Below are 72,089 nucleotides of genomic sequence, written 5' to 3' on the forward strand. Positions count from 1 at the left end.
AGCTGTGCTTATATTTGTTCAGTTTCACCGCATGTACAAGTGACCTGTACGAGTGTGAGGTGAGAAATGGAAGTGCATATTCCAACTTTCCGTTGAGACACCCTCAGAGAGTGGGGTCACAGCCAGGGATAAGTCATTATTGACAGCGACCTTGGAGAAATTAGGTTTAAGTGCCTTGCTCAAGCGCACATGGATAGATCTTTCACCTAATCGGCTCGAGATTTGAACAAGCAACCTTTTGGTGACTGGCCCAACGCTCTATGCTACCTGCTTCCCATTGTCACATACAGTATACCTCCTCTCCGGCCTCTTGATCATCAGGCTGCTGATTATCCCGTATACCTGTCACCATCATCAAGCACACCAGCGCCTCATGACACTCACCTGGACTACATCATCATCTATTTTCCCTATATCTGTCTCTCCCCTTGGTTCTTTCCTCAGGTGTTATTGACTCTGTTTCATGTTGGTGAGTTGTCCGTGTTTGGTGTTTGTTTTATTTATTTTTAAACACACTCCCTGAACTTGCTTCCCGACTCCCAGCGCACATCGGCACACCCGACATTATGGGAGAATTGAGGCAGAGAAAGCAGGAGAGAGATTGAGGAGAGAAAAAGCGGGGAAGAGGTGAAAGTTGAAAAAAAAACAGATGAGTCTTATGGCTTTGGGGTAGAAGCTGTTTAGAAGCCTCTTGGACCTAGACTTGGTCCTCCGTTACCGCTTGCCATGTGGTAGCAGAGAGAACAGTCTATGACTAGGGCGGCTGGAGTCTTTGACAATTTTTAGGGCCTTCCTCTGACACCGCCAGGTATAGAGGTCCTGGATAGCAGGAAGCTTGTCCCCAGCGACGTACTGGGCTGTATGCACTACCCTCTGTAGTGCCTTGCGGTCGAGGCCGAGAAGTTGCCATACTAGGCAGCGATGCGCTCAATGGTGCAGCTGTAAAACCTTTTGAGGATCTGAGGACCCATGCCAAATAATTTCAGTCTCCAGAGAGGGAATAGGTTGTCGTGCCCGCTTCATGACTGTCTTGGTGTGTTTGGACCATGTTATTTTGTTGGTGATGTGGACGCCAAGGAACTTGAAGCTCTCAACCTGCTCCACTACAGCCCCGTCGATGGCTCCACTCCTTTTCCTGTGGTCCACAATCATCTCCTTTGTCCTGATCACGTTGAGGGAGAAGTTGTTGTCCTGGCATAGGCTGACTCAGTGTTTTTGGTGATCAGGCCTACCGCTGTTGTGTCATCAGCAAACTTAATGGTGGTGTTGGAGTCGTGCCTGTCCATGCAATCATGAGTGAACAGGGAGTACAGGAGGGGACAGAGCACGCACCCCTGAGGGGCCCCTGTGTTGAGGATCAGCGTGGCAGATGTGTTGTTACCTACCCTTACCACCTGGGGGCGGCCCGTCAGAAAGATCCAGTTAGAGAGGGAGGTGTTTAGTCCCAAGGTCATTAGCTTATTGATGAGCTTTATGGACACTATGGTGTTGAACGCTGAGCTAGTCAATGAATAGCATTCTCACATAGGTGTTCCTTTTGTCCAGGTAGGACAGGGTAGTGTGGAGTGTAAAACAGAAAGCATCATCTGTAGATCTCTTGGTGCGGTATGCAAATTGGAGTGGGTCTAGGGTTTCTGGGATAATGGTGTTGTGAGCCATGACCAGCCTTTCAAAGCACTTCATGGCTACAGACGTGAGTGCTACGTGTCTGGAGTCACTTAGGCAGGTTACCTTAGTGTTATTGGGCACAGGGACTATGGTGGTCTGCTTGAAACATGTTGGTACTACAGACACAGACAGGGAGAGGTTGAAAATGTCAGTGAAGACACTTGCCAGCGCATGCTCGGATTACACGTCCTGGTAATACGTCTGGCCCTGCGGCCTTGTGAATGTTGACCTGTTTAAAGGTCTTACTCACATCGGCTGCCGAGAGCGTGATCACACAGTCTTCCGGAACAGCTGATGCTCTCATGCATGTCTCAGTGTTACTTGCCTCGAAGCGACTAAATAAACTATTTAGCTCGTCTGGTAGGCTTGTGTCACTGGGTAGCTCTCGGTTGTGCTTCCCTTTGTAGACTGCCACATCCGACGAGCATCGGAGCTGATGTAGTATGATTTCATCTTAGTCCTGTATTGACACTTTGCCTGTTTGATGGTTCGTCGGAGGGCATAGCGGAATTTAGAGGGTTAGAGTCCCACTCCTTCAAAGTGGTGGCTCTACCATTTAGCTCAGTGCGAATGTTGCCTGTAACCCATGGCTTCTTGTTGGGGTATGTACGTTCAGTCACTGTGGGAACGATGTCCTCGATGCACTTATTGATAAAGCCCATAACTGATGTGATGTACTCCTCAATGCATAGGAAGAATCCCAGAACATTTTCCCTTTTGTGCTCGCAAAACAGTCCTGTAGTTTAGCATCTGCTTCATCTGACCACTTTTTTTATAAACAGAGTCACTGGTGCTTCCTGCTAGAATTTTAGCTTGTAAACAGGAATCAGGAGGATAGAATTATGGTCAGATTTGCCAAATGGAGGGCAAGGGAGAGCGTTGTACGTGTCTCTGTGTGTGGAGTAAAGGTGGTCCAGATTTTTTTTCACTCTGCTTGAACATTTAACATGCTGATAGAAATGAGGTAAAACTGATTTAAGTTTCCTTGCATTAAAGTCCCTGGCCACTAGGATTGCCGCCTCTGGATGACCTTTTTCCTGTTTGCTTATGGCAGTATACAGCTCATTGAGTGTGGTTTTGGTCCCAGCATCAGTCTGTGGTGGTATGTAGACAACTACGGAAATACAGATGAAAACTCTCTAGGTAGATAGTGTGGTCTACAGCTTATCATGAGATACTCTACCTCAGGCTAGCAAAACCTTGAGACTTCCTTAGATATCGTGCAGCAGCTGTTGTTTATAAATATGCATAAGCCCCCGCCCATGTCTTACCAGAGGCTGCGGTTCTGTCCTGCCTATAGAGTGTATAACTCGCCAGCTGAACGTTCTTAATGTCATCGTTCAGCCACGACTCCATAAAACATAAGATAATACAGTTTTTAATGTCCCATTGGTAGGATATACGTGCTTTCAGTTCATCCCATTTATTTTCCAGCGATTGAACATTAGCTAGCAGGACGGAAGGCAGGCAGATTACCCACTCGTCTCCTGATCTTCACAAGGCACCCTGAACTTTTTCTGCAAAATCTCTGTTTCTTTCTCCAGTGAATGCCGGGGATCTGGGCCTGCTCGTGTGTCTGTAGTATCTCCCTCCTGTCCAACTCATTAAAGAAAAGCTCTTTGTCTAATCTGAGGTGAGTAATCACAGTTCTGATGTACAAAACAAGTTACGAACAACGTGAAAAAAACGAATAAAATTGCGTGGTTGGTTAAGATCTGATAAGATGGCTGCCATCCCCTCTGGCACCATCTTCACAATGATAACTTGTTTAATATCTGATTATGTTGACAGATTGTTACTTTGTGACTAACAACATTAACGTAATTACACTTATGTTTTCAGGCGAACATGCGTCTGATTTTTCTGCAGCGTTGTAAGAATGTTTTGGGGTCAGCAGGCTTCAGTCATTGAGGCTGTTACACCCAGTATGAAACACCACATGTTTTCATATCTTCTCCCTTTGTCACATCCTGACCTTAGTTCCTTGTTTTTGTTGCTATTTTAGGTTGGTCAGGGCGTGAGTTGGGGTGGGCATTATATTTGGAGTTCTAGATTGGTTTTCTATGTGTTTGGCCTGGTATGGTCTCAATCAGAAGCAGCTGTCAATCGTTGTCTCTGATTGAGAACCATACTTAGGCAGCCTGTTTTTCCCACTTGTGTTGTGGGTTATTGTTTTCTGTGTCTGTGTTTCCTCCAGACAGAACTGTTTCGTTTTCGTTTCTGTCTTTCACTTTGTTATTTAGTATTTTCGCGTTCAGTGATTTTTCATAAAAAATGACGAACACTTACCACGGTCCATTCTCTCATACTCCTAGTCAGAGGAGGACGAATCTCCATTTATCTGTTCAGTGTATTTCTTTACTTGTATTTCTCCCAGACCCATTTGTATGTCTCTGTCTGTTTACCGCCTACAGGCAACACAGAGAGGAGCACTGGGTCAAAGTCACAACATTTATTAGTCATCATTCAATCATTTAGTATTCATACCATGTAAATGTCTGATGGTCTGTTTATCCTGTTTCTAAATCCAAGCAATTGTCTATTGTATAATGTCAACATCACCTCTATTTTAAGATATGTTACTTGACTTCATTAAATATGCTTGATTAAATAAATGAGCAAGATTTGCTATATGAGTGGGTAGTATTGTGTTTTCAAAAAAACATGGAAAGTGATTTCACTTTTTCAAAACTGAACCAAATCTTAAAAGGGATATCCTAAATATTGTTTTTAGAGTTGTAAAGAAAAACAGCACCTGCTATAGCTCTGGGTATATTCCTGTTAGTTCCATCCCAACATCCCAGAATACCCTACGACACACACTCATGCACACACGCACATACCACACACACACACATATACACACACACACACACACCACACATAATAAACAAACCAAACACACAAAGCACACTAGGGATTTATGCTACAGCTGCAGAACAGTGGGTAGGCTGGTACCTGGAGGGGATGTCATACTATAGTGTTTGAGGGAGAGAGAGGGAAAAAAGCGAGGGAGGGAGGGTGGGCGGACCGGCAAGCTGGCGGGAGTGAGGGAGGAGGGAGGGAGGGAGGGAGGAGGGGAGGGCGGGAGAGAGGGAGGGCTGGAGGAAGGGACAGCGGGAGGGAGGGGAGGGCTGAGGGAAGGAAGGGAGGGTGGCGGGAGGGGTGGCTGGAGGGAGGGCGGGCCGGCGGTAGGGAGGACAGAGGGAGGAAGGGAAACTGTTGACTCTCACACACTCTTTGACTTTCCTAGAAGTTGCTATTTTTTATGTTTTCTTTTCCTCCTCCTTTGTTCTGGATAATCTCTTGTTGTTTGTGAAATGAGTTTAATGACAGGAGGTGAAGCTGAACCTGACACGCTGGCTGAGTGTGTGTAAAATAGAGAAAGAGTGAGAATGAATGGTGTGTGACTGGTAAAGCAGTGTGGAGTGTCAGGGTTGTGTAAACAGGTTGGTGTGTGTTTTATGAGCCCCTAGACAGTTGGTTAAGGGTTCCCAGGATTAACCCCCGTGTGACTTGACACAGAAGCAGAACTCTAAAAAGCCTCTAAAACAGCGAGGGGTCATGACCTCCGATGACCACTCATGACCTCTCCCCTCTGATGGATCAGCCATTAGATTTAATTTATGGTTCAAGGTTGGGGGACGGAGAGAGGGAAGGAGGGCAGGAAGGAAGGCATAGGAGAGGATGAGAACTGATTGAGGGGTACTGGTCAGAGATGGAGGGGGGGGATCTGGAAGAGGGGTACTGGTCAGAGATGGAGGGGGGAGGACTGGTAGAGGGGTACTGGTAAGAGATGGAGGGGGGGTCTGGAAGAGGGGTACTGGTAAGAGATGGAGGGGGGGACTGGTAGAGGGGTACTGGTCAGAGATGGAGGGGGGAGGACTGGTAGAGGGGTACTGGTCAGAGATGGAGGGGGGAGGACTGGTAGAGGGGTACTGGTCAGAGATGGAGGGGGGAGACTGGTAGAGGGGTAATGGTAAGAGATGGAGGGGGGGGGGTTTGGAAGAGGGGTACTGGTAAGAGATGGAGTGGGGGGGGACTGGTAGAGGGGTACTGGTCAGAGATGGAGGGGGAGGACTGGTAGAGGGGTACTGGTAAGAGATGGAGGGGGGGTTTGGAAGAGGGGTACTGGTAAGAGATGGAGGGGGGGGACTGGTAGAGGGGTACTGGTCAGAGATGGAGGGGGAGGACTGGTGGAGGGGTACTGGTAAGAGATGGAGTGGGGGGGACTGGTAGAGGGGTACTGGTCAGAGATGGAGGGGGAGGACTGGTAGAGGGGTACTGGTAAGAGATGGAGGGGGGGGGTTGGAAGAGGGGTACTGGTAAGAGATGGAGGGGAGGGACTGGTAGAGGGGTACTGGTCAGAGATGGAGGGGGGGGACTGGTAGAGGGGGTACTGATTAGAGATGGAGGGGGGGGACTGGTAGAGGGGTACTGATCAGAGATGGAGGGGAGAGGACTGGTGGAGGGGTACTGGTAAGAAATGGAGGGGGGGACTGGTAGAGGGGTACTGGTCAGAGATGGAGGGGGAGGACTGGTAGAGGGGTACTGGTCAGAGATGGAGGGGGGGGGACTGGTAGAGGGGTACTGGTCAGAGATGGAGGGGGGGACTGGTAGAGGGGTACTGGTAAGAGATGGAGGGGGGGTCTGGAAGAGGGGTACTGGTCAGAGATGGAGGGGGAGGACTGGTAGAGGGGTACTGGTCAGAGATGGAGGGGGGGGACTGGTAGAGGGGTACTGGTAAGAGGTGGAGGGGGGGTCTGGAAGAGGGGTACTGGTAAGAGATGGGGGGGTCTGGTAGAGGGGTACTGGTCAGAGATGGAGGGGGAGGACTGGTAGAGGGGTACTGGTCAGCGATGGAGGGGGGAGGACTGGTAGAGGGGTACTAGTCAGAGATGGAGGGGGGAGGACTTGTAGAGGGGTACTGGTCAGAGATGGAGGGGGGGAGTCTGGTAGAGGGGTAATGGTCAGAGATGGAGGGGGAGGACTGGTGGAGGGGTACTGGTAAGAGATGGAGTGGGGGGGACTGGTAGAGGGGTACTGGTCAGAGATGGAGGGGGAGGACTGGTAGAGGGGTACTGGTAAGAGATGGAGGGGGGGTCTGGAAGAGGGGTACTGGTAAGAGATGGAGGGGAGGGACTGGTAGAGGGGTACTGGTCAGAGATGGAGGGGGGGGACTGGTAGAGGGGTACTGGTCAGAGATGGAGGGGGGGGACTGGTAGAGGGGTACTGGTCAGAGATGGAGGGGAGAGGACTGGTGGAGGGGTACTGGTAAGAAATGGAGGGGGGGGACTGGTAGAGGGGTACTGGTCAGAGATGGAGGGGGAGGACTGGTAGAGGGGTACTGGTCAGAGATAGGGGGGGGGACTGGTAGAGGGGTACTGGTCAGAGATGGAGGGGGGGGACTGGTAGAGGGGTACTGGTAAGAGATGGAGGGGGGGTCTGGAAGAGGGGTACTGGTCAGAGATGGAGGGGGAGGACTGGTAGAGGGGTACTGGTCAGCGATGGAGGGGGGAGGACTGGTAGAGGGGTACTGGTCAGCGATGGAGGGGGGAGGACTGGTGGAGGGGTACTGGTCAGAGATGGAGGGGGGAGGACTGGTAGAGGGGTACTGGTAAGAGATAGAGGGGGGAGGACTGGTAGAGAGGTACTGGTAAGAGATGGAGGGAGGAGGACTGGTAGAGAGGTACTGGTAAGAGATAGAGGGGGGAGGACTGGTAGAGAGGTACTGGTCAGCGATGGAGGGGGAGGACTGGTAGAGGGGTACTGGTCAGCGATGGAGGGGGAGGACTGGTAGAGGGGGTACTCATCAGAGATGGAGGGGGGAGGACTGGTAGAGGGGTACTGGTAAGAGATAGAGGGGGGAGGACTGGTAGAGAGGTACTGGTCAGCGATGGAGGGGGAGGACTGGTAGAGGGGTACTGGTCAGCGATGGAGGGGGAGGACTGGTAGAGGGGTACTGGTCAGCGATGGAGGGGGAGGACTGGTAGAGGGGTACTCATCAGAGATGGAGGGGGAGGACTGGTAGATGGGTACTGGTCAGCGATGGAGGGGGAGGACTGGTAGAGGGGTACTCATCAGAGATGGAGGAGGGATGACTGGTAGAGGGGTACTCATCAGAGATGGAAGGGGGGGGGACTGGTAGAGGGGTACTGGTCAGAGATGGAGGGGGAGGACTGGTAGAGGGGTACTGGTCAGCGATGGAGGGGGAGGACTGGTAGAGGGGTACTCATCAGAGATGGAGGGGGAGGACTGGTAGAGGGGTACTGGTCAGCGATGGAGGGGGAGGACTGGTAGAGGGGTACTCATCAGAGATAAAAGGGGGGGAACTGGTAGAGGGGTACTGGTCAGCGATGGAGGGGGAGGACTGGTAGAGGGGTGCTCATCAGAGATGGAAGGGGGGGGACTGGTAGAGGGGTACTCATCAGAGATGGAAGGGGGGACACTGGTAGAGGGGTACTGTTCAGCGATGGAGGGGGAGGACTGGTAGATGGGTACTCATCAGAGATGCAAGAGGGGGGACTGGTAGAGTGATACTGGTCAGAGATTGAGACAGAGAGTAATGGTGTGATGAGAAGACTGAAAGTGTCAGGGAAGGAGAGATGGAGGGAGAGTGGATGAACGGATTGGTTAAAAGGCTGTGTGTTGAGGTTCTGTGTGATGGTATGCTAACCTTATATTTCATGAGCCAGTGGACTGTGGCTGGTTCCTTTTACAATAGCTGCCTCTGTGATGTCATATCCGTGCACCGATGACACAACGTTTCAGTCGGGTTCATGACTCATTGCATACGTCCTTAACCCAATTTTAAAGCCATTTCATTTGTAATCATTAGCTAAGTGCCTTGCTTGAGGGCAGGGAGGCAGTAGCTCAACCATGTCTAAATACTGGCTGCCTCTGAATGGGAATGTCCTTTCTACTCATTCTATTTCTATTGCTCGTTCTCACTGTGTAACTCCAATTCACGGAGACACAGTTCTAATGGTTCTGTATGGGGGAAGAAGTAACAGGAAGTGTGCATCTGGTTAATGAGTCCCCGCTAGCTGAAAGGGACAGACGCTGTATACGACTGCAGATAAGAGAGACAGTTGCACTGCTAAACAATGACTCAATCAGTACACCTTATGAGGAGATGGAACCTCTCTCCATGAATAATTATAGATCTTTACATGGGAGAATAGACCACTAAGTATCCTGCTGTGTGAGTGCACCGTCCTAATAAGAGCTTTTTAAGAGCTAGCAAAGATAGAATGTCTATATGGGGAGTATCTGACTGATTATTTGAGGTCTCACAGTGAAATGACTGGTTGCTAGAGAAAGGCCCATGGAGAATGGTTGTTGGTTAGTGGCTCCACAACAGCTTTAGACCAGATCAGTGCTGATTTTGGAATGGAATCCTGGTCTTGATTGCATTAGGTGATTCTGGAATCAAATCAAATTGTATTAGACACGTACGCCGAATACAACAGGTGTAGTAGACCTTACAGTGAAGTGATTACTTATTAGCCTCTAACCAACAATGCAGTTCATTTTTTTTAAATGAGTAAGAAAAATAAATAAAAGAAACAAGTAATTAAAAAGCAGCAGTAAAATAATAATAGCAAGATTATACACAGGGGTGTACCGATACAGAGTCGATGTGCCAGGACACCGGTTAGTTGAGGTAATATGTACATGTAGGTAGTTATTAAAGTGACTATGCATAGATAATAACAGAGTGTAGCAGCAGTGTAGAAGGGGGGGGGGTGCAATGCAAATAGTCTGGGTAGCCATTTGATTAGATGTTCAGGAGTCTTATTGCTTGGAGGCAGAAGCTGTTTAGAAGCCTCTTGGACCTAGACTTTGCACTCCGGTACCGCTTGACGTGTGGTAGCAGAGAGAACAGTCTGACTAGGGTGGCTGGAGTTTTTGACAATTTGTTAGGGCCTTCCTCTGACACCGCCTGGTATAGAGGTCCTGGATAGTAGGAAGTATGACCCCAGTGATGTACTGGGCCGTACTCACTATCCTCTGTAGTGCCTTGCGGTCGGAGGCCGAGAAGTTTCCATGCCAGGCAGTGATGCAACCAGTCATGTTAGTTTGTTGGTGATGCTCTCGCTGGTGCAACTGTAAAACCTTTTGAGGATCTGAGGACCTATGCCAAATCTTTCAGTCTCCTGAGGGGGAATAGGTTTTGTCGTGCCCTCTTCACGACTGTCTTGGTGTTGGTGACCATGTTAGTTTGTTGGTGATGTGGACACAAAGGAACTTGAATCTCTCAACCTGCTCCACTGCAGCCCTGTCGATAAGAATGGGGTGTGCTCGGTCCCCTTTTTTCTGTAGTCCACAATCATCTCCTTTGTCTTGATCACATTGAGGGAGAGGTTGTTGTCCTGGCACCACACAGTCAGGTCTCCGACCTCCTCCCTATGGGCTGTCTCGTGAGTGTCAGTAACCAGGCCAACCACTGTTGTGTCATCTGCAAACTTAATGATGGTGTTGGAGTCATGCCTGTACTCCTTGAGTGAACAGGGAGTACAGGAGGGCACACACACCTGAGGGGCCTCCGTGTTTAGGATCAGCATGGCGGATGTGTTGTTCCCTACCCTTACCACCCGAGGGCGGCCCGTCAGTAAGTCCAGGATCCAGTTGCAGAGGGAGGTGTTAGTCCCAGGGTCCTTAGCCTATTGATGAGCTTTGAGGGCACTATGGTGTTGAACGCTGAGCTATAGTCAATGAATAGCATTCTCACATAGGGGTTACTTTTGTCCAGGTAGGAAAGGGCAGTGTGGAGTGCAATAGAGATTGCATCATGTCATTTTAATCCATAGAGACGTGAAGGAGAAGCTCGTCGGATGTTGATCTCTTCTCGGCTGGGTCCTCATTTGGGACCAAAGTTCCTTGTTGTTAAGAGACTCTTTCTATGGATCTGTTAGGGCAGTAAGACACTTTCCAGTTGGCCAGCGCATGCTCGCAGTACACGAGCTTGTAATCCATCTGGCCCTGCGGTCTTGTGAATGTTGACCTGTTTAACGGTCTTACTTACATTGGCTGTGGAGAGCGTGATCACACAGTGTTCCGGAACAGCTGGTGCTCTCGTGCATGTTTCAGTGTTATTTGCCTCGAAGCGAGCATAGAAGTATTTTAGATCGTCTGGTTGTCTCGTGTCACCATACATCTCTCGGCTTCCCTTTTTAGTCTGTAATAGTTTGGAAGCCCTGCCACATCCGACAAGCATCAGAGCTGGTGTAGTACAATTCCATCTTAGTCCTGTATTGATGCTTTGCATGTTTGATGGTTCGTCAGAGGGCATAGCAGGTTTTCTTATAGGCTTCCGGGTTAGAGTCCTGCTCCTTGAAAGCGTTAGTTCTAGCCTTTAGCTCAGTGCTAATATTGGCTGTAAACCATGGCTTCTGGTTGGGATATGTATGTACGGTGGGGATGATATCATCAATGCACTTATTGATGAAGCCAAGACTGATGTGATGTACTCCTCAATGCCATTGGAAGAATACCAGAATATATTTCAGTATGCGCTAGAAAAACAGTCATGTAGCTTAGCATCTGCTTCATCTGACCACTTTTTTATTGACCGAGTCACTGGTGCTTCCTGCTTATTTTTTTGCTTGTAAACAGGAATCAGGAGGATACAATTATGGTCAGAATTGCCAAATAGAGGGCGAGGGAGAGCTTTGTATGCATCTCTGCGTGTTGAGTAAAGGTGGTCCAGAGTTTTTTACCCTCTGGTTGCACATTTAACATGCTGATAGAAATTTGGTAGGACGGATTTAAGTTTCCCTTCATTAAAGTCCCCGTCTACTAAGAGCGCCACCTCTGGGTGAGCGTTTTCCTGTTTGCTTATGGCGGAATACAACTAATTCAGTGCTGTCTTAGTGCCAGCATCAGTCTGTGGTGGTATGTAGACAACTATGAAAAATACAGATGAAAACTTTGTAGGTAGATAGTGTGGTCTACAGCTTATCATGAGATATTCTACCTCAGGTGAGCAAAACCTTGAGACTTCCTTAGATATCTTGCACCAGCTGTTATTTACAAAAAATCATAGTCCCCCTCCCCTTGTCTTACCAGACGTCGCTGTTCTATCCTGCCGGTTCAGCATTCAACCAGCCAGCTTTATGTTGATAATGTTGTCGTTCATCCACAACTCTGTGAAGCATAAGATTTTACAGTTTTGAATGTCCCGTTGGTAGTTTCATCTTCCGCGTAGGTCATCGATTTTATTGCATGTTTGCTAGCAGAATGGATGGAAGTGGGGATTTATTCGATCGCCTACGAATTCTCAGAAGGCAGCCCGCCCACCGACCCCTTTTTCTCCACTTTCTCTTCACGCAAATGACAGTGATCTATGGGTGGGTGGGTGTGGATATACAGTATATGGGTGTCTATTGGTGGATGGGTGTTTAGGGGTAAATAGAGAAGCTTGCCATTAGATAACACTGTTATCCACTGTAGACAGTGTCATGGACAGGGGTCCAGCTTTACGACGGGGAACACAACGTTATCAAACACACACACACACACACACACACACACACACACACACACACACACACACACACACACACACACACACACACACACACACACAGTGGACAGGTTGTGCTGCTTTATGACTGGAGTGACAGGGACAGAGCCTGCCATCTCTGGTACTGGAGCACATTGACAGGATGACGTAGTGACTGGGTCAAGAGCCTGTCTGAAGCTGATTTCAACAAGCCTATTTGGTAGATAAAGAACTCTCTCCTATGGAAGGCACCAGGCTATAGAGATGTTTGTTTTAGTCTCATGGCTGAAGCAATTCTATATGTATTTTAATTAAATAATGTTATGATATTGGGCATATTGTGTGTCTTTATATCTAATCACCATGGTTAACCTCTCAACGGTAGCTTTTATTAGCTTCTGTAACATCTGCTTCCAACTCACACCCTCAAACACGTAGATCCCCTGAACGCAGCTCACTTTCCAACCCACTTTCCAACTCACACCCTCAAACACATAGATCCCCTGAACGCAGCTCACTTTCCAACCCACTTTCCAACTCACACCCTCAAACACATAGATCCCCTGAACGCAGCTCACTTTCCAACCCACTTTCCAACTCACACCCTCAAACACGTAGATCCCCTGAACGCAGCTCACTTTCCAACCCACTTTCCAACTCACTCTCAAACACCTAGATCCTCTGAATGCAGCTCACTCTCCAGATCCCAATCACCTGAATTCTAATCACCTGTTCACACACCTGTATGTCATTATCACACACTATTTAGTTCAGTTCTTTGAACCCCGTCACTGTGAGGTATTGTTTGTTTTGTGACACAGGTCTTTCATAGCTCTGTTTTTCCCCGTGATTGTCTCCTTCCGTGTATGATAGTTTTTGCCTGCCTCACTAAGGACGCCTATTCCCTGCCTGTACTTTAGCCTATTGGACCCCTGTGTATGACCTTCTGCCTGCCCCTGGACCCAGCTACCTCTCGCCTCCTGTGGTCCTTTGCAATAAACAAATGCTGCACCCTGCGCTTGAAACCAGCTCTCTGTCTCCCCTTGTGTTCATTACAGCTTCCACTTTGGTTTCCCAACTTACGTAACTCTCTGACTGCAAGGGCAAATAAATACCTAAAGATCCTACCAACCGTATGATCTTAAAAAGCGTAATACTTACAACTGTAACAAGCGTATCCAGGGTACAGTATATGTAATACCTTAAACTGTAACAAGTGTATCCAGGGTACAGTATATGTAATACTTACAACTGTAACAAGCGTATCCAGGGTACACTATATGTAATACTTACAACTGTAACAAGCGTATCCAGGGTACAGTATATGTAATACTTACAACTGTAACAAGTGTATCCAGGGTACAGTATATGTAATACCTTAAACTGTAACAAGTGTATCCAGGGTACAGTATATGTAATACCTTAAACTGTAGCAAGTGTATCCAGGGTACAGTATATGTACTACTTACAACTGTAACAAGCGTATCCAGGGTACAGTATATGTAATACTTACAACTGTAACAAGTGTATCCAGGGTACAGTATATGTAATACTTGCAACTGTAACAAGCGTATCCAGGGTACAGTATATGTAATACCTTAAACTGTAACAAGTGTATCCAGGGTACAGTATATGTAATACTTACAACTGTAACAAGCATATCCAGGGTACAGTATATGTAATACCTTAAACTGTAACAAGCATATCCAGGGTACAGTATATGTAATACCTTAAACTGTAACAAGCGTATCCAGGGTACAGTATATGTAATACCTTAAACTGTAACAAGTGTATCCAGGGATGTCTGGATGAGATCAGAGCGTGTAATTACCTTGAAGACGTTTTATGCTCTATGCTACAGGATTAGCCCAAATCCATAAGCATTAACACGGCCACGCTTCACAGCCTTTCTGTGTCAGACATCCTCTCCTCTCTCTGCTCTCCTTGAGAATCACTGTTGTTTTGCTTTTCTCTTGTCTAGTGTATCTGTCTGGAGAGATCTGTGGGATCAAATGAAATCCAACTTTATTTGTCACATGCGCCGAATATAACAAGTGTAGACTTTACCAGTAAAATTCTTACTAACAAGCTCTTAGCCAACAGTGCAGTTCAGTGAAATGCTTACTTACAAGCCCAACAGTGCCGTGCAAGAAGAGTTAAGAAAATATTTACCAAGTAGAATAAAAAGTAATAATAAAATGTAACACAATAAGAAAAACAATATGAGGCTATACACAGAGGGCACCGCTACCGAGTCAGTGTGTGGGGGAACAGGCTAGTTGAGGTAAACTGTACTTGTAGGTGGGGGCGAAGTCACTATGCATAGATAACAAACATCGTGTAGCAGCAGTGTACAAAATGGAAGGGGGGAGGGGTCAATGTAAATTGTCCATTGGCAGTTTTATTAGTTGTTCAGCAGTCTCACTGCTTGGGGGTAGAAGCTGTTGAGTCTTTTGGTTCTAGACTTGGACTTGAAAACTGTCTATAACTTGGGTGACTGGAGTATCTGACAATTTTATGGGCTTTCCTCTGACACCCCCTATTGTATAGGTCCTGGGTGGCAGGAAGCTTGGCCCCAGTGATGTACTGGGCTGTTCGCATTACCCTCTGCAGCGCCTTATGGTCAGATGCCGAGCAGTTGCCATACCATGCGGTTATGCTCTCGATGGTGCAGCTGTAGAACCTTTTGAGGATCTGGGGACCCATGTAAAGTATTTTCAGTTTCCTGAGGGGGAAAAGTTTTCGTCGTTCCCTCTTCACTACTGTCTTGGTATGTTTGGACCATGTTATGTTTGGACCATGTGATGTGGACACCAAGGAAGTTGAAACTCTCGACCCACTTCACTACAGCCTGTCGATGTTAATGGGGGCCTGTTTGGCCTGCATTTTCCTGTAGTCTACGATCAGCTCCTTTGTCTTGTTCACATTGAGGGAGAGATTGTTGTCCTGGAATCACACTGCCAGTTCTCTGACCTCTTCCCGATAGGCTGTCTCATCGTTGTCGGTGATCAGGCCTACCACCGTTGTGTCGTCAACAAACGTAATGATGGTGTTGGAATTGTGTTTGGCCACGCAGTCGTGGGTGAACAGGGAATAAAGGCGGGAATAAGAACACACCCCTGAGGGGCCCCAGTGTTAAGGATCGGCGTGGCAGACGTGTTGTTGCCTACTCTTACCACCTGGGGGCGGTCCGTCAGGAAGTCCAGGATCCAGTTGCAGAGGGAGGTGTTTAGTCCCAGGTATCTTAGCTTAGTGATGAACTTTGTGGGCATTATGGTGTTGAACGCTGAGCTGTAGTCAATGAACAGCATTCTCACATAGGTGTTCATTTTGTCTAGGTGAGAAAGGGTGGTGTGGAGTGCAATTGAGATTGCGTCATCTGTGAATCTGTTGAGGCGGTATACAAATTGGAGTGGATCTAGGGTGTAAGGGAGGAAGCTGTTGATGTGAGCCATGACCAGCCTTTCAAAGCACTTCATGGCTACCAACGTGAGTGCTGTGGGGCGGTAATCATTTAGACAGGTTACCTTCGCTTCCTTGGGCACAGGGACTATGGTGGTCTGCATGAAACAATGAGCTATTACAGTTTCTGTCAGGGAGAGGTTGAAAATGTCAGTGAAGACACTTGACAGTTGGTCCACGCATGCTTTGAGTATACGTCCTGGTAATCCGTCTGGCCCTGCGACTTTGTGAATGTTGACCTGTTTAAAGGTTTTGTGCACATCGGCTACCGAGAGCGTTAGCACAAAGTCATCCAGAACAGCTGATGCTTTCGTGCATGTTTCAGTGTTTCTTGCCTGGAAGTGGGCATAAAAGGCATGAATGTAGCTTGTCTGGTAGACTCGCGTCACTGGGCAGCTCACATCTGGGATTCCCTTTGTAGTCTGTAATAGTTTTCAAGCCCTGCCACATCCGACGAGCGTCAGAGCCGGTGTAGTAGGATTCAATCTTATTCCTGTATTGATGCTTTGCTTGTTTGGTGTTTCGTCTGAGGGCATAGCGGGATTTCTTTTAAGCATCCAGATTAGTCTCCCGCTACTTGAAAGCGGCAGCTCTAGCCTTTAGCTCGATGCGGATGTTGCCTGTAGTCCATGGCTTCTGGTTGGGATATGTACGTACAGTCAGTGTGGGAACGACATCGTCAATTCACTTATTGATGAAGCCGATGACTGAGGTGATGTACTCCTCAATGCCATTGGATGAATTCCAGAACATTTTCTAGTCTGTGCTAGCAAAACATTCCTATAGTGTAGCATCCGCATCATCTGACCACTTCCGTATTGAGTGAGTCACTGGTACCTCCTGTTTCAGTTTTTGCTTGTAAGCGGGAATCAGGAGGATAGAATTACGATCAGATTTGCCAAATGGAGGGCGGGGGAGAGCTTTGTATGCATCTCTGTGTGTGGATCACAGGTGGTCCAGGAATTGTTTTCTCTGATTGCACATGTGACATGCTGATAAAAATTTGGTAAAATTGATTTAAGTTTACCTGCACTAAAGTCCCTGGCCTCTAGGAGCGCCGCTTCTGGGTGAGCATTTTCTTCTTTGCTTATGGCCATATAGAGTTGGTTGAGAGCGGTCTTAGTGCCAGCTTCGTTCTGTGGTGGTAAATAGATGGCTACAAATAATACAGATGACAACTAACTTGGTAGATAGTGAGGTCTACAGCTTATCATATGGTGCTCTACCACAGGAAAGCAATACCTCGAGACTTCATTAATATTAGACATCGTGCATCAGCTGTTATTGACAAATAGACACACACTCCCACCCCTCATCTTACCAGAGGTAGCGTCTCTGTTCTGCCGGTGCAAGAATAATCCCGCTAGCTCTATATTGTCCGTATCGTTATTCAGACACATCTCGGTGAAACATAAGATGTTACAGTTTTTAATGTCCCGTTGGTAGGATAATCTTAATCGTAGGTCATCAATTTTATTTAGCAATTTTCCAAATAACAAAATAGCACAATTGGTTGGAAGAATGTAAAATGACAGCCATGTCCTTCAGGGCCATCTTTTCATCTTTTGATGTTCCTGATTTTAAAACATAATTGCAGAAATTCTGGGTTCGAGTCCAGGCTTTGCCGCAGCCGGCCGCGATCGGGAGACCCATGAGACAGCTCACAATTGGCCCAGCGTCGTTCAGGTTAGGGGAGGGTTTGGCCGGAAGGGATGTCCTTGTCCCATCACACCCTAGCGACTCCTGTGGCGGGCTGGGCGCAGTGCACGCTGACATGGTTGCCAGGTGTATAGTGTTTCCTCCAACACATTGGTGCTGCTTGCTTCCAGGTTAAGTGGGCATTGTGTGAAGAAGCAGTGGAGCTTGGTTGAGATGTGTTTCAGAGGACGCACTGCTCTCGACCTTCACCTCTCCCAAGTCCGTAATGGGAGTAGCAGCTATGAGTCACATCTGGTCACATCTCTCTGGTAACACCTCTCTCTCTCTGGTCACCTCTCTCTGGTCACATCTCTCTGGTCACCTCTCTCTGGTAACACCTATCTCTCTCTGGTCACATCTCTCTGGTCACCTCTCTCTGGTCACATCTCTCTGGTAACACCTCTCTCTCTCTGGTCGCCTGTCTCTAGTCACATCTCTCTGGCCCCACTCTCTGGTAACACCTCTCTCTCTCTGGTCACCTCTCTCTAGTCACATCTCTCTGGTCACATCTCTCTGGTAACACCTCTCTCTCTCTGGTCACCTCTCTCTGGTCACATCTCTCTGGTGACATCTCTCTGGTCACATCTCTCTGGTAACCACCTCTCTCTCTGGTCACCTCTCTCTGGTCACATCTCTCTGGTAACACCTCTCTCTCTCTGGTCAACTCTCTCTGGTCACATCTCTCTGGTCACATCTCTCTGGTAACACCTCTCTCTCTCTGGTCACCTCTCTCTCTCTCTGGTCACCTCTCTCTGGTCACATCTCTCTGGTCACCTCTCTCTGGTCACACTCTCTGGACACACCTCTCTCTCTCTGGTCACCTCTCTCTAGTCACATCTCTCTGGTCACATTTCTCTGGTAACACCTCTCTCTCTCTGGTCACCTCTCTCTGGTCACATCTCTCTGGTGACATCTCTCTGGTCACATCTCTCTGGTAACACCTCTCTCTCTCTGGTCACCTCTCTCTAGTCACATCTCTCTGGTCACATCTCTCTGGTAACACCTCTCTCTCTCTGGTCACCTCTCTCTAGTCACATCTCTCTGGTCATATCTCTCTGGTAACACCTCTCTCTCTGGTCACCTCTCTCTGGTCACATCTCTCTGGTCAAATCTCTCTGGTAACACTTCTTTCTCTCTGGTCACCTCTCTCTAGTCACATCTCTCTGGTAACACCTCTCTCTGGTCACCTCTGTATCTGGTCATCTCTTTCTGGTCATCAATCTATTTCTCTGGTCGCATCTCGCTCTCTCTGGTCTCCTCTCTCTGGTCTCCTCTCTCTCTCTGGTTGCCTCTCTCTGTTCACCTCTCTCTGTCTCTGGTTGCATCTCTCTCTCTCTCTGGTCACCTCTCTTTTTATCGGTGGTTACCTCTCTCTCTGGACAACTCTCTCCGGTCACCTCTTTTTCTCTCTGGTTACTTCTTTCTCTCTGGCCATATCTGTCTCTCTGCGGTCACCTCTCTCTCTGCGGTCATCCCTCACTTTCTGGTCACCTTTCTCCTTTTGTTCACCTCTCTCTCTGGTCACTTCTCTGCGTCTTGTCACATGTCTTTCTGGTCACCTCTCTCACCTCTCTGGTCATCTCTGTTTCTGGTCACCTCTCTCGCTGATCACATCTTTCTCTGGTCACCTCTCTCTTTCTGGTCACATCTCTTTCTCTCTGATCACATCTCTCTCTGGTCACCACTTTCTGATAACCTCTTTCTCTATCTCTGGTCATGTCTCTAAGTGGTCATCTCTCTCTTTTGGGTCACTTCTGTCTCTCTGGTCACCTCTTTCTCTCTGGTCACCTCTTTCTCTCTCTGCTCACATCTTTCTCTCACTCTGGTCACCTATCTCTCTGGTTACCTCTCTCTGGTCAACTATCTTTATGGTTACCTCTCTCTCTCTGGTCATCTGTCTCTCTCTGGTCACCTTTCTCTCTGGTCATCTCTCTTTCTCTCTGGTCTCCTCTCTCTGGTCTCCTCTCTCTCTCTTTTCATCTCTCTCTTTCTGGTCTCCTCTCTCTCTCTGGTCATCTTGTCACACCCTGATCAGTTTCACCTGTCCTTGTTATTGTCTCCACCCCCTCCAGATGTCGCTTGTATTCCCTGGTGTATTAAATCCCTGTGTTTCCTGTCACTCTGTGCCAGTTCGTCTTGTATGTTCCAAGTCAACCAGTGTGTTTTCCCATGCTCCTGCCTTTTCTATTCTCTTTTACAAGTCCTCCTGGTTTTGACACTTGCCTGTTTTCTGGACTCTCTACCCGCCTGCCTGACCATTCTGCCTGCACTGACCTCGAGCTTGCCTGACCATTCTGCCTGCACTGACCTCGAGCTTGCCTGACCATTCTGCCTGCACTGACCTCGAGCCTGCCTGACCATTCTGCCTGCACTGACCTCGAGCCTGCCTGACCATTCTGCCTGCACTGACCTCGAGCCTGCCTGACCATTCTGCCTGCACTGACCTCGAGCATGCCTGACCATTCTGCCTGTACTGACCTCGAGCCTGCCTGACCATTCTGCCGGCCCTGACCTCGAGCCTGCCTGCCACACTGTACCTCCTGGACTCTGACCCCAAACTGGTTTTGACCTTTTGCCTGTCCAAAACCATTGTCTTGCCAATCCCTTTTGGATGTAATAAATATCAAAAACTCAAACCATCTACGTCCTGTGTCTGCATCTGGGTCTCGCCTTGTGTCCTTATACATCTCTCTTTCTCTGGTCTCCTCTCAATCTAATTTAAGGGGCTTAATTGGCATGGGAAACATATGTTAATATTGCCAAAGCAAGTGAATTAGATTATATACAAAAGTGAAATAAACAAAAATTGAACAGTAAACATTATTATCACAGAAGTTCCAGAAGAGTAAAGACATTACAAATGTCATTATGTATATATACAGTGTTGTAATGATGTGCACATGGTTAAAGTACAAAATGGAAAATAAATGTGATGTCACACTGTGGTATTTCACCCGGTAGATAAGAGAGTTAATCAAAATCGGGTTTGTTTTCGGAATCTTTGTGAATCTGTGTAATCTAAGGGAAATATGTGTCTCTAATTTGGTGATACATTTGGCAGGAGGTTAGGAAGTGCAGCTCAGTTTCCACCTCATTTTGTGGGCAGTGTGCACATAGCCTGTCTTCTCTTGAGCGCCAAGTCTGCCCACTGCGGCCTTTCTCAATAGCAAGGCTATGCTCACTGAGTCTGTACATAGTCAAAGCCTTCCTTAAGTTTGGGTCAATCACAGTGGTCAGGTATTCTGCCACTGTGATCTCTCTCTCGCTCTCGCTCTCACTCTCTGGTCACCTCTCTCGCTCTCTGGTCACCTCTCTCGCTCTCTGGTCGCATCTCTCGCTCTCTGGTCTCATCTCTCGCTCTCTGGTCGCATCTCTCGCTCTCTGGTCGCATCTCTCGCTCTCTGGTCGCCTCTCGCGCTCTCTGGTCGCCTCTCTCGCTCTCTGGTCGCCTCTCTCGCTCTCTGGTCGCATCTCTCGCCTCTCTGGTCACCTCTCTCGCTCTCTGGTTGCCTCTCTCGCTCTCTGGTCGCCTCTCTCTCTCTCTCTCCTCTCCTCTCTGCTCCGCTCCTCTCCTCTCCTCTCCTCTCCTCTCCTCTGGTCGCATCTCTCTCTCTCTCTCTCTCTGGTCGCATCTCTCTCTCTCTCTCTGGTCACATCTCTCTCTCTCTGGTCGCATCTCCCGCTCTCTGCTCGCATCTCTCGCTCTCTGCTCGCATCTCTCTCTCTCTCTCTCTCTCTCTCTCTCTCTCTCTCTCTCTCTCTCTCTCTCTCTCTCTCTCTCCTCTCATCTCTCTCTCTCTGGTCGCAACTCTCCTCTCCTCTCCTCTCCTCTCCTCTCCTCTCCTCTCCTCTCCTCTCCTCTGGTCGCATCTTTTTTCCAAGATGGCGTAGCAGTCAGACGTCCTTTGTTCTCATCTTGTCCCATGTATATATATATTTGATATCTTTTTAGCTTTTTCTTCTCATATCTTTTTATATCTTTTTTCTAAAAACTCAACTTCAAAACACTCTCCTGCAACCTGCCTCACCAAATGTGGTGCGGATCTTTCAAAAGTATTATTCAACTCATATCCGAAATCCACAACAGAAGCTAGCCACAAGTTAGCCAGCTCACTAGCTAACGTTAGTATTCAGCTAACCACGGCTAGCGGTTATCAGCTATCCTTTAGCTCAGAAAGCTATCGTCAGTTTTGTACAACGCGACTTAGACCAGAGCATACCGGACCTATTTTCTTTCCATATCCCCGGATTTCTACTGCAAGCTCTGGACATTTATACCTGGATCTTGCAGCTAACTAGCTGCTATCCGAGTGACTATTGGCTAACGCCGATTCCAGAGCAAACACCAATTATCCCGGATTTAGCCACCTGAAAAGTTGCATCAGCCACTCCTGGGCTACAATCACCTATCCGGACCCGTTTTACTGTCGATGCGGAGCCCCACCGGGCCTTAATGACTGGACTACCAACGTTATCTGCCCGAGGGAGTTATTCAACTGGCCGCTCCATCGTGATGTAACCTGAACGCCCATCTGCTAACTGCGGCCCGCTAATCATTAGCTGTCTTGAGCATATCGGCTGCTATCTGAACACATCTATCGAACAATTATCTTGGGCCACTATAACTATAACCATTTTGACAATTGGATTGGAACCCCACTAATCTACCGACGGAAACGCACGGGGTGGCTAAAAACCGACCTCCATCTTCTGCTAGCTTGCTACCCATGGCTCGGCTAGCTGTCTGAATCGCCGTGACCCCAACCAACCTCACTACTCACTGGACCCTTATGATCACTCGGCTAAGCATGCCTCTCCTTAATGTCAATATGCCTTGTCCATTGCTGTTCTGGTTAGAGTTTATTGGCTTATTTCACTATAGAGCCTCTAGCCCTGCTCATTATACCTTATCCAACCCTTCAGTTCCACCACCCACACATGCAATGACCACACCTGGTTTCAATGATGTTTCTAGAGACAATTTCTCTGTCATCATCGCTCAATGCCTAGGTTTACCTCCACTGTATTCACATCCTACCATACCTTTGTCTGTACACTATACCTTGAATCTATTTTATCACCCCCAGAAACCTGTTCCTTTTACTCTCTGTTCCGGACGTCCTAGACGTCCAATTCTCATGGCTTTTAGCCGTACCCTTATCCTACTCCTCCTCTGTTCCTATTCCCCAGGCCCTCTCTTTTGATGACTTCTGTCACCGTAAAAGCCTTGGTTTCATGCATGTTAGCATTAGAAGCCTCCTCCCTAAGTTTGTTTTATTCACTGCTTTAGCACACTCTGCCAACCCGGATGTCTTAGCCGTGTCTGAATCCTGGCTTAGGAAGACCACCAATAACTCTGAAATCTCCATCCCTAACTACAACATTTTCAAACAAGATAGAACGGCCAAAGGGGGCTGTGTTGCAATGTACTGCAGAGATAATTCTATCCTACTAACCAGGTCTGTACCCAAACAATTTTAACTTCTACTTTTAAAAATACACCTCTCTAAAAACAAGTCTCTCACTGTTTCCGCCTGCCACAGACCACCCTCTGCACCCAGCTGTGCTCTGGATACCATAAGTGAACTGATTGCCCCCCATCTATCTTCTTAGCTGATGCTAGGTGACCTAATCTGTGACGTGCTTAACACCCCGGCCATCCTACAACCTAAGCTTGATGCCATCAATCTCACACAAATGATCAATGAACCTACCAGCTACAACCCCAAAGCCGTAAACACGGGCACCCTCATAGATATCATCCTAACCAACTTGCCCTCTAAATACACCTCTGCTGTTTTCAACCAAGATCTCAGTGATCACTGCCTCATTGCCTGCATTTTGGAATCAACAGAAGTTAGAAAAAACACTATGAATATTCACTTACCTTCCTTTCCTCAGAAGGCACTCCCAGGAATCCCAGTTCGACAATAAATGACTGATTTGTTCTATAAAGTCCATAATTGATGTCCAAATAGCCACTTGTTGTTAGCGTGTTCAGCCCCAGTAATCCATCTTCATGAGGCGCAGGTACTTCATCCAGACAAAAATTTGAAAGGTTCTGTTACAGTCCTTTAGAAACATGTCAAACGATGTATGGAATCAATCTTTAGGATGTTTTTAACAAAAAACATCAAATCATGTTCCAACCGGAGAATTCCTTTGTCTTCAGAAAAGCACTGGAACGAGAGGTAACTCTGTCGGGAGCGCGCGTCATGAGACAAAGGCACTCTGCCAGACCACTGACTCAAAGAGGTCTCATGAGCCCCTCCTTTATAGTAGAATTCTCATTCAAGTTTCTAAAGACGGTTGACATCTAGTGGAAGCCTTAGGAAGTGCAACTTTATCCATATCTCAACGTGTATTCAGTAGGCCAAGCTTTGAGAAACTACAAACCTCAGATGTCCCACTTCCTGGTTGGATTTTTCTCAGGTTTTCGCCTGCCATATGAGTTATGTTATACTCACAGACATCATTCAAACAGTTTTAGAAACTTCAGAGTGTTTTCTATCCAATAATACTAATAATATGCATATATTAGCATCTGAGACAGAGTAGGAGGTCACTCTGGGCACGCTATTCATCCAAAAGTGAAAATGCTGCCCCTTATCCCAAAAGAGTTTTAACCAACACAAAAACATCCTGTGGCATTCTGCATTAAATCAAATCAAATCAAATGTATTAATATAGCCCTTCGTACATCAGCTGATATCTCAAAGTGCTGTACAGAAACCCAGCCTAAAACCCCAAACAGCAAGCAATGCAGGTGTAGAAGCACGGTGGCTAGGAAAAACTCCCTAGAAAGGCCAAAACCTAGGAAGAAACCTAGAGAGGAACCAGGCTATGTGGGGTGGCCAGTCCTCTTCTGGCTGTGCCGGGTGGAGATTATAACAGAACATGGCCAAGATGTTCAAATGTTCATAAATGACGAGCATGGTCGTATAATAATAAGGCAGAACAGTTGAAACTGGAGCAGCAGCACGGTCAGATGGACTGGGGACAGCAAGGAGTCATCATGTCAGGTAGTCCTGGGGCATGGTCCTAGGGCTCAGGTCCTCCGAGAGAGAGAAAGAAAGAGAGAAGGAGAGAATTAGAGAACGCACACTTAGATTCACACAGGACACCGAATAGGACAGGAGAAGTACTCCAGATATAGCAAACTGACCCTAGCCCCCCGACACATAAACTACTGCAGCATAAATACTGGAGGCTGAGACAGGAGGGGTCAGGAGACACTGTGGCCCCATCCGAGGACACCCCCGGACAGGGCCAAACAGGAAGGATATAACCCCACCCACTTTGCCAAAGCACAGCCCCCACACCACTAGAGGGATATCTTCAACCACCAACTTACCATCCTGAGACAAGGCTGAGTATAGCCCACAAAGATCTCCGCAATGGCACAACCCAAGGGGGGGCATCAACCCAGACAGGATGACCACATCAGTGAATCAACCCACTCAGGTGACGCACCCCTTCCAGGGACGGCATGAGAGAGCCCCAGTAAGCCAGTGACTCAGCCCCTGTAATAGGGTTAGAGGCAGAGAATCCCAGTGGAAAGAGGGGAACCGGCCAGGCAGAGACAGCAAGGGCGGTTCGTTGCTCCAGAGCCTTTCCGTTCACCTTCCCATTCCTGGGCCAGACTACACTCAATCATATGACCCACTGAAGAGATGAGTCTTCAGTAAAGACTTAAAGGTTGAGACCGAGTTTGCGTCTCTGACATGGGTAGGCAGACCGTTCCATAAAAATGGAGCCTTATAGGAGAAAGCCCTGCCTCCAGCTGTTTGCTTAGAAATTCTAGGGACAATTAGGAGGCCTGCGTCTTGTTACCGTTACGTACGTGTAGGTATGTACGGCAGGGCCAAATCAGAGAGAAAGGTAGGAGCAAGCCCATGTAATGCTTTGTAGGTTAACAGTAAAACCTTGAAATCAGCCCTTGCTTTGACAGGAAGCCAGTGTAGAGAGGCTAGCACTGGAGTAATATGATAAAAAATGTTGGTTCTAGTCAGGATTCTAGCAGCTGTATTTAGCACCAACTGAAGTTTATTTAGTGCTTTATCCAGGTAGCCGGAAAGTAGAGCATTGCAGTAGTCTAACCTAGAAGTGACAAAAGCATGGATACATTTTTCTGCATCATTTTTGGACAGAAAGTTTCTGATTTTTGCAATGTTACGTAGATGGAAAAAAGCTGTCCTTGAAATGGTCTTGATATGTTCTTCAAAAGAGAGATCAGGGTCCAGAGTAACGCCAAGGTCCTTCACAGTTTTATTTGAGACGACTGTACAACCATTAAGATTAATTGTCAGATTCAACAGAAGATCTCTTTGTTTCTTGGGACCTAGAACAAGCATCTCTGTTTTGTCCGAGTTTAAAAGTAGAAAGTTTGTAGCCATCCACTTGCTTATGTCTGAAACACATGCTTCTAGCAAGGGCAATTTTGGGGCTTCACCATGTTTCATTGAAATGTACAGCTGTGTGTCATCCGCATAGCAGTGAAAGTTAACATTATGTTTTCGAATAACATCCCCAAGAGGTAAAATATATAGTGAAAACAATAGTGGTCCTAAAACAGAACCTTGAGGAACACCGAAATGTACAGTTGATTTGTCAGAGGACAAACCATTCACAGAGACAAACTGATATCTTTCCGACAGATAAGATCTAAACCAGGCCAGAACTTGTCCGTGTAGACCAATTTGGGTTTCCAATCTCTCCAAAAGAATGTGGTGATCGATGGCATTAGCATCGAATAGCCCCCGTGAAATGCAACTTTCAGGGAAGTTAGAAACCAATATCCACAGGCAGTTATAAAAGCCAAGGCTAGCTTTTTCAAGCCGAAATTTGCTTCCTGCAACACAAACTCAAAAACGTTCTGGGACATTGTAAAGTCCGTGGAGAAAAAGAGCACCTCCTCCCAGCTGCCCACTGCACTGAGGATAGGAAACCCTGTCACCACCGATAAATCCACTAAAATTGAGAATTTCAATTAGCATTTTTCTACGGCTGGCCATGCTTTCCAGCTGGCACCCCCTACCTGGGTCAACAGCACTGCACCCCACACAGCAACTCGCCCTATTACTAGCCTGCTCAACCTCTCATTTGTGTCGTCTGAGATTCCCAAAGATTGGAAAGCAGCTGCGGTCATCACCCTCTTCAAAGGGGGGGACACTCTTGACCCAAACTGCTACAGACTTATAACTATCCTACCCTGCCTTTCTAAGTTCTTCTGAAGCCAAGTTAACAAACATATCACCGACCATTTCTAATCCCTCCGTACCTTCTCCGCTATGCAATCTGGTCTCAGAGCTGGCCATGGGTGCACCTCAGCCACGCTCATGTCCTACATGATATCTTAACCGCCATCGATAAGAAACATTACTGTGAAGCCGTATTCATTGACCTGGCCAAGGCTTTCGACTCTGTCAATCACCACATCCTCATGGGCAGACTAAACAGCCTTGGTTTCTCAAATGACTGCCTTTTCTGGTTCACCAACTACTTCTCCGACAGAGTTCAGTGTGTCAAATCTGAGTGCCTGTTGTCCGGGCCTCTAGCAGTCTCTATGGGGGTGCCACAGGGTTCAATTCTTGGGCCGACTCTCTTCGCTGTATATATCAATGATGTCGCTCTTGTTGCTGATGAGTCTCTGATCCACCTCTACGCAGACGACACCATTCTGTATACTTCTGGCCCTTCTTTGGTTACTGTGTCAACAACCTTCCAGATGAGCTTCAATGCCATACAACTCTCCTTCCGTGGCCTCCAACTGCTCTTAAATACAGGTCAAACTAAATGCATGCTCTTCAACCGATTGCTGCCTGCACCTGCCCGCCCGTCCAGCATCATTACTCTGGACGTTTCTGACTTAGAATATGTGGACAGCTACAAATACCTAGCTGTCTGGTTAGACTGTAAACTCTCCTTCCAGACTCATATCAAATAACTCCAATCCAAAGTTAAATCTAGAATTGGCTTCCTATTTCGCAACAAAGCATCCTTCACTCATGCTGCCAAACATACCCTCGTAAAACTAACCATCTTACCGATCCTCAACTTCGGCGATGTCATTTACAAAATAGCCGCCAACACCCTGCTCAACAAATTGGATGCAGTCTATCACAGTGCCATCCGTTTTGTCACCAAAGCCCCATATACTACCCACCACTGCGACCTGTACGCTCTTGTTGGCTGGCCCTTGCTTCATACTCGTCGCCAAACCCACTGGCTCCAGGTCATCTACAAGACCCTGCTAGGTAAAGTCCCTCTCGTCGCATCTCTTGCTCTCTGGTCACCTCTCAACTCTGGTCGCATCTCTCTCTCTGGTCACATCTCTCTCTGGTCGCATCTCTCTCTGGTCACCTCTCTCTTTCTCTGTGGTTTTTCCTCTTTCTCTCTGGTCATCTATGTCTCTCTGTGGTCAACTCTCTCTCTCTCTCTCTCTGTGGTCTCTCTCTCTCTCTCTCTCTCTCTTTGTCTCTCTCTGTGTGGTCTCTCTCTCTGTAATCACCTCTCTATTTCTGGTCATCTCTCTCACTGGTCAACTCTCTCTGTCTTGCCTCGTTTACGCCTCGTTGTCCTTAAACCATTTTGCCACAACTTTGGAAGTATGCTTGGGGTCATTATCCATTTGGAAGACCCATTTGCGACCAAGCTTTAACTTCCTGACTGATGTCTTGTTGTGTTGTTTCAATATATCCATATCATTTTCATTCTTTATGAAGCCATCTATTTTGTGAAGTGCACCTGTCCCTCCTGCAGCAAAGCACCCCCACAACATGATGCTGCCACCCCCGTGCTTCACGGTTGGGATGGTGTTCTTCGGCTTGCAAGCCTCCCCCTTTTTCCTCCAAACATAACGATGGTCATTATGGCAGTTCTACAGTTCTATTTTTGTTTCATCAGACCAGAGGGCATTTCTCCAAAAAGTACGATCTTTGTCCCCATGTGCAGTTGCACACCGTAGTCTGGCTTTTTATGGCAGTTTTGGAGCAGTGGCTTCTTCCTGCTGAGTGGCACGATGAACGTGGTATCTTCAGGCGTTTGGAAATTGCTCCCAAGGATGAACCAGACTTGTGGAGGTCTACAATTTGGTTTTTATACTTGGGTACTACTGTTTGTACAGATGAAAGTGGTACCTTCATGCATTTGGAAATTGATCGCATGGATGAACCAGTCTAAAAAACAATTCTGAGGTCTTGGCTGATTGGCTTGGCTTTTGATTTTCCCATGACATCACGCAAAGAGGCACTGAATTTGAAGGGAAGCCTTGAAATATATCCACAGGTACACCTCCAATTGACTCAAACGATGTCAGTTAGCCTATCAGAAGCTTCTAAAGCCATGACATCATTTTATGAAATTTTCCAAGCTGTTTAAAGGCACAGTCACCTTAGTGTATGTAAACTTCTGACCCAGTGGAATTGCGATACAGTAAATTATAAGTGAAAGAATCTGTCTGTAAACAATTGTTGGGAATTACTTGTGTCATGCGCAAAGTAGATGTCCTAACCGACTTGCCAAAATTGTAGTTTGTTAACAAGAAATTTGTGGAGTGGTTGAAAAACAAGTTTTAATGACTCCAACCTAAGTGTATGTAAACTTCTGACTTCAACTCTATATACACACAGACACACACCTGGTTAGGATGTTGAATAGCGTTACAGCAAGAATGGGAATGGGTTTAGAGCTCTCGGGTAATGACCTAACATTATTTAGGAGAATTTAATAAGTGGATTCCGTATCTAATATGCCTGTAAATAATGAGATAAGGGACTGTCATGTGTGTCTGTTACTGTGTGTCTGTGCATGTCTGTGTTTGAATATTCCATTTAATATGCCAGTAAATAATGGTCTAACCCTGACTGCTAGGGCAGATAGAACTAAACTAATTAAGTGTATATTTTTAAGTGCACTCCCTAGTCTCACAGAGTGGTTACAAGGTTGATCACTACTTGACCTCATTCTCATAAGAAGGGGAGCTGGCTATCAGATGGAATAAGTTGTTTAGATAAGAGTTAGAGGGTGCCGGGGGGTAGAGAGAGAGAAAGAAAGAGGAATAGATAGAGTAGGAGGAAGAGAGAGATAGATGGGGATAGAGACAGAGTAGGAGGTAGTGAGTGAGAGGGGGATAGAGACAGAGTAGGAGGTAGACACAGTGAGAGTTAGGGGGATAGAGACAGAGTAGGAGGTAGAGAGATAGATGGGGATAGAGACAGAGTAAGAGGTAGACACAGTGAGAGAAAGGGGGAGGTAGTGAGAGAGAGGGGGATAGAGACAGAGTAGGAGGTAGAGAGAGTGAGAGAGAGGGGGATAGAGACAGAGTAGGAGGTAGAGAGAGTGAGAAATTCTGAAGTTGGAATTTTATTTTACCTGAATTTAACATTTTAATTTTGAATGTTATTAGGATCCCCATTAGCTAACGCCACGGCTTAGAGAGAGGGAGAGAAAGGATGCATGAAAGCATGCTCATACACACTCTCTCCCAGTGAATGTTATTAGGATCCCTATTAGCTGATGCCATGGCTTCCTTAGAGAGAGAGAGAGAGAGAGAGAGAGAGAGAGAGAGAGAGAGAGAGAGAGAGAGAGAGAGAAAACCAAAACGTAACCAACAAGAATGGGTCTCAGCTCCTGCAGCTCTGTCACACACTGGGTAGGTACATAGTCAATCGTAGGCTTTGAGGGGACTCGTATGGTAGGTACACCTATAGCTCATCTCTTGGCAGTAGTACTGTAGACTACTTTATCACTGACCTCAACCCAGAGTTCTTCAGAGCGTTCACAGTCAGCCAACTGACACCCCTATCAGATCACAGCAAAATCATAGTCTACTTGAACAGAGCAATACTCAATCGAGAGGCATCAAAGCCAAAGGAACTGAGTAATATTAAGAAATGCTATAGATGGAAGAATGTAGTTTGTAAATCTACCAAAAAACAATTAGGCAACAACAAATTAAATTCCTTTCAGACAACTTCCTGAACAAAACGTTCCACTGTAATAGTGAAGGTGTAAACTTGGCAGTAGAACATATTAACAGTATATTTGACCTCTCAGCTTCCCTATCAAATCGAAAAAATCTTAAATAGAAGACCAAAGAAAACAAACAACAATGACAAATGGTTTGATGAAGAATGCAGAAATCTAAGAGGGAAATTGAGAAACCTGTCCAACCAAAAACCTAGAGACCAGGAAAACCTGAGTCTACGCCTTCACTATGGTGAATCACTAAAGAAATACAGAAATACACTAAGGAAAAAGAAGGAACAGCACATCAGATATCAGCTCAATGTAATTGAAGAGCCCATAGACTCTAACCACTTCTGGGAAAATTGGAAAACACTAAACAAACAACAACACAAAGAATTATCTATCCAAAATGGAGATATATGGGTAAACCACTTCTCCAATATTTTTGGCTCTATGACAAAAAACAAACAGCAAAAACATGAACATGATCAAATACAAATCTTAGAATCAACTATTAAAGACTACCAGAACCCACTGGATTCTCCAATTACTTTGAATGAACTACAGGACAAAATAAAAACCCTACAACCCAAAAAAGCCTGTGGTGTTTATGGTATCCTCAATGAAATGATCAAATATACAGACAACAAATTCCAATTGGCTATACTTAAACTCTTTATTAACATCATCCTTAGCTCTGGCATCTTCCCCAACATTTGGAACCAAGGACTGATCTCCCCAATCCACAAAAGTGGAGACAAATTTGACCCCAATAATTACCATGGAATTTGGGTCAACAGCAACCTGGGAAAGTCCTCAGCATTATCATTAACAGCAGACTCGTACAGTTCCTCAGTGAAAACAATGTACTGAGCAAAAGTCAAATTGTCTTTTTACCAAAATATCGTATGACAGACCACGTATTCCCCCTGCACACCCTAATTGACAAACAAACAAACCAAAACCAAGGCAACGTCTTCTCATGCTTTGTTTATTTAAAAATAGCCTTTGACTTAATTTGGCATGAGGGTCTGCTATACAAATTGATAGAAAGTGGTGTTAGGGGAAAAACATACAACATTATAAAATCCATGTACATAAACAACAAGTGTGTAGTTAAAATAGGCAAAAAACACACACATTTCTTCCCACAGGGCTGTGTGGTGGGACAGGGATGCAGCTTACGCTCTACCCTCTTAAACAAAAATATCAACAAATTGGTGAGGGCACTAGAAAAGTCTGTAGCACCCGGCCTCTTCCTACTAGAATCTGAAGTCAAATGTATACTGTTTGCTGATGGAGGGCCTACAGCAGCACCTAGATCTTCTGCACAGATTCTGCCAGACCTGTGCCCTGACAGTAAATCTCAGTAAGACCAAAATAATGGTGTTCCAAAAAGGTCCAGTCGCCAGGACCACAAATACAAATTCCATCTAGACACCGTTGCCCGAGAGCACACAAAAACTATACATACCTTGGCCTAAACATCAGTGCCACAGGTAACTTCCACAAAGCTGTGAACAATCTGAGAGACAAGGCAAGAAGGACATTCTATGCCATCAAAATGAACATAAAATTCGACACACCAATTAGGATCTGGTATAAAATACTTGAATTAGTAAAATAACCCATTGCCCTTTATGTTTGTGACCAATCACGAACCAAGAATTCCCAAAATGGGACAAACACCAAGTTGAGACTCTGCATGCAGAATTGTGCAAAAATACCCTCTATGTACAACGTAGAACACCAAATAATGCATTCAGAGCGGAATTAGGCCAATACCCGCTAATTATCTAAATTAATGTCTACAACCACTTAAAAGGATGCGATTCCCAAACCTTCCTTAACAAAGCCATCACCTACAGAGAGATGAACCTGGAGAAGAGTCCCCTAAGCAAGCTGGTCCTGGGGCTCTGTTCACAAACACACCCCACAGGGCCCCAGGACTGCAAGACAATTAGACCCAAGCAAATAATGAGAAAACAAAAAGATAATTACTTGACACATTGGAAAGAATTAATAAAAAATTTGAGCAAACTAGAATGCTATTTGGCCCTAAACAGGGAGTACACAGTGGCAGAATACCTGACCACTGTGACTAGCCCAAACTTAAGGAAAGCTTTGACTATGTACAGACTCAGTGAGCATAGCGTGGCTTTTGAGAAAGGCCGCCGTAGGCCGCCGTACTTTAACCATTTGTGCATCGTTACAACACTGTATATATACTGTACATATGACATTTGTAATGTCTTTATATTTTGGAACTTCTGTTAGTGTAATGTTTACTGTTCATGTTTAATGTTTATTTCACTTTTGTATATTATCTACTTCACTTGCTTTACAAGTTGTTAACACATGTTTCCCATGCCAATCAAGCCCCTTCAATTGAATTGAATTGAATTGAGAGAGAGAGAGAGAGAAGTGGAGTGTGTCTCCATTACCTTCTCTCTGTAGTCACACCTACTGCTAGAAAAATGATGGGATTCTTTCCTCTCCTCCCTTATCCCTCACTTTTTCACCTTACCTTTTCTTGCGTATCACTTCATCTATTTTTCAGACAGGAAATCATTATCAGTCAGGGAAGACAATTTCCTCCTTCTATGATCTCTACTTTGTGAAGTGTGTGTGTGTCTGTGTGTGTGTGTGTGAGAGGGAGAGAGCGAGAGCGAGAGAAGAGGATATGTGTAGTGTGTGAGGAGAGAGAGTGTGTGTGTGCACGTGTCAGGGGACCAGGATCTCTTGTCTCTCAGTATAACTAGAATATTTCCAGGGTCGATTGGTCGCCTATTGAAACCTCATTGCAACATGGGTACTTGCACTGACCAAATAAAACTGTTCATCTTCAAATGTAGATGTGTCTGTGTGTGTGTGTGTGTGTGTGTGTGAGAGAGAGCGTAAATGTAGATGTGTCTGTGTGTGTGTGTGTGTGTGTGTGTGTGTGTGTGTGTGTGTGTGTGTGTGAGAGAGCGTAAATGTAGATGTGTCTGTGTGTGTGTGTGAGAGAGCGTAAATGTAGATGTGTCTGTGTGTGTGTGTGTGTGTGTGTGTGAGAGAGAGCGTAAATGTAGGTGTGTGTGTGTGTGTGTGTGTGTGTGTGTGTGTGGGAGAGCGTAAATGTAGATGTGTCTGTGTGTGTGTGTGTGTGTGTGTGTGTGTGTGTGTGAGTGAGAGAGCGTAAATGTAGATATGTCTGTGTGTGTGTGTGTGAGAGAGCGTAAATGTAGATGTGTCTGTGTGTGTGTGTGTGTGTGTGTGTGTGTGAGAGAGCGTAAATGTAGATGTGTCTGTGTGTGTGTGTGTGTGTGTGTGTGTGTGTGTGTGTGTGTGTGTGTGTGTGTGTGTGTGAGAGAGAGCGTAAATGTAAATGTGTGTGTGTGTGTGTGTGTGTGAGAGAGAGCGTAAATGTAAATGTGTATGTGTGTGTGTGTGTGTGAGAGAGCGTAAATGTAGATGTGTATGTGTGTGTGTGTGTGTGTGTGTGTGTGTGTGTGTGTGTGTGTGTGTGTGTGTGTGTGTGTGAGAGAGCGTAAATGTAGATGTGTGTGTGTGTGTGTGAGTGAGCGTAAATGTAGATGTGTATGTGTGTGTGTGTGTGTGTGTGTGTGTGTGTGTGTGTGTGTGTGTGTGTGTGTGTGTGTGTGTGTGTGTGTGAGAGAGCGTAAATGTAGATGTGTGTGTGTGTGTGTGAGTGAGCGTAAATGTAGATGTGTATGTGTGTGTGTGTGTGTGTGTGTGTGTGTGTGTGTGTGTGTGTGTGTGTGTGTGTGTGTGTGTGTGTGTGTGTGTGTGTGAGAGAGTGTATATGTAGATGTGTCTGTGTGTGTGTGTGTGTGTGTGTGTGTGTGTGTGTGTGTGTGTGTGTGTGTGAGAGAGCGTAAATGTAGATGTGTGTGTGTGTGTGTGAGTGAGCGTAAATGTAGATGTGTATGTGTGTGTGTGTGTGTGTGTGTGTGTGTGTGTGTGTGTGTGTGTGTGTGTGTGTGTGTGTGTGTGAGAGAGCGTATATGTAGATGTGTCTGTGTGTGTGTGTGTGTGTGTGTGTGTGTGTGTGTGTGTGTGTGTGTGTGTGTGTGTGTGTGTGTGTGTGTGTGTGTGTGTGTGTGTGAGAGCGTATATGTAGATGTGTCTGTGTGTGTGTGTGTGTGTGTGTGTGTGTGTGAGAGAGCGTATATGTAGATGTGTCTGTGCTACTAAAAGACTTCTCTGGAATGAGGTGCTAATCTGGCTAAAGTCATTCTTTTTGTTATTCTTCTTTTTGGAATAGCAGGAATTGAAGCTGACCTTGATGTGTCACTGACCCTCCTCGTCTACTGAGCCACAAGTGATCTCTGCCTAGCACTAACTGAGCATGCAAGGTTTCCAGGAAACAGAGTTGCCGGCTTCCTGAATAAAAACTATTCTGGTATTCATGTGTCTTTCGTAATTTTTTATTGGAATTTAATTGGAATCCACAGAAATCTCAGACCAATTCTCAGCCCATTTATTTATAGTGTCTATTTGCTTTCTGTATTGCGCGTTTTGAGTATGTGTTACTGTGTGTATGTGTGTGTTGCTTCGTGTGTGTATTTCTTTGTACAATCCTACGTTTCCCTACTCTCTCCTTACATTAATGATACTTCTGGGTCATATATTTCAATAAGACAAGACGTACTGTATATCTTTATAATGAGTTGAGGGAAAATGTAAGAATGTCCAGGTTTGTCTTTGGCAGAATCCTCTATCTCACGATGCCTGAGAAGAATGGATTTCTACTAGTTTAATATTGACCGAAAATGTAATTGTGTTTGCCCGGGTGTATGTCTGTTCACTTGTTTGAGTGTGCGTGTCCATGTGTTACCTTACCTATGGTATGTGAGTAATACTATCACAGATACATGTGTTTTTATTTTCCATTCCTTATTGGAATTGTGTTAGAAAGATGTAGTCCGAGTAAATTTGTCTTGGTTTGTTTGCTTGTGGGTGTATTTGCCTTAGTTTCTATGTGTGTGGGTCTGTGTGTCTGTGTGTGTTAAAGAGTGAATGCAGGCATGCATGTGTGTGGGTCCGTGTGTCTGTGTGTGTTAAAGAGTGAATGCAGGCATGCATGTGTGTGGGTCCGTGTGTCTGTGTGTGTTAAAGAGTGAATGCAGGCATGCATGTGTGTGGGTCCGTGTGTCTGTGTGTGTTAAAGAGTGAATGCAGGCATGCATGTGTGTGTTTGTATGTATTTGTGTTGCTTTGCTTCTCTGAGCCCAGTGTGGCAGGCCAAGTTGATCTTATCTGTAGTTCTCTTTCTCCCCAATACTGTTGGTGTGTACAGTACAACCTACAATAGCTTCACCTCAGAGCACAAAGAGATTAAAGCAATTTTCACCCTGGATCAAATCAACTGCTACAGTTAACATAAATAATAAAAACCATACATCACCCACTCCTGGTTATCTGTAGCCTAGCATTGTCTTTGGATAGATACCCACAGGAACACCTTCCTAATATTGGTGTTGTCCCCCCCCCCCCCCCCTTAGCCCCCAGAACAGCCTCAATTGATAATTGAGGCATGGACTACAAGGTGTCGAAAGCATTCCTCAAGGATGCAAGGCCCATGTTGACTCTAATGCTTCCCACAGTGTCAAGTTGACTCTATGTCCTTTGGGTGGTGGACCATTCTTGATACACACAGGAAACAGTTGAGCGTGAAAACCCCAGCAGCGTTGCAGTTCCTTACACAAACCAGTGCACCTGGCACCTACTATCATACCCCTTTCAATCTTGCCCATTCACCCTCTGAATGGCACACATACACAATCCATTTCTAGAATTGTCTTAAAAATTATTTAACCTGTCAAAACATCTACACTGATTGAAGTGGATTTAACACGTGACCTGGGTTCACCTGGTCATTCTGTCATGGAAACAGAAGGTGTTCTTAATGTTTTGAATAATCAGTTACACACAGAGATACACACAGAGATGCACACAGATAGATGCACACAGAGAGATGCACACAGAGAGATGCACACAACGAGATGCACACAGCGAGATGCACACAGCGAGATGCACACAGCGAGATGAACACAGAGAGATAAACACAGAGAGATACACACTCTTGGATTCACAGTGTAACCTAGGGTCGGGTAAGAGAAAAAATGAAGGGGGATAGTGTATAATATGGTTGTCTACATGCAATGCATTCTCGTGGAAGCAGTGTTCCTCTATTGTGTATGTGCCCATGGTTTCAAATGGGGCATTGGTGTAGATCAGGACTCTTCAACCCTGTTCCTGGAGAGCTGTAGATTTTCACTCCAACCCCAGTTGTAACTAACCTGATTCATCATATCAATCAACTAAATATTAGAATCAGGTGTACTAGTCTAGGGAGAAAACCTACAAGACAGTAGCTCTCCAGTTCAGGGTTGGAGTTAGGACAGGGAATGAAGATGGAAACGTAAGCAACTTAATTTTCCACACAGACCATCCCCTGGCATGGTACAGTGCTATAAGAGCACACTACCCCTATACCAAAAGAGAGGGCAGTTGCCCAGGGTGGAAACTCAGAATATAATACATTGAGCCTCTGTTAATATCTGGAACAGTAATAGTGCAGGGCATCCTCATGCAGTATCAGCAGGACTTTTACGGGATCGAAGAGAGAGTACAAAAGGAAAAGCTCTCTCTGTGACCCCCATCCTGAGTGAGTCCGATCAAACCTCATCCTCAAACTGCTCTGCAGACGAGCAGCCCAAAGAGGAGGGTCACCCCCCAGCACTGAACAGGCCACGGTCCCACAACTGCACAGCTACAACATTGTTGAGGGAGATACAGTTGAAGTTGGAAGTTTACGTACACTTAGGTTGGAGTCATTAAAACTCGTTTCTCAACCACTCCACAAACTATAGTTTTGGCAAGTCGGTAAGGACATCTACTTTGTGCATGACAAGTAATTTTTCCAACAATTGTTTACAGAGAGATTATTTCACTTATAATTCACTGTATCACAATTCCAGTGAGTCAGAATTTTACATACACTATGTTGATTGTGCCTTTAAACAGCTTGGAAAATTTCAGAAAATTATGTCATGGCTTTAGAAGCTTCTTTTCGGCTAATTGTCATCATTTGAGTCAATTGGAGGTGTACCTGTGGATGTATTTCAAGGCCTACCTTCAAACTCAGTGCCTCTTTGCTTGACATCATGGGAAAATCAAAAGAAATCAGCCAAGACCTCAGAATTGTAGACTTCCACAAGTCTGGCTCATCCTTGGGAGAAATTCCCAAATGCCTGAAGGTACCACGTTAATTTATACCAACAATAGCACACAAGTATAAACACCTTGGGACCACGCAACCGTCATACCGTTCTCCTAGATATGAACGTACTTTGGTGCAAAAAGTGCAAATCAATCCCAGAACAACAGCAAAGGACCCTGTGTAGACTCTGGAGGAAACAGGTACAAAAGTATCTATCTCCACTGATAAACGAGCCCTATATCGACATATTTGATTTAATTATTTATTTTATTTTACCTTTATATTAATAGGCCAGTCAGTTATTTTCAATGACGGCCTAGGAACAGTGGGTTAACTGCCTGTTCAGGGGTAGAATGACAGATTTGTACCTTGTCAGCTCGGGGATTCAAACTTGCAACCTTGCGGTTACTAGTCCAAAGCTCTAACCACAAGGCTACCCTTCCGCCCCAATAACCTGAAATAACATAACCTGAAAGGCCGTACGGCAAGGAAGAAGCCACTGCTCCAAAGACACCATAAGACACCATAAGAAAGCCAGACTACGGTTTGCAACTGTACATGGGGACAAAGATCGTACTTTTGTTAACCATTGTTATGTTTGGAGGAAAAATGGGAGGCTTGAAAGCTGAAGAACACCATCCCAACCGTGAAGCACGGGGGTGGCAGCATCATGGTGTGGGGGTGCTTTGCTGCAGCAGGGACTGGTGCACTTCACAAAATAGATGGCATCATGAGGTAGGGAAATGATATGGATATATTGAAGCATTTCAAGACATCAGTCAGGAAGTTAAATCTTAAGGACAACAAAGTCAAGGTATTGGAGCCCTGACATCAATCCCACAGAAAAGTTGTTGGCAGAACTGAAAAAGCGTGTGCAAGCACAGAGGCCTACAACCCTGACTCAGTTACACCAGCTCTGTCTGAAGAAATGGGTCAAAATTCACCCAACTTATGGTGGGAAGCTTGTGGAAGGCTACCTGAAACATTTGACCCAAGTTAAACAATTTAAAGGCAATGCTACCAAATACTAATTGAGTGTATGTAAACTTCAGACCCACTGGGAATGTGATGAAACAAATAAAATATGAAATAAATCATTCTCTCTACTATTATTCTGACATTTCACATTCTTCAAATAAAGTGGTGATCTTAACTGTTCTAAGGCAGGGAATTTGTATTTGGCTAAGGTGTATATAAACTTCCCACTTCAACTGCACATTCACAGAGCTGGAGAGAGATCGTGGAGCTCAGAGAGCTAGTCCATGCACTCCAGACAGAACAGACCCACAAAGCAGAGCGGCACAACCCCCCCCCCCCCCCCCCCCCCCTCTCATGAGACCCTTAGGGCTGAATGTCGAGATAAAAGGCTGTCTGAGAAAGCTGGCTGCACTACGGACTGAGGTCAGATGTTTTTCAGCAGCAGGGACTGGGAAACTAGTCAGGATGGATGGCTCCAGAGAGCTCAGGACCTCAGACTAGGGTGAAGGTTAACCTTCCAACAGGACAATGACCCTAAGCACACAGCCAAGACAACAAAGGAGTGGCTTCGGGATAAGTCTCTCAATGTCCTTGAGTGGCCCAGACAGAGTGGCCCTGGACTTGAACCCGATCGAACATCTCTGGAGAGACCTGAAAATAGCTGTGCAGGGACACTCCCCATCCAACCTGAGAGAGCTTGAGAGTATCAGCAGAGAAGAATGTGAGAAAGTCCCCAAATATATGTGTGACAAGCTTGTAGTGTCATTCCCAAGAAGACTTGAGGCTGTCATTGCTGCCAAAGGTGCTTCATCAAAGTACTGAGTAACAGGTCTGAATACTCATATAAATGTAATATTTCAGTTTATATTTTTAATCCATTTGCAAAAATGTCTAAAACCTTGTTTTTGCTTCGCAATTTTGGGGTATTGTGTGTAGATTAATGAGAAGATGTAAAACAATTTAATTAATCAATTATAGAATAAGGCTCTAAGTAACAAAATGTGGAAAAAGTCGAGAGGTCTGAATACTTTACGAATGCACTGTATATTTATGAAATGGAGAGGTCAACATGAGGGCATACTTTGCTGTGTGTGCCTGTAAGTGTGCATGTGTGTGTTGTGTATGTTGTGTGTGTGTTTGTCTGTGTGTGTAATCTGTGGTATTTATTCTGTTAGTGCAGCTCTGATAGGTTGAAATGATGTTTACTTAATACAAGGCAGATCATCTCATTGAGACTGGGCCAGTCTCAAGCTTTGACCTGACCAGCACCTGACCTCATGCTCCACTTCTAGAGACAATTATGCATTTACCCCATTACACTATATTTAGCCTCACATACGCATATTTCAACAAAATTTCACAGATTGACACATTTTAATCCAGGGGCATTTATTCCAAATGGTTAAGGTAAGGGTTAAGGTAAGGGTAGAGGTAAGGGTTAAGGTCAGAATTAAGGTAAGGGTTAAGCAAAATTAAATAACAAATCAAGCACCTAGCACTAAACACATGACCATTGGCACCAGAGCTCAAGGTTTACGCCCAGCTGCCATCCGCATCCACAACCCCCTAGCAAGCCTACTTGATGGTAATAGTGCTCTCCTTTGCCCCTAGTTTTGAATGCATCACCCGATGTCGAATATAGCATTGAATCTTTAGTGACCTGGCTGTATGTATTTGGAAGAATATCTAATAGTTTATTTTAGAAATGTGACTAATTATGGATGAACACATTTAATTCTGCATGGTCACAGGGTTAATTCCACATGGTTTCAAGGGTTAAAAGAGAAACAGCTCAAAAGGTTAATAGTTTAGGTGTGAATTCCGAGTGGTTAAGGTTAGGGCTGTGGTTTGGGTAAAGCTTAAAACAAAATAATGAAAAACAACGTGCCGTTTCCATCAACCATCATCAATTATTCTCACGGCTTGCTATAGCTTTGTGAACTGTGGTGGCGCAGTGATATAAGCAGCGCACTCTGGCTCTGAGCCTCGTGAGTTCACGCACAGTGATGGACAATCGATTAAGTGTTTTTTTGGTGAGCGGTGAGGAAGGCAATTTAGATCAATGCTATTCAGGGAAAACAACATTAAGGCTAAGTACATAAGAGAGTGTGCAGTCAAAGGCTGACTTTGTCTTTCACCTCCTCTTTCATCCCTTTTTTATCCCCCTCTCATCCTTCACTCATTAGTGATGGCGTGAGTGTGTTGAGAACAAAGCCAAGACACTCCTAATCGATCACAGAGCAGCACTCCACTTCTCCATCTGCCCAGAAATTGACAGGTTGAGGATTGATTGGAAAGGACAGGCCTTGCCTGTGTGTGTGCGTGTGCGTGTGCGTGTGCGTGTGTGTGTGTGTGTGTGTGTGTGTGTGTGTGTGTGTGTGTGTGTGTGTGTGTGTGTGTGTGTGTGTGTGTGTGTGTGTGTGTGTGTGTGTGAGTGTGTGTGAGTGTGTGTGTGTGTGTGTGTGTGTGCGTGCGCCTCTTCAATCTCAGGAGGCTGAAGAAATTTGGCTTGTCACCAAAAGCACTCACAAACTTCTACAGATGCACAATCGGGAGCATCCTGTCGGGCTGTATCACCACCTGGTACGACAACTGCTCCGCCCACAACCGTAAAGCTCTCCAGAGGGTAGTGAGGTCTGCACAACGCATCACCGAGGGCAAACTACCTGCCCTCCAGGACACCTCTACCACCCGATGTCACAGAAAGGCCATAAAGATCATCAAGGACAACAACCACCGAGCCACTGCCTGTTCACCCCGCTATCATCCAGTAGGCGAGGTCAGTACAGGTGCATCAAAGCAGGGCCCGATAGACTAAAAAACAGCTTATATCTCAAGGCCATCAGACTGTTAAACAGCCACCACTAACATTGAGTGGCTGCTGCCAACATACTGACTCTATTCCAGCCACTTTAATAATGGAAATTGATGGAAATTGATGTAAAAATGTATCACTAGCCACTTTAAACAATGCCACTTAATATAATGTTTACATACCCTACATTACTCATCTCAAATGTATATGTATGTACTGTACTTTATATCATCTACTGCATCTTGCCATCTTTATATAATACATGTATCACTAGCCACTTTAAACTATGCCACTTTATGTTTATATACCCTAAATTACTCATCTTATATGTATATACTGTACTCTTATACCATCTACTGCATCTTGCCTATGCCGTTCTGTACCATCACTCATTCATAAATCTTTATGTACATATTCTTTATCCCTTTACACTTGTGTGTAGTAGTTGTGGAATTGTTAGGTTAGATTACTCGTTGGTTATTACTGCATTGTCGGAACTAGAAGCACAAGCATTTCGCTACACTCTTATTAACATCTGCTAACCATGTGTATGTGACAAATAAAATTGGATTTGATTTGAAGATATAAAAACGCTTCAAATGGCTCAAAACAGGGCTGCTAGATTAGCTCTTCATGACTCTAACAGTATGACTATTATCCAAATGCATCCGAATCTCTCATTGGCTTCACTTTAAAAACAAATTACTATCCAGTCTTCTGATTTTGTCACGTCCTGACCTTAGTTCCTTTGTTATGTTTCTTGTTTAGGCGGGTCAGGGCGTGAGTTGGGGTGGGCATTCTATGTGTTCTAGTTTTGGTTTTCTATGTGTTTGGCCTGGTATGGTTCTCAATCAGAGGCAGCTGTCAATCGTTGTCTCTGATTGAGAACCATATTTAGGTAGCCTGTTTTTCCCACATGATTTGTGTGTAGTTGTTTTCTGTTTTGTGTGTTTGTACCTTACAGAACTGTTTCGTTCATTCTCTTTGTTATTTTGTTATTCAGTGTTCAGTTGATTTATTAAATATTAACATGGACACATACCACGCTGCGCATTGGTCCGATCTTGACTACTCTTCCTCAGATGACGAGGAGAACCGTTACAGATTTTCTTTAGGAATGTTATATTTTTAAAAAAAACACAGTATTTTTCCATCCAGTTAGTATATACTAGCAACACGCATAATCACCAAACCAGACAGGCAAATTCAGGGCAGCTAAGACAACCCAAGCCAAGGACAAATTGCCTTAAATCTACACTTTTATATAGAGCCATAGCTGAATGGAACACTTTACCAATCCATATTTCTCAGGCAAAAAGTAAATCTACCTACAAGAAAAAAATAAAAGAACATCTAGTGCGATAGGCAATACGACTGGACAGCAAATAGAAAGCATCAACTGAATGTTAAATGTGTTTTCTGTCAGGTATTTTAATTATCTGTATTGTCTACTTGTTGAATGTTTGTGAAGTCTTGATTGTGGTTGTTTGTAATGTCTTGTTAATTGGTGTTGGACCCCAGGAAGATTAGCTAGCATTACGGCGTTTACAGGGACACGTCTGCCATATTTATGTGACACCTACAGGTAACTGCCAAAATAATGGAAACAGGAGTAAATTAGGGATACAAAGTATATTGAAATCAGGTGCTTCCACACAGGTGTGGTTCATGAGTTAATTACGCAATTAAAACATCCCATCATGCTTAGGGTAATGTATACAAATGCTGGGCAGGCCACTATTTTGGCTACCATGGCTATGCCCCTATAGGATGACAATGCCCCCATCCACGTGGTATGAATCATCACTGAATGGTTGATGAGCGTGAAAGCCATGGCCATTACATAGTTATCTCAGTCACCAGATCTCATTCCAATTGAACACTTACGGGAGATCCTGGAGCGGAGCCTGAGATAGAGTATTCCATCAACAAAACACCAAATTAAAGAATATCTCAGGGAAGAATGGTGTCACTTCCCTCCAATACTTCCAGACATTTCTATAATAAAAGTCATTGGAAGCTGTTCTGGCAGCTTGTGGTTGCCGAATGCCATATTAAGACACTTAATATGGCAACTTAATGTTGGGGTTGACTTCACTTATTGACATCACTTCAATTAGTGTATATGAAGGAGAGGAAAAGGGTTAAATAAGGATTTTTAACTTGTTATGGCTGCAATCCCGTTAACGGGATAATTGTCATCAACAACCGCTGAATTGCATAGTGTCACATTCAATGATTATTACCAAAAATAACTATATTCATGAAATCACAAGTGCAATATAGGAAAACACAGCTTAGCCTTTTGTTAATCCACCTGTCGCGAAAACAATTCAAGCGTTTGTGTAAGTTTATTGATCGCTCGACAAAACATTATGTACACTTAGCATCAAGTAGCTTGTTCACGAAAATCAGAAAAGCAATCAAATTAATAATTGACCTTTGATGATCTTTGGATGTTTTCACACATGAGACTCCCAGTTACACAATAAATGTTCCTTTTGTTCCATAAAGATGATTTTTATATCCAAAATACCTCAGTTTGTTTGGCGCATTATGTTCAGAAATCCACAGAAAAGAGTGGTCACGACAATGCAGACAAATTCCAAATAGTTTCCGTAATGTCCACAGAAACATGTTAAACGTTTTTTATAATCAATCCTCAGGTTATTTTTAAAATATATAATCGATAATATATCAACCGCAAATGTCTTTAACTGTAGGAGAGGCAATGGCAGCCCAAACTGTTGCGCGAGCAAAACTCATGCGAACACCTGACGCGATGGTTATCTTTCTGGATCATTTTTCAAAATAAAAGCTTGAAACTATGTCTAAAGACTGTTGACAACTTGAGGAAGCGATAGGAAAAGGAATCTGGTTGATATCCCTTTAAATGGAGCAAAGGGAGGCTATGGAACATGGAGTTTTAAAAATAGAAGCCACTTCCTGGTTTGATTTTCCTCAGGGTTTCGCCTGCAATATCAGTACTCACAGACAATATTTTGACAGTTTTGGAAACTTTAGAGTGTTTTCTATCCAATACTAATCATAATATGCATATATTAGCAACTGAGACTGAGGAGCTGGCCCTTTACTCTGGGCACCTATTCATCCAAGCTACTCAATACTGCCCCTGCAGCCATAAGAAGATAACAAACCAATTAGGCACATTTGGGCAGTTTTGATACAATATTTTGAACAGATATGCCATGGTTCATTGGATCAGTCTAAAACTTTGCACATACACTGCTAGCATCTAGTGGCCTTTCTCTTCCATTTCAAAGATGGGACAAAAACAAAACAAAAAACATGTTTATTTCTTTGTATCATATTTAACCAGATCTAATGTGTTATATTCTCCTACACTGATTTCACATTTCCACAAACTTCAAAGTGTTTCCTTTTAAATGGTATCCAGAAAATGCCTATCCTTGCTTCAGGTCCTGAGCTACACTGAGTTTAAAGAACATTAAGAACACCTTCATAATATTGAGTTGCCCCCCCACCACCCCTTTTGCCCTCAAAACAGCCTCAATTCATCGGGGCAAGGACTAAACAATGTGTCGAAATCGTTCCACAGGGATGCTGGCCCTTGTTAACTCCAATGCTTCCCACAGTTGTGTCAATTTGGCTGGATGTTCATTGGGTGGTGGACCATTCGTGATACACACAAGAAACTGTTGAGTGTGAGAAACCCAGCAACGTTGCAGTTCTTGACACAAAGCTGTGCGCCTGGCACCTACTACCATACCCTGTTCAAAGGCACTTAAATATTGTGTCTTGCCCATTCACTCTTTGAATGGCACACATCCATAATTAATGTCTCAATTGTCTCAAGGCTTATTAAAAAATGTGCATAATATAGAACTAGGGATGTAAGGGCATACAGTGCCTTGCGAAAGTATTCGGCCCCCTTGAACTTTGCGACCTTTTGCCACATTTCAGGCTTCAAACATAAAGATATAAAACTGTATTTTTTTGTGACGAATCAACAACAAGTGGGACACAATCATGAAGTGGAACGACATTTATAGGATATTTCAAACTTTTTTAACAAATCAAAAACTGAAAAATTGGACGTGCAAAATTATTCAGCCCCCTTAAGTTAATACTTTGTAGCGCCACCTTTTGCTGCGATTACAGCTGTAAGTCGCTTAGGGTATGTCTCTATCAGTTTTGCACATCGAGAGACTGACATTTTTTCCCATTCCTCCTTGCAAAACAGCTCGAGCTCAGTGAGGTTGGATGGAGAGCATTTGTGAACAGCAGTTTTCAGTTCTTTCCACAGATTCTCGATTGGATTCAGGTCTGGACTTTGACTTGGCCATTCTAATACCTGGATATGTTTATTTTTGAACCATTCCATTGTAGATTTTGCTTTATGTTTTGGATCATTGTCTTGTTGGAAGACAAATCTCCATCCCAGTCTCAGGTCTTTTGCAGACTCCATCAGGTTTTCTTCCAGAATGGTCCTGTATTTGGCTCCATCCATCTTCTCATCAATTTTAACCATCTTCCCCGCCCCGCTGAAGAAAAGCAGGCCCAAACCATGATGCTGCCACCACCATATTTGACAGTGGGGATGGTGTGTTCAGGGTGATGGGCTGTGTTGCTTTAATGCCAAACATAACGTTTTGCATTGTTGCCAAAAAGTTCAATTTTGGTTTCATCGGACCAGAGCACCTTCTTCCACATGTTTGGTGTGTCTCCCAGGTGGATTGTGGCAAACTTTAAATGACACTTTTTATGGATATCTTTAAGAAATGGCTTTCTTCTTGCCACTCTTCCATAAAGGCCAGATTTGTGCAATATACGACTGATTGTTGTCCTATGGACAGAGTCTCCCACCTCAGCTGTAGATCTCTGCAGTTCATCCAGAGTGATCATGGGCCTCTTGGCTGCATCTCTGATCAGTCTTCTCCTTGTATGAGCTGAAAGTTTAGAGGGACGGCCAGGTCTTGGTAGATTTGCAGTGGTCTGATACTCCTTCCATTTCAATATTATCGCTTGCACAGTGCTCCTTGGGATGTTTAAAGCTTGGGAAATCTTTTTGTATCCAAATCCGGCTTTAAACTTCTTCACAACAGTATCTCGGACCTGCCTGGTGTGTTCCTTGTTCTTCATGATGCTCTCTGCGCTTTTAACGGACCTCTGAGACTATCACAGTGCAGGTGCATTAATACGGAGACTTGATTACACACAGGTGGATTGTATTTATCATCATTAGTCATTTAGGTCAACATTGGATCATTCAGAGATCCTCACTGAACTTCTGGAGAGAGTTTGCTGCACTGAAAGTAAAGGGGCTGAATAATTTTGCACGCCCAATTTTTCAGTTTTTGATTTGTTAAAAAAGTTTGAAATATCCAATAAATGTCGTTCCACTTCATGATTGTGTCCCACTTGTTGTTGATTCTTCACAAAAAAATACAGTTTTATATCTTTATGTTTGAAGCCTGAAATGTGGCAAAAGGTCGCAAAGTTCAAGGGGGCCGAATACTTTCGCAAGGCACTGTACATACATCTATGTGTAATAAAGATGAATATGTATATAATACATGTATAGAGGACTATGACGGGACCTTAGGGACCTTAGGGAGCGCTCACTGATGAAGTGGTCCATGTTAACATCATTATATAGAACAGGGTCTACATGGATCATATTTATCTCTGTGTAATTATGGGTAAGTACATTACAGCACATGTGATCAATTTGTCTCTATGATCATTTAGCTGGACCTTCTCCTCCTGTTAATTTACAATCAATATCTTTAGCCACGCATACACACACACACACACACACACACACACACACACACACACACACACACACACACACACACACACACACACACACACACACACACACACACACACACACACACACACAAAGTATTGCAACGTTTACTGTAATAACTACATTAAACAATAAGGTAACTGTATCTCAATGACCATAATCCAGAGGGAAGTGTAATTGATACTTATTTTTCTGGTCTGTAGGAAATATATATAAATATATTTATTTGGAGTGCGTATGCTAGGAGTGAGGACTCTGGAGTTAATTCCACTAAGTGGAGCAGTAATTTGCGGTATCAGAAATGTATTAGTGATTCAATGGGCCGTGAACAGTAGAAGCCCAGATGAAGATGCTTTCTTGGAGAGGTAGAGACGTGTTTGGTCTCCAAGGTCATAGAGTACAAGGCCATACAGGAAGAAGACTCTCTAGGTTTTGAAGCTGTTCTTAGTCTCAGTGCCCTGAAAGCATGTTTAGCATTGCAGATGAAGCCAGTAGATTGTGCAGTTTGTAGAGGCGTGGGGATTAGGCTCGTCAAGCCCTGGGCTGTAATTGTGCCTAAAGTCAGTTTGTTTGGTGAGTCTGTGGAGAGGAGAGCTACTGATGATCAAGTCACATACTGAGAGATAGAGGAAGAGCAATGAACTGTATATTAACTATAAACAGGAGATAGATATTGGTTTTATGTTGATGTCACTGTGGGAGAGAGAGGGGGCATGTATTATCCCCATGTAGCCCCCTAGGGCAGGTGTGGCCATGCCCTCCATTCATCCTGCCCTTCCTACTCCCTTATCCTTCTACCCATGTTCCCATCATCTCCGCAATGGGGCCTCCTTGATCCCTCTCTCATTCTTTTCACGAACTCCTCCTCATTCCCATCTATCTCTAAGACTAGATATCCATGTATAAACTCCTCCTCATTCCCCTCTATCTCTAAGACTAGATATCCATGTATAAAGGCCTCCTCATTCCCCTCTATCTCTAAGACTAGATATCCATGTATAAAGACCTCCTCATTCCCCTCTATCTCTAAGACTAGATATCCATGTATAAAGGCCTCCTCATTCCCCTGTATCTCTAAGACTAGATATCCATGTATAAACTCCTCATTCTCCTCTATCTCTAAGACTAGATATCCATGTATAAACTCCTCATTCCCCCTCTATCTCTAAGACTAGATATCCATGTATAAACTCCTCCTCATTCCCCTCTATCTCTAAGACTAGATATCCATGTATAAACTCCTCATTCCCCTTTATCTCTAAGACTAGATATCCATGTATAAAGACCTCCTCATTCCCCTCTATCTCTAAGACTAGATATCCATGTATAAAGGCCTCCTCATTCCCCTGTATCTCTAAGACTAGATATCCATGTATAAACTCCTCATTCCCCTCTATCTCTAAGACTAGATATCCATGTATAAACTCCTCATTCCCCTCTATCTCTAAGACTAGATATCCATGTATAAACTCCTCATTCCCCTCTATCTCTAAGACTAGATATCCATGTATAAGGCCTCCTCATTCTCCTCTATCTCTAAGACTAGATATCCATGTATAAACTCCTCCTCATTCCCCTCTATCTCTAAGACTAGATATCCATGTATAAAGGCCTCCTCATTCCCCTCTATCTCTAAGACTAGATATCCATGTATAAAGGCCTCCTCATTCTCCTCTATCTCTAAGACTAGATATCCATGTATAAACTCCTCCTCATTCCCCTCTATCTCTAAGACTAGATATCCATGTATAAAGGCCTCCTCATTCCCCTCTATCTCTAAGACTAGATATCCATGTATAAAGGCCTCCTCATTCCCCTTTATCTCTAAGACTAGATATCCATGTATAAACTCCTCATTCCCCTCTATCTCTAAGACTAGATATCCATGTATAAAGGCCTCCTCATTCCCCTTTATCTCTAAGACTAGATATCCATGTATAAACTCCTCATTCCCCTCTATCTCTAAGACTAGATATCCATGTATAAAGGCCTCCTCATTCACCTTTATCTCCAAGACTAGATATCCATGTATAAACTCCTCATTCCCCTCTATCTCTAAGACTAGATATCCATGTATAAACTCCTCATTCCCCTTTATCTCTAAGACTAGATATCCATGTATAAACTCCTCATTCCCCTTTATCTCTAAGACTAGATATCCATGTATAAACTCCTCATTCCCCTTTATCTCTAAGACTAGATATCCATGTATAAAGACCTCCTCATTCCCCTTTATCTCTAAGACTAGATATCCATGTATAAACTCCTCCTCATTCCCCTCTATCTCTAAGACTAGATATCCATGTATAAACTCCTCATTCCCCTCTATCTCTAAGACTAGATATCCATGTATAAAGGCCTCCTCATTCTCCTCTATCTCTAAGACTAGATATCCATGTATAAACTCCTCCTCATTCCCCTCTATCTCTAAGACTAGATATCCATGTATAAAGGCCTCCTCATTCCCCTCTATCTCTAAGACTAGATATCCATGTATAAAGACCTCCTCATTCCCCTCTATCTCTAAGACTAGATATCCATGTATAAAGGCCTCCTCATTCCCCTGTATCTCTAAGACTAGATATCCATGTATAAACTCCTCATTCCCCTCTATCTCTAAGACTAGATATCCATGTATAAACTCCTCATTCCCCCTCTATCTCTAAGACTAGATATCCATGTATAAACTCCTCCTCATTCCCCTCTATCTCTAAGACTAGATATCCATGTATAAACTCCTCATTCCCCTTTATCTCTAAGACTAGATATCCATGTATAAAGACCTCCTCATTCCCCTCTATCTCTAAGACTAGATATCCATGTATAAAGGCCTCCTCATTCCCCTGTATCTCTAAGACTAGATATCCATGTATAAACTCCTCATTCCCCTCTATCTCTAAGACTAGATATCCATGTATAAACTCCTCATTCCCCTCTATCTCTAAGACTAGATATCCATGTATAAACTCCTCATTCCCCTCTATCTCTAAGACTAGATATCCATGTATAAGGCCTCCTCATTCTCCTCTATCTCTAAGACTAGATATCCATGAATAAACTCCTCCTCATTCCCCTCTATCTCTAAGACTAGATATCCATGTATAAAGGAATCCTCATTCCCCTCTATCTCTAAGACTAGATATCCATGTATAAAGGCCTCCTCATTCCCCTTTATCTCTAAGACTAGATATCCATGTATAAACTCCTCATTCCCCTCTATCTCTAAGACTAGATATCCATGTATAAACTCCTCATTCCCCTCTATCTCTAAGACTAGATATCCATGTATAAACTCCTCCTCATTCCCCTCTATCTCTAAGACTAGATATCCATGTATAAACTCCTCATTCCCCTCTATCTCTAAGACTAGATATCCATGTATAAAGTCCTCCTCATTCTCCTCTATCTCTAAGACTAGATATCCATGTATAAACTCCTCATTCCCCTCTATCTCTAAGACTAGATGTCCATGTATAAACTCCTCATTCCCCTTTATCTCTAAGACTAGATATCCATGTATAAAGACCTCCTCATTCCCCTCTATCTCTAAGACTAGATATCAATGTATAAAGGCCTCCTCATTCCCCTTTATCTCTAAGACTAGATATCCATGTATAAACTCCTCATTCCCCTCTATCTCTAAGACTAGATATCCATGTATAAGGCCTCCTCATTCTCCTCTATCTCTAAGACTAGATATACATGTATAAACTCCTCCTCATTCCCCTCTATCTCTAAGACTAGATATCCATGTATAAAGGCCTCCTCATTCCCCTCTATCTCTAAGCCTAGATATCCATGTATAAAGGCCTCCTCATTCCCCTTTATCTCTAAGACTAGATATCCATGTATAAACTCCTCATTCCCCTCTATCTCTAAGACTAGATATCCATGTATAAACTCCTCATTCCCCTCTATCTCTAAGACTAGATATCCATGTATAAACTCCTCCTCATTCCCCTCTATCTCTAAGACTAGATATCCATGTATAAAGGCCTCCTCATTCCCCTGTATCTCTAAGACTAGATATCCATGTATAAACTCCTCATTCCCCTCTATCTCTAAGACTAGATATCCATGTATAAACTCCTCATTCCCCTCTATCTCTAAGACTAGATATCCATGTATAAACTCCTCATTCCCCTCTATCTCTAAGACTAGATATCCATGTATAAGGCCTCCTCATTCTCCTCTATCTCTAAGACTAGATATCCATGTATAAACTCCTCCTCATTCCCCTCTATCTCTAAGACTAGATATCCATGTATAAAGGCCTCCTCATTCCCCTCTATCTCTAAGACTAGATATCCATGTATAAAGGCCTCCTCATTCTCCTCTATCTCTAAGACTAGATATCCATGTATAAACTCCTCCTCATTCCCCTCTATCTCTAAGACTAGATATCCATGTATAAAGGCCTCCTCATTCCCCTCTATCTCTAAGACTAGATATCCATGTATAAAGGCCTCCTCATTCCCCTTTATCTCTAAGACTAGATATCCATGTATAAACTCCTCATTCCCCTCTATCTCTAAGACTAGATATCCATGTATAAAGGCCTCCTCATTCCCCTTTATCTCTAAGACTAGATATCCATGTATAAACTCCTCATTCCCCTCTATCTCTAAGACTAGATATCCATGTATAAACTCCTCATTCCCCTTTATCTCTAAGACTAGATATCCATGTATAAACTCCTCATTCCCCTTTATCTCTAAGACTAGATATCCATGTATAAACTCCTCATTCCCCTTTATCTCTAAGACTAGATATCCATGTATAAAGACCTCCTCATTCCCCTTTATCTCTAAGACTAGATATCCATGTATAAACTCCTCCTCATTCCCCTCTATCTCTAAGACTAGATATCCATGTATAAAGGCCTCCTCATTCTCCTCTATCTCTAAGACTAGATATCCATGTATAAACTCCTCCTCATTCCCCTCCATCTCTAAGACTAGATATCCATGTATAAAGGCCTCCTCATTCCCCTCTATCTCTAAGACTAGATATCCATGTATAAAGACCTCCTCATTCCCCTCTATCTCTAAGACTAGATATCCATGTATAAAGGCCTCCTCATTCCCCTGTATCTCTAAGACTAGATATCCATGTATAAACTCCTCATTCCCCTCTATCTCTAAGACTAGATATCCATGTATAAACTCCTCCTCATTCCCCTCTATCTCTAAGACTAGATATCCATGTATAAACTCCTCATTCCCCTTTATCTCTAAGACTAGATATCCATGTATAAAGACCTCCTCATTCCCCTCTATCTCTAAGACTAGATATCCATGTATAAAGGCCTCCTCATTCCCCTGTATCTCTAAGACTAGATATCCATGTATAAACTCCTCATTCCCCTCTATCTCTAAGACTAGATATCCATGTATAAACTCCTCATTCCCCTCTATCTCTAAGACTAGATATCCATGTATAAACTCCTCATTCCCCTCTATCTCTAAGACTAGATATCCATGTATAAGGCCTCCTCATTCTCCTCTATCTCTAAGACTAGATATCCATGTATAAACTCCTCCTCATTCCCCTCTATCTCTAAGACTAGATATCCATGTATAAAGGCCTCCTCATTCCCCTCTATCTCTAAGACTAGATATCCATGTATAAAGGCCTCCTCATTCCCCTTTATCTCTAAGACTAGATATCCATGTATAAACTCCTCATTCCCCTCTATCTCTAAGACTAGATATCCATGTATAAACTCCTCATTCCCCTCTATCTCTAAGACTAGATATCCATGTATAAACTCCTCATTCCCCTCTAAGACTAGATATCCATGTATAAAGGCCTCCTCATTCTCCTCTATCTCTAAGACTAGATATCCATGTATAAACTCCTCCTCATTCCCCTCTATCTCTAAGACTAGATATCCATGTATAAAGGCCTCCTCATTCCCCTCTATCTCTAAGACTAGATATCCATGTATAAAGACCTCCTCATTCCCCTCTATCTCTAAGACTAGATATCCATGTATAAAGGCCTCCTCATTCCCCTGTATCTCTAAGACTAGATATCCATGTATAAACTCCTCATTCCCCCTCTATCTCTAAGACTAGATATCCATGTATAAACTCCTCCTCATTCCCCTCTATCTCTAAGACTAGATATCCATGTAAAAACTCCTCATTCCCCTCTATCTCTAAGACTAGATATCCATGTATAAACTCCTCATTCCCCTTTATCTCTAAGACTAGATATCCATGTATAAAGACCTCCTCATTCCCCTCTATCTCTAAGACTAGATATCAATGTATAAAGGCCTCCTCATTCCCCTTTATCTCTAAGACTAGATATCCATGTATAAACTCCTCATTCCCCTCTATCTCTAAGACTAGATATCCATGTATAAACTCCTCATTCCCCTCTAAGACTAGATATCCATGTATAAAGGCCTCCTCATTCTCCTCTATCTCTAAGACTAGATATCCATGTATAAACTCCTCCTCATTCCCCTCTATCTCTAAGACTAGATATCCATGTATAAAGGCCTCCTCATTCCCCTCTATCTCTAAGACTAGATATCCATGTATAAAGACCTCCTCATTCCCCTCTATCTCTAAGACTAGATATCCATGTATAAAGGCCTCCTCATTCCCCTGTATCTCTAAGACTAGATATCCATGTATAAACTCCTCATTCCCCTCTATCTCTAAGACTAGATATCCATGTATAAACTCCTCCTCATTCCCCTCTATCTCTAAGACTAGATATCCATGTATAAACTCCTCATTCCCCTTTATCTCTAAGACTAGATATCCATGTATAAAGACCTCCTCATTCCCCTCTATCTCTAAGACTAGATATCCATGTATAAAGGCCTCCTCATTCCCCTGTATCTCTAAGACTAGATATCCATGTATAAACTCCTCATTCCCCTCTATCTCTAAGACTAGATATCCATGTATAAGGCCTCCTCATTCTCCTCTATCTCTAAGACTAGATATCCATGTATAAACTCCTCCTCATTCCCCTCTATCTCTAAGACTAGATATCCATGTATAAAGGCCTCCTCATTCCCCTCTATCTCTAAGACTAGATATCCATGTATAAAGGCCTCCTCATTCCCCTTTATCTCTAAGACTAGATATCCATGTATAAACTCCTCATTCCCCTCTATCTCTAAGACTAGATATCCATGTATAAACTCCTCATTCCCCTCTATCTCTAAGACTAGATATCCATGTATAAACTCCTCCTCATTCCCCTCTATCTCTAAGACTAGATATCCATGTATAAACTCCTCATTCCCCTCTATCTCTAAGACTAGATATCCATGTATAAAGTCCTCCTCATTCTCCTCTATCTCTAAGACTAGATATCCATGTATAAACTCCTCATTCCCCTCTATCTCTAAGACTAGATATCCATGTATAAACTCCACATTCCCCTTTATCTCTAAGACTAGATATCCATGTATAAAGACCTCCTCATTCCCCTCTATCTCTAAGACTAGATATCAATGTATAAAGGCCTCCTCATTCCCCTTTATCTCTAAGACTAGATATTCATGTATAAACTCCTCATTCCCCTCTATCTCTAAGACTAGATATCCATGTATAAACTCCTCATTCCCCTCTATCTCTAAGACTAGATATCCATGTATAAAGGCCTCCTCATTCTCCTCTATCTCTAAGACTAGATATCCATGTATAAACTCCTCCTCATTCCCCTCTATCTCTAAGACTAGATATCCATGTATAAAGGCCTCCTCATTCCCCTCTATCTCTAAGACTAGATATCCATGTATAAAGGCCTCCTCATTCCCCTCTATCTCTAAGACTAGATATCCATGTATAAAGACCTCCTCATTCCCCTCTATCTCTAAGACTAGATATCCATGTATAAAGGCCTCCTCATTCCCCTGTATCTCTAAGACTAGATATCCATGTATAAACTCCTCATTCCCCTCTATCTCTAAGACTAGATATCCATGTATAAACTCCTCATTCCCCCTCTATCTCTAAGACTAGATATCCATGTATAAACTCCTCATTCCCCTCCATCTCTAAGACTAGATATCCATGTATAAACTCCTCATTCCCCTTTATCTCTAAGACTAGATATCCATGTATAAAGACCTCCTCATTCCCCTCTATCTCTAAGACTAGATATCAATGTATAAAGGCCTCCTCATTCCCCTTTATCTCTAAGACTAGATATCCATGTATAAACTCCTCATTCCCCTCTATCTCTAAGACTAGATATCCATGTATAAACTCCTCATTCCCCTCTATCTCTAAGACTAGATATCCATGTATAAAGGCCTCCTCATTCTCCTCTATCTCTAAGACTAGATATCCATGTATAAACTCCTCCTCATTCCCCTCTATCTCTAAGACTAGATATCCATGTATAAAGGCCTCCTCATTCCCCTATATCTCTAAGACTAGATATCCATGTATAAAGACCTCCTCATTCCCCTCTATCTCTAAGACTAGATATCCATGTATAAAGGCCTCCTCATTCCCCTGTATCTCTAAGACTAGATATCCATGTATAAACTCCTCATTCCCCTCTATCTCTAAGACTAGATATCCATGTATAAACTCCTCATTCCCCCTCTATCTCTAAGACTAGATATCCATGTATAAACTCCTCCTCATTCCCCTCTATCTCTAAGACTAGATATCCATGTATAAACTCCTCATTCCCCTTTATCTCTAAGACTAGATATCCATGTATAAAGACCTCCTCATTCCCCTCTATCTCTAAGACTAGATATCCATGTATAAAGGCCTCCTCATTCCCCTGTATCTCTAAGACTAGATATCCATGTATAAACTCCTCATTCCCCTCTATCTCTAAGACTAGATATCCATGTATAAACTCCTCATTCCCCTCTATCTCTAAGACTAGATATCCATGTATAAACTCCTCATTCCCCTCTATCTCTAAGACTAGATATCCATGTATAAGGCCTCCTCATTCTCCTCTATCTCTAAGACTAGATATCCATGTATAAACTCCTCCTCATTCCCCTCTATCTCTAAGACTAGATATCCATGTATAAAGGCCTCCTCATTCCCCTCTATCTCTAAGACTAGATATCCATGTATAAAGGCCTCCTCATTCCCCTTTATCTCTAAGACTAGATATCCATGTATAAACTCCTCATTCCCCTCTATCTCTAAGACTAGATATCCATGTATAAACTCCTCATTCCCCTCTATCTCTAAGACTAGATATCCATGTATAAACTCCTCCTCATTCCCCTCTATCTCTAAGACTAGATATCCATGTATAAACTCCTCATTCCCCTCTATCTCTAAGACTAGATATCCATGTATAAAGTCCTCCTCATTCTCCTCTATCTCTAAGACTAGATATCCATGTATAAACTCCTCATTCCCCTCTATCTCTAAGACTAGATATCCATGTATAAACTCCTCATTCCCCTTTATCTCTAAGACTAGATATCCATGTATAAAGACCTCCTCATTCCCCTCTATCTCTAAGACTAGATATCAATGTATAAAGGCCTCCTCATTCCCCTTTATCTCTAAGACTAGATATCCATGTATAAACTCCTCATTCCCCTCTATCTCTAAGACTAGATATCCATGTATAAACTCCTCATTCCCCTCGATCTCTAAGACTAGATATCCATGTATAAAGGCCTCCTCATTCTCCTCTATCTCTAAGACTAGATATCCATGTATAAACTCCTCCTCATTCCCCTCTATCTCTAAGACTAGATATCCATGTATAAAGGCCTCCTCATTCCCCTCTATCTCTAAGACTAGATATCCATGTATAAAGACCTCCTCATTCCCCTCTATCTCTAAGACTAGATATCCATGTATAAAGGCCTCCTCATTCCCCTGTATCTCTAAGACTAGATATCCATGTATAAACTCCTCATTCCCCTCTATCTCTAAGACTAGATATCCATGTATAAACTCCTCATTCCCCCTCTATCTCTAAGACTAGATATCCATGTATAAACTCCTCCTCATTCCCCTCTATCTCTAAGACTAGATATCCATGTATAAACTCCTCATTCCCCTTTATCTCTAAGACTAGATATCCATGTATAAAGACCTCCTCATTCCCCTCTATCTCTAAGACTAGATATCCATGTATAAAGGCCTCCTCATTCCCCTGTATCTCTAAGACTAGATATCCATGTATAAACTCCTCATTCCCCTCTATCTCTAAGACTAGATATCCATGTATAAACTCCTCATTCCCCTCTATCTCTAAGACTAGATATCCATGTATAAACTCCTCATTCCCCTCTATCTCTAAGACTAGATATCCATGTATAAGGCCTCCTCATTCTCCTCTATCTCTAAGACTAGATATCCATGTATAAACTCCTCCTCATCCCCCTCTATCTCTAAGACTAGATATCCATGTATAAAGGCCTCCTCATTCCCCTCTATCTCTAAGACTAGATATCCATGTATAAAGGCCTCCTCATTCCCCTTTATCTCTAAGACTAGATATCCATGTATAAACTCCTCATTCCCCTCTATCGCTAAGACTAGATATCCATGTATAAACTCCTCATTCCCCTCTATCTCTAAGACTAGATATCCATGTATAAACTCCTCCTCATTCCCCTCTATCTCTAAGACTAGATATCCATGTATAAACTCCTCATTCCCCTCTATCTCTAAGACTAGATATCCATGTATAAAGTCCTCCTCATTCTCCTCTATCTCTAAGACTAGATATCCATGTATAAACTCCTCATTCCCCTCTATCTCTAAGACTAGATATCCATGTATAAACTCCTCATTCCCCTTTATCTCTAAGACTAGATATCCATGTATAAAGACCTCCTCATTCCCCTCTATCTCTAAGACTAGATATCCATGTATAAAGGCCTCCTCATTCCCCTTTATCTCTAAGACTAGATATCCATGTATAAACTCCTCATTCCCCTCTATCTCTAAGACTAGATATCCATGTATAAACTCCTCCTCATTCCCCTCTATCTCTAAGACTAGATATCCATGTATAAACTCCTCATTCCCCTCTATCTCTAAGACTAGATATCCATGTATAAGGCCTCCTCATTCTCCTCTATCTCTAAGACTAGATATCCATGTATAAACTCCTCCTCATTCCCCTCTATCTCTAAGACTAGATATCCATGTATAAAGGCCTCCTCATTCCCCTCTATCTCTAAGACTAGATATCCATGTATAAAGGCCTCCTCATTCCCCTCTATCTCTAAGACTAGATATCCATGTATAAACTCCTCATTCCCCTTTATCTCTAAGACTAGATATCCATGTATAAACTCCTCCTCATTCCCCTTTATCTCTAAGACTAGATATCCATGTATAAACTCCTCATTCCCCTTTATCTCTAAGACTAGATATCCATGTATAAAGTCCTCTATAGCAGTGTGAGGTCAGCGGTGAGAGCTTTAGTGACCTCATCATGGTAAACACATGATCTCTGGGCTGCTTAGTCAGGGGGGGAGCAGTGCCATATTTTCATATTCAGATATTTTATTTTATATACTGTATATTCTAAATATATGACTCTGGGGCCAGGGATGCTTATATAGTCTCTCTGCCATGACGACTCAGTTCAATTTCTTATGACATTACCTCAGTTGAGCACGGGGCTCTCGGAGGGCTGTTCACTCAGTGTGATAATCTTAAATTGTACTGTACTGTATTCGTTCTGGACCAAGTGTAAATATAGCAGTCTCTTGAGAGCCAATGTCTCATCTGGAGGAGTTTATTAGAGTCTCTTCATTGTGTAGGTTGGAGGCCTTCTGCTCACTAGGCTTGTAGTCTGGTGTCAGGCTGCTGTAGTCTGGTGTCAGGCTGCTGTAGTCAAAATCAAATCACATTTTATTTGTCACATGCGCCGAATACAAAAGGTGTAAACCTTACAGTGAAATGCTTAATTTCAAGCCCTTAACCAACAATGCCGCTTTAAGAAAATTCCAAAAAAAGCAAGAGATAAGAATAACAAATAATTAAAGAGCAGCAGTAAATAACAGTAGCAGGGCTTTATACAGGGGGTACCGGTACAGAGTCAATGTGGAGGCTATATACAGGGGGTACCGGTACAGAGTCGGGGGGTGGAGTCTGGTGTCAGGCTGCTGTAGTCTGGTGTCAGGCTGCTGTAGTCTGGTGTCAGGCTGCTGTAGTCTGGTGTCAGGCTGCTGTAGTCTGGTGTCAGGCTGCTGTAGTCTCGTGTCAAGCAGCTGTAGTCTGGTGTCAGGCTGCTGTAGTCTGGTGTCAGGCTGCTGTAGTCTCGTGTCAAGCAGCTGTAGTCTGGTGTCAGGCTGCTGTAGTCTGGTGTCATGCTCCATATCAAATGGCACCCTATTCCCTAAATAGAGCACTACTTTAGACCAAGGCCCATAGGGCTCTAGTATAACAGCAGTGCACTATATACGAAATAGTGTGCCATTTCAAATGCAGATGCTGTCTCTCTTACAAAAATACACACTCATGTGACAACCTTGACATGCGAAGGACTTGGCAGCCCTGGTCTCATGTGGATTTGTTTGGAAGTGTCAGAATGGAACACTTCCAGCCTCTCACAATGTGGACCAGTCCTAGAACCCCTCCTCCCCCTCAGCCTTTCATGACGTGGTAGTCCTAGAACCCCTCCAACCCCGTAGCCTCTCACAGTGTGGACCAGTCCTAGAACCTCTCCAACCCCATAGCCTCTCACAGTGTGGACCAGTCCTAGAACCCCTCCAACCCCATAGCCTCTCACAATGTGGACCAGTCTTAGAACCCCTCCAACCCCATAACCTCTCACAGTGTGGACCAGTCCAAGAACCACTCCACCCTCTGTAGCCTCTCACAGTGTGGACCAGTCCTAGAACCCCTCCAACCCCATAGCCTCTCACAGTGTGGACCAGTCCTAGAACCACTCCACCCCCCTGTAGCCTCTTACAATGTAGACCAGTCCTAGATCCCCTCCAGCCCCATAGCCTCTCACAATGTGGACCAGTCCTTGAACCCCCTCAGCCTTTCACAATGTGGACCAGTCCTAGAACCCCTCCACCCCCATAGCCTCTCACAATGTGGACCAGTCCTAGAACCCCTCCAACCCCTTAGCCTCTCACAATGTGGACCAGTCCTAGAACCCCTCCAACCCCATAGCCTCTCACAATGTGGACCAGTCCTAGAACCCCTCCAACCCCGTAGCCTCTCACAGTGTGGACCAGTCCTAGAACCCCTCCAACCCCATAGCCTCTCACAGTGTGGACCAGTCCTAGAACCCCTCCAACCCCATAGCCTCTCACAATGTGGACCAGTCCTAGAACCCCTCCAACCCCATAGCCTCTCACAATGTGGACCAGTCCTAGAACCCCACCAACCCCATAGCCTCTCACAATGTGGACCAGTCTTAGAACCCCTCCAACCCCATAACCTCTCACAGTGTGGACCAGTCCTAGAACCACTCCACCCTTCTGTAGCCTCTCACAGTGTGGACCAGTCCTAGAACCCCTCCAACCCCATAGCCTCTCACAGTGTGGACCAGTCCTAGAACCCCTCCAACCCCGTAGCCTCTCACAGTGTGGACCAGTCCTACAACCCCTCCAACCCCATAGCCTCTCACAGTGTGGACCAGTCCTAGAACCCCTCCAACCCCATAGCCTCTCACAGTGTGGACCAGTCCTAGAACCAAAAAAGAAATGAACATTCTAGCTTGTTTTCACTCAAAGTTGATTCAAATTGTGACCTAGATTTATATAGGCCTTTGTTCAAATGTAACATACTCTGTGTGAATGGGTCTGTGTCTGTCTGTCTGTCTGTCCTTCTATGTGTCTCCGGTTGTGTCTTGTCTGGTGCGTGTATGTTTGATTGTGTACTTCAAAATGGATTTGTTGAATTACTGTCCCTCAGTGGAATTTGTGCTATTTGCTGTTAACACAGTTTAGAATGGGGCATTGAGATCAAACCCCCCTAGGGTCTGGGGAATGGCGAGCTCCGCCTGCCTCCACTCATTACCCCGCTGCCCTAAGGGCCAAAGCACAACGGCCTGACAGGGAGAGAAAGAATGCTATTGATCCAGACTCACCCAAAATAATCAAATCAATTCATTTTGTCCTCTTTTAGCTCTGTCTGCCTGCCAGGCTTTGATGTAGGGAGCTGAAAGACCCGTGGAGAAGTCTCTTCCTTTTATCTTCACAGAAACTGATCCATTTTAGCCACAAGTAGCCCATATGTCAGAGCATGCTCCTCAGAACAGCAGGCTCTTCACATGGCCTCTCAGTCCTCACTGGAATGGCATCTCTCTCTCTGTCTCAACACTATTTATATCCTATTCCACTTTTAAAATTGACAATATTCCACTTTTCTGAAGGACAATGCCTAAGCTAGTTAAAGACGATTATGGAAACATTTCTAAACTGCCCTGTGTATTTTGCGGTTGAGTAACACATATAGCTTGTGATGTTTTAATGGAGGTTTTGAGCAACATTGCTAGGTCGGTCTCCTTCAGCAATAACATTTACAACTGCTTTGTCTGGCTGCCAAATTGAAACAGGCGTCAGTGATTTCACAGCCAACCTACACACTGGAGTACACACACACATACAGAGACACACACACACACACACACACACACACACACACACTCACAACTGTTTACACATTATCTGAGGGATTCCATCCATGTGTTCCTGAGTGTTCCTGAATGGAATATTTTATTACATGTTTTCACGGCTTACTTTACCTCTCCTTTTCTTTCCTCTGTTCTGATCTCCTGTCCTGTCCTCTCATTTCCTGTCCTGTCCTCTCCTGTCCTGTCCTCTCCTGTCCTGTCCTCTCATTTCCTGTCCTGTCCTCTCCTGTCCTGTCCTCTCCTCTCCTGTCCTGTCCTCTCATTTCCTGTCCTGTCCTCTCCTGTCCTCTCCTCTCCTGTCCTGTCCTCTCATTTCCTGTCCTGTCCTGTCCTGTCCTCTCCTCTCCTGTCCTGTCCTCTCATTTCCTGTCCTGTCCTCTCCTCTCCTGTCCTGTCCTCTCCTCTCCTGTCCTGTCCTCTCCTGTCCTGTCCTCTCATTTCCTGTCCTGTCCTCTCCTGTCCTGTCCTCTCCTGTCCTGTCCTCTCCTCTCCTGTCCTGTCCTGTCCTCTCCTCTACTCTCCTCTCCTGTCCTCTCATTTCCTGTCCTGTCCTCTCCTCTCCTCTCCTCTCCTCTCCTACCCTGTTCTCTAGTTAGAGTGAAAACAAATATGTACACTCCCTGAATCAGTGTGAACCAGGACAGGGAAAATAATGACATTGATCTCAAGTAACACTGGTCGCAAGCATAACGAGTTATATTAATGGGAGAGAGAGACGTGAGAGAGAGACGAGAGAGAGAGAGAGAGAGAGAGAGAGAGAGAGAGAGAGAGAGAGGGAGAGGGAGAGGGAGAGAAAGAGAGAGAAATGTAGAGAGAAATGTAGAGAGAGAGAGAGAGAGAGAGAGATAGAAATGTAGAGAGTGGGAAAGGCAGATGCACCGTGTTATTCCACACAGACCTTGTTAAAACCACAGACATCATAATCAATATGGCTGTTTGGCTGATGCATACCTCTGTTATGACAACAGAAAGACATTCAGAGCAATTTGCAGACACAAACACTACAGTAATTGTTGAGAGACTTGAGGCTTGGAGAAAAGTATGCATTATGTGTAACATTTTCAATACGTTTTTCAGAAAAGGGCTTTTGAGATCAACATGCCTATTGGACAGTTCTTGTTTTTCCATACAGAGCTTCAAGCCTATTGGACGGTTCTTGTTATTCTAGACAGAGCTTCAAGCCTATTGGACGGTTCTTGTTATTCTAGACAGAGCTTCAAGCCTATTGGACGGTTCTTGTTATTCTAGACAGAGCTTCAAGCATATTGGACGGTTCTTGTTATTCTAGACAGAGCTTCAAGCCTATTGGACGGTTCTTGTTATTCTAGACAGAGCTTCAAGCCTATTGGACAGTTCTTGTTATTCTAGACAGAGCTTCAAGCCTATTGGACAGTTCTTGTTATTCTAGACAGAGCGTCAAGCCTATTGGACGGTTCTTGTTATTCTAGACAGAGCTTCAAGCCTATTGGACGGTTCTTGTTATTCTAGACAGAGCTTCAAGCCTATTGGACGGTTCTTGTTATTCTAGACAGAGCTTCAAGCCTATTGGACGGTTCTTGTTATTCTAGACAGAGCTTCAAGCCTATTGGACGGTTCTTGTTATTCTAGACAGAGCTTCAAGCCTATTGGACGGTTCTTGTTATTCTAGACAGAGCTTCAAGCCTATTGGACAGTTCTTGTTTTTCCATACAGAGCTTCAATATAAAGAGAATAAGATACATGTCATCGTCTATGTTTGTTGTATGTTTATTGTCTTAGGTCTAATATATCAGAGCTAAATTAGTAACATTGACTTGACATTATTGGCCACCTTGGTTCTCTCGTATTCTCTAAGCTTTGGTTCGGCTTGAAGTTGAAGGTTTACGAAGTGATGGGGTCATTTGCTGTGTGTGGTCAGCGGTGTAATCTTAAATCTCATCCCGCTGTATGGAGGGGTATTGATCGGCAGTCTTAACTGAAACCTCCCCTCATCTCTTCATCTTATTTTTAAAGGGCAGTAGCGAAAGAAAGTGACGGAGAGAGAAAGAGCAAGGGAGAGGGTAAAAGAGTGAAAAACAGACACAGTCCACTTACAATGTGAAAGGAATCTCAGTTGTGCCCTTCAGAGGAGAAAGTGTAGACAAAGACACTCCGCTCCTTTATCTCTCTCTCTCTCCCTCCCTCTCTCCCTCTCTCCCTCGCTCTCTCTCTCTCTCTCTCTCCCTCCCTCTCTCCCTCTCTCCCTCGCTCTCTCTCTCTCTCCCTCCCTCTCTCCCTCTCTCCCTCTCTCCCTCGCTCTCTCTCTCTCTCCCTCCCTCTCTCCCTCTCTCCCTCGCTCTCTCTCTCTCTCTCTCCCTCCCTCTCTCCCTCTCTCCCTCGCTCTCTCTCTCTCTCCCTCCCTCTCTCCCTCTCTCCCTCGCTCTCTCTCTCTCTCCCTCCCTCTCTCCCTCTCTCCCTCGCTCTCTCCCTCGCTCTCCCTCTCTCCCTCTCTCCCTCGCTCTCTCTCTCTCCCTCCCTCTCTCCCTCTCTCCCTCTCGCTCAATCTCTCTCTCGCTGGCTCTCTCTTTCTCTCTCGCTCTCTCGCGCTCTTCTAGCCAAGGCCAACCATGTCTGTCTACATTAAGCATAAATTAAGGTTGGGTTTGTTTCAATCCTGCCCACATACCCACAGCTGGCAGCACACAAGTAATCATCAATTCTGAGCACAGCTGCACACGACTGATCATAATGCCCATGGTCATTTTGGGTTAACTTCTGATATCCTTATGGGGCTAGTTAATAATTATCCTGTTAAGGCTAGGACAGAATACTGCCCCCGTTGGTGAAATGCGTGCCCATAGTAAACAGAAAAAAAATCTGTAAAAAATTGCTAATATATGCATATAATAAATATTATTGAATAGAAAACACTCTAAAGCTTCTAAAACCGTTTAAATTATGTCTGTAAGTAAAGCAGAACTCTCAGGGCACTCATTCTCCCAAACTCTCTCTTGTCATCCAAAAAGTTGGCCCAACTTTGACGTCATCGCCCCCACCCTTCCCAAGCACCTACAGTCCTGGGAACAGTTCCTATGCCTTCAGCGCGGTGTCCGCTTTCAATGGGGCTTCTCATTGTGTGAATCGCGTGCTCACGAGAGTAATGACGGGCCGAAACCTTTCGGTCGCGCGAGAAAACAGGTTACTCTGACGCGCATTCTGTCTTTCTTCCAAGATTGATTAAACGATGCGTGTGTTTCTCTTTGTCCTGAGAATTGCGGTGAAGCTATATAGCATGCTAACGCTGTGTTCTGAACCAAGTTTGACAAGTTTAGTCGACATATAATATGTAATTTCGACGTTTTGGTGCGAACTAACTTTACTTTTTGGCTGCATTTCAACCGAAATATGTCGTGTTTGATAACCGAAAGACACAGACTTCAAAACTAAAGCTGTTTTTGGTAAGTATAAACCCTTCCAGGTCTTCTGATGGAAGAACAGCAAAGGTAAGGGAACATTTATGTGTTAAATTTGGGTTTCTGTGGAGGAGCCAAAATGCAAATTCCTGAGCGCCGACTCACATTATAGCCTAGTGAACGAAATCTGTAAAGTTAAAAATAAATGTAACACAGCTGTTTTATTAAGAAGAAGTGTATCTTTCTAAGTATATGTAGAACATGTATATTTAGTCAACGTTTATGATGTGTATTTCTGTTATCTGGCAGAGTTACCATAATTTCTCCAGGCATTGTTGTAGCATTTTTTAGCCATGACCTTCTATGTAAACCGTGATTTATGGATATAATTAGCATATTATTGAAAAAAACATAAATGTAATGTATAACATGTCCTATTCCTGTCATCTGATGAAGATTTTCAAAAGGTTAGTGAATTATTTTACTTTTAATCCTGCTTTTGTGATTGCATCTATTGATCTACAAAATGGCTATGTAAATTAGCCTATCTTTGGTGGTGGTTTGACATAAATATGTGCTATGTTTTCGCCGTAAAACATTTTAGAAATCTGACTTGGTGGCTAGATGAACAAGGTGTTTATCTTTCATTTGAGCTATTGGACTTGTTAATGTGTGGAGGTTAAATATTTCTAAGAATATTTTTTGCGTTCTGTGTGCTACTGTGTCAGTTGAGCAGTGGGGGGAGGTGCCCTAGCGGGACGTGTGGTGCCAAGTTTAAGGACCAACAGTAAATTACACAATGTACATGGGACAATATGTAACATTTCCAAATGCTCTAAATTTCAATGACTTAAAAAACGCAAATGTTTGTTGTATACAAATATTGAAAGCATTTAATGAGGACTAAAAGGAGGACTAAAAGGTGAGCAACATTAAAATATTGTCTAATTTACATGGTGTAATTAATTCACGGCCCAAACTAGCACCGGAGATAGGCTATCCAAAAGCCAAATAAATTTTGCCCGGTTGTAAGCTAATTGGCTAAATCATTTTACTAACTCTTCCCACCTGCAAACACACACTAAAGACACCCACATCAAACCCCGAAAAGCAAAACGCATTTGAATTATGTCAGGGTCGCTAGCATTTCTTAATGAACAAAATCTAAAGCCCTTTAAAGGGACGGGTCCTTTAAAGGTACGGGGTTAGGGCATCCTTGTGTTGATTCTTGGGTCACTGGGGCAGTTAAAGGGGCCGTGTGCTGGGCTACTGTAACTCCAACACAATATCCCTGTTGTCACTCCTTATGGAATTCCTCATTTCCCTGATCAGTTCCTGCTAGCCTCCGGAGCTTTGTGTGTCCGAGCATGTGTGTTCCCCCATGTGATTGTGTGTGTGTCCGAGCATGTGTGTTCCCCCGTGTGATTGTGTGTGTGTCCGAGCATGTGTGTTCCCCCGTGTGATTGTGTGTGTGTCCGAGCATGTGTGTTCCCCCGTGTGATTGTGTGTGTGTCCGAGCATGTTTGTCCCCCCGTGTGATTGTGTGTGTGTGTCCGAGCATGAGAGGGTGTGTCCCTCCATGTGCGTCTGTCAGTGTGTGTGTGTGTGTGTGTGCGTGTGCGTGTGCGCGCGTGTGTGTGGGTGTGCATGTCTGAGTGTGTGTGCGTGTGTGTGTGTGTGTGATCGTGTGTTTCTCTCTGTGTGCGTGTGTCAGTGTGCGTGTGTGTGTGTGTGTGTGTGTGATCATGTGTTTCTCTCTGTGTGCGTGTGTCAGTGTGTGTGTGTGTGATCGTGTGTTTCTCTCTGTGTGCGTGTGTCAGTGTCAGTGTGTGTGTGTGTGATCGTGTGTTTCTCTCTGTGTGCGTGTGTCAGTGTGCGTGTGTGTGTGTGTGTGTGTGTGTGTGTGTGTGTGTGTGTGTGTGTGTGTGTGTGTGTGTGTGTGTGTGTGTGTGATCATGTGTTTCTCTCTGTGTGCGTGTGTCAGTGTGTGTGTGTGTGATCGTGTGTTTCTCTCTGTGTGCGTGTGTCAGTGTGCGTGTGTGTGTGTGTGTGTGTGATCATGTGTTTCTCTCTGTGTGCGTGTGTCAGTGTGTGTGTGTGTGATCGTGTGTTTCTCTCTGTGTGCGTGTGTCAGTGGGTGTGTGTCCGTGTGATTGTGTTCCCTTTGTCAAATCAAATCAAATCAAATGCATTGGTCACATACACGTGTTAAGCAGATGCATTTGCGAGTGTAGTGAAATGCTTGTGCTTCTAGCTCTGACAGTACAGTAATATCTAACTGTTTAACAGTCAGTGGTGTAGTATAGAATACAATATAGTATGTACATATGAAATGGGGGATGCAATATGTAAGCACAATTTAAAAGTGACTAAGATACCATAGAATAGTGTGGAGTGCAGTTTATACATATGAGATGAGTAATGCTAGATATGGAAACATTAAAGTGGCTAGTGATACATTCCTAAAAGTGGCCAGTGATTCCTAATCAATGTCTATAGGCAGCCACCTCTGATGTGCAAGTGATGGCTGTTTAGCAAGTCTGATGGCCTTGAGATAGATGTTTTTCAGTCTCTCGGTCCCAGCTTTGATGCACCTGTACTGATCTCCTTATGGATGATAGTGGTGCGAACAGGCAGTGGCTCAGGTGGTTGATGTTCTTGATGATCTTTCTCGCTTCAAACAAAATTGTATTTGTCACATGTGCCCAATACAACACCTTACAGTGAAATGCTTAGTCTGTGTAGCCATTTGATTAACTATTCAGGGGTCTTATAGTCTGGGGGTAGAAGCTGCTTAGAAGTCACTTGGACCTAGACTCTGCAGTCTAGTACCGTTTGCTGTGCGATAGCAGAGAAAACAGTCTATGACTAGAGTAGCTGGAGTCTTTGACAATTTTAGGGCCTTCCTCTGACACCACCTGGTATGGAGGTCCAGGATGGCAGGAAGCTTTGGACCCAGTGATGTACTGGGCCGCATGTCACTACCCTCTGTAGTGCCTTGCGGTCTGTAGTGCATTGCGTCAGGATGCCAAATCTGGATGCCAAATCTTTTCAGTCTCCTGAAGGGAATAGGTTTTGTCGTGCCCTCTTCACGACTTTCTTGGTGTGCTTGGACCATGTTAGTTTGTTGGTGATGTGGATGCTAAGGAACTTGAAACTCTCAACCTGCTCGACTACAGTCCCGTCGATGAGAAGGTGGGCATGCTCAGTTCTCCTTTTCCTGTAGCCCACATTCATCTCCTTTGTCTTGATCATGTTGAGGGAGAAGTTGTTGTCCCTGCAGGTCTCTGATCTCCTCCCTATGGGCTGCCTCTTCGCTGTAGGTGATCAGGCCTACCACTTCCTATGACATCGGCTGCTGTAGTTGTCCAAGAGGGCGGGGAGTTTTCCCCCAGTAATGAGAGCATCCTGGGCAGACCGCACCACCCATTGGGCAGACCACACTACCCTCTGGTGAGATTTTCGATTGTGGGTGGAGCAGTTACCGTACCAGGTGATGATACAGCCCGACAGGATGCTCTCAATTGTGCATCTGTAAAAGTTTGTGAGGGTTTTAGGTGACAAGACAACTTTCTTCAGCCTCCTGAGGTTGAAGAGGTGCTGTAGCACCTTTTTCACCACACTGTCTTTTCACCACACTGTCTGTGTGGTTGGACCATTTCAGTTTGTCATTGATGTGTAAGCCGAGGAACTTGAAGCTTTCCACCTCCACTGCAGTTCAATCAATGTGGATAGGGGGGTGCTCCCTCTGCTGTTTCTTGAAGTCCATGATCATCTCCTCAGCTTTGTTAACGTTGAGCGAGAGGTTATTTTCCTGGCACCACACTCGCAGAGCCCTCACCTCCTCCCGATAGGCTGTCTCATCATTTTTGGTAATCAAGCCTACTACTGTTTTGTCATCTGCAAACTTGATGATTGAGTTGGTGGTGTGTTTGGCCACGCAGTCATGGATGAACATGGGGAGTACAGTAGGGGGCTGAGCACGCACCCTTGTGGGGCCCCAGTGATGAGGATCAGCGAAGAGGAGATGTTGTTTCCTACATTCACCACTTTGGGGCGACCCATCTGGAAGTCCAGGACCCAGTTGCACAGACCTTCAGACCTCGATGAACTTGGAGGGTACTATGGTGTTGAAGGTTGAGTTACAGTCAATGAACAGCATTCTTACATCGCTATGCCTCTTGTACAGATGGGACAGGGCTGTGTGTGGTGGCGATTGCATCGTCTGTGGATCCATTGGGGCAGTAGGCAAATTGAATTGGTCTAGGGTGGCAGGTAAGGCGGAGGTGATATGATCCTTGACTAGTCTCTCAAAGCACTTCATGATTACTGTGGTGAGTGCTATGGGGCTATGGTCATTTAGTTGAATTACCTTTGCTTTCTTAGGTACAGTAACAATGGTGGCCATCTTGAAGCGTGTGGGGACAACAGACGGGGATAAAGAGATTGAATATATCTGTAAACACACCACCCAGCTGGTCTGCGCTTGCTCTGGGGACGTGGCTATGGATGCCATTTGGGCTGGCAGCCTTGCGAGGGATAACACTCTTAAATGTCTTACTCAAGTCGGCCACAGAGAAGGAGAGCCCACAGTCTTTGATAGCGGGCCACGTCGGTGGCACTGTATTATTGTCAAAGTGAGTGAAGAAGGTGTTCAGCCTGTTTGGAAATAAGATGTCTGTGTCCACAACGTGGCTAGTTTTCCTTTTATAATCCATGGTTGTCTGTAGACCCTGCCACATGTGTCTCGTGTTTGAGCCTTTGAAATGGGACTCAACTTTGCCCCTATACTGACGTTTAGCCTGCTTGATTGCTTTGCCGAGGGAATAACTACACTGTTTGTATTCTTCCATATTCCCAGTCTTTTGCCCTGGTTAAATGCTGTGGTTCACGCGAATGCTCCCATCTATCCATGGTTTCTGTTTGGGGTAGGTTTTAATAGTCACAGTGGGTACAACATCTCCTATGCACTTCCTGATAAACTCATTCACCGTATCGTTATATTTGTCAATATTATGTTCTGAAGCTACTCTGAACACATCCCAGTCTGCGTGATCTAAACAATCTTGATGCTTGGATTATGATTGGTCAGATCAGCGTTGAATAGTCCTCACCCCGGGTGCTTCCTGTTTGAATTTCTGACTATAGTAGTGGAGGATACAATTTGCCGAATGGTGAGGGCCTTATATGCATTCTGGAAGGTAGTATAACGATGGGAGAGAGTTTTAGCTGCATGTGATCGTGTGTGCCTGAGATCGTAGGTGCCTGAGTGTGTACATGTGATTGTGTGTGTGTGCATGTGATTATGTGTCTATGTGTCTGTGTGATCGTATGTGTGTCCGTGTGATCGTATGTGTGTCCATGTGATCGTGTGTCTGTGTGTCCATGTGATCATGTGTCTGTGTGTCCATGTGATCGTATGTGTCCATGTGATCATGTGTCTGTGTCCATTTGATCGCATGTGTGTCTGTGTGATTGTGTATCTGTGTTTCCGTGTGATCGTATGTGTGTCCATGTCATCGTGTGTCTGTGTGTGTGCATACTATACTATATCCCTTCAGTGTAACAGGGAGATCAGCCTGTTGAGATCAAGTGAAGCCTACAACTCCAATCAAGGAATATTTTATTTGTCACATGCCTTGTTAACAACAGGTGTGAACTAGCAATGAAATGCTTAAGGGCCCTTCCCAACAATGCAGAGAGAAAGAAAATTGAGAAATAATAGAAAAGTAATAACACGTACTAATAAATACACCATGATTAACAATAACTTAGCTTTATACACAGTACCGAGTCGATGTACAGGGGTACGAGGTAATTGAGGTAGATATATACATATAGGTAGGAATAAAAGTGACAGATAGTGAAAAGTAGCAGCAGCATATGATGAGACACAAGTTAGTACAAAAAGGGTCCATGCAGACAGCCCAGGTAGTCTTTTGGTTAACTATTGAACTATTTAGCAGTCTTATGGCTTGTGGGTAGAAGCTGTTCATGATCTTGTTGGTCCAGACTTGGTGCATTGGTACCGCTGCCGAGCGGTAGCAGAGGGAACAGTCTATTTTTGCACAATTTCTAGGGCCTTCCTCTAACACCACCTGGTATAGAGGTCCTGGATGGCACACAACCCTCTGTAGCACTTTACGGTCGGATGCCGAGCAGTTGCCATTCCAAGTGGTGATGCAGCCAGTCAAGATGCTCTCGATTGTGCAGCTGTAGAACATTTTGAGGATCTGAGGGTCTTCTTTCAAAGAGACTTCAATGCGGCTTTGTATGTGTCTCTGTGTGTGGAGTAAAGGTGATCTGGAGTTTTTTCACCTCTAGTTGCACACGTGACATGCTGGTAGATATGAGGTAAAACGGATTTATGCAGCAGTTTTGTCACACAACACAATTGTGCAGTTAGCATGCTGACTGCAGGAATGTCCACCAGAGCTGTTGCCAGGGATTTGAATGTTAATTTCTCTACCTCCCATGTCATTTTAGAGAATTTGGCAGAACGTCCAACCTACCTCACAACAGCAGACAACGTGGAGCCATGCCAGCCAAGGATGCCCATTGTTGTGTCATTCATCCACCGCCATAACCTCCTGTTTCAGCATGATAATGCATGGCCCCATGTCACAAGAATCTGTACGCAATTCATGGAAGCTGAAAATGTCCCAATATTTCCATGGCCTGCATACTCACCAGACATGTCACCCATTGAGCATGTTTGGGATGCTCTGAATCAACGAGTACGACAGCATGTTCCAGTTCCCACCAATATCCAGCAACTTCGCACAGCCATTGAAGAGGAGAGGGACAACATTCCACAGGCCACAATCAACAGCCTGATCAACTCTATGCGAAGGAGATGTGTCGCATTTCATGAGGCAAATGGTGGTCACACCAGATACTGACTGGTTTTCTGATCCACTCCCCCACCTTAGTTGGTAGAGCATGGTGTTTGGAACGCGAGGGTTGTGGGTTTGTTTCCCATGGGGGACCAGTATGAAAAATTATAAAAATACACT

General features: G+C 44.4%; 1 protein-coding gene across 1 annotated transcript; it reads right to left on the reverse strand.

Moving 5' to 3' along the window:
- Positions 1 to 4,069: 4,069 nt before the first annotated feature.
- Positions 4,070 to 59,422, reverse strand: LOC109894943 (extensin-3-like). The gene is made up of 11 exons (XM_031829501.1): positions 59,179 to 59,422; positions 8,016 to 8,168; positions 7,708 to 7,899; positions 7,439 to 7,592; positions 7,129 to 7,346; positions 6,864 to 6,977; positions 6,558 to 6,749; positions 6,334 to 6,408; positions 5,992 to 6,105; positions 5,530 to 5,875; positions 4,070 to 4,076 (listed from the first exon to the last, which is right to left on the reverse strand). Exons 1-11 carry the CDS (start codon positions 59,420 to 59,422, stop codon positions 4,070 to 4,072), a joined length of 1,809 nt encoding a protein of 602 aa, XP_031685361.1.
- Positions 59,423 to 72,089: the final 12,667 nt, after the last annotated feature.

Source organism: Oncorhynchus kisutch, linkage group LG8 (genome assembly GCF_002021735.2).
Source record: "Oncorhynchus kisutch isolate 150728-3 linkage group LG8, Okis_V2, whole genome shotgun sequence".
Classification (NCBI taxonomy): Eukaryota; Metazoa; Chordata; class Actinopteri; order Salmoniformes; family Salmonidae; genus Oncorhynchus; species Oncorhynchus kisutch.

Bases quoted from the DNA above. Each gene is read 5' to 3' on its own strand.
- LOC109894943 (XM_031829501.1), bottom strand. From the start codon at position 59,422: ATGACACCAGACTACAGCAGCCTGACACCAGACTACAGCTGCTTGACA. The intron at 6,750-6,863 runs GTACCCCTCTAC...ATCTCTTACCAG, and splicing joins CCCCCCTCCATCTCTGACCA to TACCCCTCTACCAGTCCTCC. The intron at 5,876-5,991 runs GTACCCCTCTTC...ATCTCTTACCAG, and splicing joins CTCCCCTCCATCTCTTACCA to TACCCCTCCACCAGTCCTCC.